The 71,760-nt window shown below is 42.0% G+C and overlaps 4 protein-coding genes and 1 pseudogene across 4 annotated transcripts; 3 read left to right on the forward strand and 2 right to left on the reverse strand.

The window, feature by feature from the left end:
* The first annotated feature begins 1,013 nt into the window (after nt 1-1,013).
* On the forward strand, nt 1,014-44,264 carry LOC146635147 (uncharacterized). The gene is made up of 6 exons (XM_085345379.1): nt 1,014-1,289; nt 7,730-7,821; nt 8,218-8,443; nt 8,501-9,170; nt 9,372-9,374; nt 43,388-44,264. Exons 2-6 carry the CDS (start codon nt 7,804-7,806, stop codon nt 44,262-44,264), a joined length of 1,794 nt encoding a protein of 597 aa, XP_085201505.1. The 5' UTR covers nt 1,014-1,289; nt 7,730-7,803.
* On the reverse strand, nt 14,260-16,698 carry LOC146635148 (sterile alpha motif domain-containing protein 3-like). The gene is made up of 4 exons (XM_085349818.1): nt 16,180-16,698; nt 15,399-15,557; nt 14,980-15,075; nt 14,260-14,568 (listed from the first exon to the last, which is right to left on the reverse strand). Exons 1-4 carry the CDS (start codon nt 16,696-16,698, stop codon nt 14,260-14,262), a joined length of 1,083 nt encoding a protein of 360 aa, XP_085205944.1.
* On the forward strand, nt 35,704-38,428 carry LOC146635149 (uncharacterized). Its single transcript, XM_085345484.1, has 10 exons — nt 35,704-36,079; nt 36,359-36,474; nt 36,524-36,565; nt 36,658-36,729; nt 36,812-36,877; nt 37,142-37,230; nt 37,351-37,462; nt 37,543-37,651; nt 37,737-37,807; nt 38,336-38,428. Exons 1-10 carry the CDS (start codon nt 35,704-35,706, stop codon nt 38,426-38,428), a joined length of 1,146 nt encoding a protein of 381 aa, XP_085201610.1.
* An 8,390-nt stretch (nt 44,265-52,654) lies between the features above and the next one.
* LOC146635150 (low affinity immunoglobulin gamma Fc region receptor III-like) lies at nt 52,655-56,440 on the reverse strand. The gene is made up of 7 exons (XM_085350039.1): nt 56,410-56,440; nt 55,827-55,862; nt 55,370-55,630; nt 55,045-55,290; nt 54,782-54,958; nt 53,940-54,026; nt 52,655-52,698 (listed from the first exon to the last, which is right to left on the reverse strand). Exons 1-7 carry the CDS (start codon nt 56,438-56,440, stop codon nt 52,655-52,657), a joined length of 882 nt encoding a protein of 293 aa, XP_085206165.1.
* A 6,775-nt stretch (nt 56,441-63,215) lies between these two features.
* LOC146635151 (uncharacterized) lies at nt 63,216-68,198 on the forward strand (annotated as a pseudogene).
* The last annotated feature ends 3,562 nt before the right edge of the window (nt 68,199-71,760 follow it).

Raw genomic sequence — 71,760 nt, forward strand, 5'->3', positions numbered from 1 at the left:
CGGACTGCAGCATGTTCGAGTCAGGGGTCACCAATGTGGAGGTAAACACAGACAACACGAGAGCTCTCGATAAACACTGCTCGTTTATTACTCATCACCACAGAACTCAACACTTTCCCTCCAAAACACAGCAACAATACTTCCTGAGAACTGGGTGTGAGTGGAGCCCTCCAGTGGTCCACCACAATGTCACAATTACAGGATGATCTACTAACAGTGTGCTTTAATCTCTCTATGAAGAAGCCACTTCAGTTCAGTAAAAATCAGCTGGAGAGCAGCTGTGAACAGCTGACTCTTCGATGTGCTAAAGAACAGAAAACATGATTTCCCATCAGACCATGAGCAACAGTCAGGCATGTAACACAGTAACACTTTTATTTTTTACATATTCAGCAGAGAGTTAGCTGTGTGCACCATTAAAAAATAAGAAGCGTAATTCATTTCAGCTTCATATAAACTGTATTATGGAGGAAAAATAAGTGGGGCTCACCTCAAAACACAGCTTGAGGACTGACTGGAGAGTTTTAGGACAGTCTCTTCAGTAAATCGCAGCTCTTTAACATCAAAAGACATGTTTGAACTGCTGCAGATGTTAGTAAATCTGACCCTAACTGTTCGTTCTTTAAAATTCAAACTTAATAATGAAGCAATATTTTTAACAGGCTGTTCCTGTTTATATAACCTCCATAAAACAACAGGGTTAGAACACATTGTGACAAAGTAAGATGTTTGTTTTGTAGTCCATCTTCTGCACAATGTAGTTTCAACAGGCGGACATCCGGTGTCACCTTGTTACAGAGAGGCGAGTGTATGGCTGTTCCAATTCTCAGCACCGCTCCTCTCTTTCCCTGACTTCTCAGCAGTTGTCCTCCCCACGATGACGTTTTCATCGGGGCCAAGGAAAAGAGTTTAGGAAAAGGAGATTGGCGCTACTTTTGAAATAACACTCCACGGGGTTGCATTGTGCAGCTTAGTCACGTGACCGCACAGCAACAAATCACAGCGGAGTCAGATAAAGGGGGCGGAGCAAAGTGTGTGTGCAGGAGAGGAGTCGAGCAGAGAGAGCTGCTTTTTCATGAAACGGGAGTAAAGTAGTAAACTTACTGGAACATATACCACTACCAACGTTTGGATCGATATCTGCATCGATCTGCACACCCTTGTCTCCTGGATCCTAGCTGAGATCAGCGTGAACCACGTGGGTCTCTGCTCCCTGATCTGTTTCCTGTGTTTGGAAAGAGTTCCAGCTTCATCACGGAGTTTCTCTCGGTTTGTGGGCTCGTCTAAAGGTAAGCATCAAGCTAAATTTAATGTGGGTTCAGTTTATGCTGAGTTTAGCTCTGTTGAGAATAATAGATTGCTTGGTAGACATTGGAGTTAGACAGACTGTAGAGTTTGTGATTGCTTGCAACATCATAATATGGCGGTTGCTGGGGGGAAAGAATACATAAAGAAAAATAGTCTTGGAATATGAACAAAAGGATGGGGTGCAGGGCAGGAGAACAACCAACCCCCACCCCAGGACCTGAAGCCACAGGTACAAGCCTGGGGGAGCGCAACCCCAGGGTGAGAGTAGTGGAAGCTTGCTGAGAAGGAGGCCAAAAGGCTTTCGATGCGCTCTGAGGTCATAGTTTTAAACACTTGATCTACTCAGCTGCATGAAGAGCACGCTTGAGTTTCTCAAACACAATTAAATAAAACCTTATGAAGGTCAAAGGTCGTCACTTGTATGTTGAACTACAAACAGTTTTTTGCACATAGTGTCTTATTTACCATAAAGTGATGCAGAGTTATTCATACCAGAGTAACCAGAGAGGATCATATATTTTTAAATATATAACTTTCTACAGCCTCTGGGGAGTATCTGAGTATTTATAACATTACACAAACCAGAGGTCTCATCACAGTGTTCATGAAACGCTGGGTTTATCCATCTTCTGGGGCGGGCCTAGAGGAGTGCTGAAGATTTCCCTGTGAGGGAGCTGCTGGTGAAGATCATGAGTCCTGCTTGATCAATGCGATGAGCTTCAGTGTTCCTGGTGTTTCTTAAATGAAGCCTCTTTCAGTGGGTCAACAGAACTTCTGGCACAGGACAGCTGTGATGAAAGAAAGGGAAGAAGTTTCTCCAAACCTCTGGACCCAGAAACCCAGCTCGGTCCTGATGGTCTCCCTCACTAATTTCTCTCCAGGGTGAATGTAGCTGTTATACATAATACAGATTATTATTAAATGAAAAGAACACATTAGACTACACTACTGAAACCTTCTGCTGCTGTTTTTAAAGTTTCCATGTTACCAGGCTGTAGACTAGAGATTTAAACAGTTTTAGATCCATTACACTCAGTCTTAAATGTTAAAATCTCAAAGGACAGCATTATATTTTTGATATTAACAGTAACTCTGGGCCTCTGTGGAGTGTGCAGCTGATCTCATCGCTGTCTAAAAATGGATAAAAAAACATAAGGAGTGCTGAATCCTTCAATAACACAGACTATTAGAGTAACAGGTGTGTAGCATCGCTAACTAGCTAGCAACAAGCCTCCAACACAGTGCATATGCTAGCGGCTAATCTAGCAAACGAATTAACAACAGAGCGATTTTAGAACTATAAGATGATAAGCTGTGTGTCTTTTTTTTTTAACAGTGACATGGTTGTATTTACCTTAATTAAACGAGTCGTCAGTCGTGGTAAACCAGCAAAAAACTTGAGCCACAGGTGCTACGTAAAAAGTGTAGGGGGCGTGTTTGCGGTCATGTCCAGCGGGAGTGTTACACAGTCGCTCCACCTCAAGTCATTCCCGCGCAGACTCTGGCTCCAAATTTGCAAGATGGCAGCCTCCACAAATGGGATATTTTGGCTTCATTTTTGCATAATGGGAGGAGGCGGTGTCGCGTCGTCCATCTTTTATACAGTCATTGGTTGCAACATGGCAAATTGAACCTCCCCCACCCTCATTCAGATCTGGCCTTTGGAACTATTTTGGTCTTCATGTGACATATGACTCTGAAGGTATGCGTGTCATGGACAAAAGTAAAACAGTATGTCGGATGTGCCACGCAATGCTCAATTACATGGGTGGAAACTACTGCGTTAGCGCAGTTTGCTCGTTAACGTGTTGACGCCGTCCAGCCCCACGCACGGGGCGATCCGCGGTAGCTCGTTAACGGAGATTTGGCGTGTTGTGGCGTTAACGTCATTTCAGATTAACGCTGACAGCACCAGTGGGAACACAACGAATATGACTGCACATTTACGCCGACATCATCCTAGTGCAAAGACAAGTGGAAGCAGACAAAAACAACAAGCACGCATGCTACAAACTTTACCCGAGTCATTTAGACAGCCATTAGCACATGATTCTCCTTATGGGGACCTGACATGTTTAATATGCTGATGAGAATATAGCCCTGAAGAAGCGTATAGTATAGCTTTTATTTTGGAAAGAGCCATTTCTCTGTAATAAACTCTCTTTTCCAAAGATGAGTGATTTCTCGATCAGATTTATTTTTTATTACTTTATTGTTTCAGCAACATTAAATTTAAAAACTGTACTTTTGAGTTAAAATATATATTTATAATTTTAATAAATGACAAATTAAAAATGCATGAACATTTTTTTGTATTGAAAAAATATCGAACCGTGACACCAAAGTATCATAACCGAACTATGAATTTTCTGTATCGTTGCACCCCTAATATATGTGTATGTGTGTGTATATATACATATATATGTGTGTGTGTGTGTGTGTGTGTGTGTGTGTGTGTGTGTATACACTCAACAAAAATATAAACGCAACACTTTTGTTTTTGCTCCCATTCCCCATGGGATGGACGTAGAGACCTAAAATTCATTCCAGATACACAATATAACCATCCCTCCCAAACAGTGGTCACAAATCAGTCCAAATGTGTGGTAGTGGGCACATCTGCTATATTGAGATAATCCATCCCACCTCACAGGTGTGCCACATCAGGATGCTAATCTGACATCATGAGTAGTGCACAGGTGTACCTCAGACTGCCCACAACAAAAGGCCACCCTGGAATGTGCAGTTTTGTCTCACAGCAAAATGCCACAGATGCCACAAGCAATGAGGGAGCGTGCAATTGGCATGCTGACAGCAGGAATGTCAACCAGATCTGTCGCCCGTGCATTGAATGTTCATTTCTCAATCATAAGCCGTCTCCACAGGCGTTTCAGAGAATATGGCAGCACATCCAACCGGCCTCACAACCGCAGACCTCGTGTAACCACACCAGCCCAGGACCTCCACATCCAGCAGGTTCACCTCCAAGATCGTCTGAGACCAGCTACCCAGACAGCTGCTGGGACAATTGGTTTCCACAACCAAACAATTTCTGCACAAACTGTCAGAAACCGTCTCAGGGACGCTCAACTGCATGCCCGTCGTCCTCATCGGGGTCTTGACCTGACTCCAGCTCGTTGCCGTAACAGACTTGTTCAATTCAATTCAATTCAATTTTATTTATATAGCGCCAAATCACAACAAAAGTCGCCTCAAGGCGCTTCATAGATACAGAGAAAAACCCAACAATCATATGACCCCCTATGAGCAAGCACTTTGGCGACAGTGGGAAGGAAAAACTCCCTTTTAACAGGAAGAAACCTCCGGCAGAACCAGGCTCAGGGAGGGGCGGCCATCTGCTGCGACCGGTTGGGGTGAGAGAAGGAAGACAGGATAAAGACATGCTGTGGAAGAGAGACAGAGGTTAATAACAGATATGATTCAATGCAGAGAGGTCTATTAATACATAGTGAGTGAGAAAGGTGACTGGAAAGGAAAAACTCAATGCATCATGGGAATCCCCCGGCAGCCTACATCTATTGCAGCATAACAAAGGGAGGATTCAGGGTCACCTGGTCCAGCCCTAACTATATGCTTTAGAAAAAAGGAAAGTTTTAAGCCTAATCTTAAAAGTAGAGATAGTGTCTGTCTCCCGAATCCAAACTGGAAGCTGGTTCCACAGAAGAGGGGCCTGAAAACTGAAGGCTCTCCCTCCCATTCTACTTTTAAATACTCTAGGAACAACAAGTAGGCCTGCAGAGCGAGAGCGGAGCGCTCTAATAGGGTGATATGGTACTACAAGGTCATTAAGATAAGATGGGGCCTGATTATTTAAGACCTTGTATGTGAGGAGCAGGATTTTGAATTCAATTCTGGATTTAACAGGAAGCCAATGAAGGGAAGCCAAAACAGGAGAAATATGCTCTCTCTTTCTAGTCCCTGTCAGGACTCTTGCTGCAGCATTTTGGATTAGCTGAAGGCTTTTCAGTGAGTTTTTTGGACATCCTGATAATAATGAATTACAGTAGTCCAGCCTGGAAGTAATAAATGCATGAACTAGTTTTTCAGCGTCACTCTGAGACAGGATATTTCTAATTTTAGAGATGTTGCGCAAATGGAAGAAAGCAGTCTTACATATTTGTTTAATATGTGCGTTGAAGGACATGTCCTGGTCAAAAATGACTCCAAGGTTCCTCACCGCGTTACTGGAGGCCAAGGTAATGCCATCCAGAGTAAGAATCTGATTAGATACCATATTTCTAAGATTTTCAGGGCCGAGTACAATAACCTCAGTTTTATCTGAATTAAGAAGCAGAAAGTTAGCGGCCATCCAGGTCTTTATGTCTTTAAGACATTCCTGCAGTTTAACTAATTGGTGTGTGTTATCTGGCTTCATGGACAGATAGAGCTGGGTGTCATCTGCATAGCAGTGAAAATGTATGCTATGTCTTCTAATGATACTGCCTAAGGGAAGCATGTATAATGTAAACAGAATTGGTCCTAGCACTGAACCCTGTGGAACTCCATAATTAACCTCAGTGTGTGAAGAGGACTCTCCATTTACATGCACGAATTGGAGTCTATTAGATAGATATGATACAAACCACTGCAGCGCAGTACTTGTAATACCTACAGCATGTTCTAATCGCTCTAATAGGATATTATGATCAACAGTATCGAACGCTGCACTGAGGTCTAGCAGGACAAGCACAGAGATGAGTCCACTGTCAGAGGCCATAAGAAGATCATTTGTAACCTTCACTAAAGCTGTTTCTGTGCTGTGCTGAGCTCTGAAACCTGACTGAAACTCTTCAAATAAACCATTCCTCTGCAGATGATCTGTTAGCTGTTTGACAACTACTCTTTCAAGGATTTTTGATATGAAAGGAAGGTTGGAGATTGGCCTATAATTAGCTAAGACTGCTGGGTCTAGAGATGGCTTTTTGAGTAAAGGTTTAACTACAGCCAGCTTGAAGGCCTGTGGTACATAGCCGATTATTAGAGATAGGTTGATCATATTTAAGATCGAAGAATTAATTAATGGCAGGACTTCTTTGAGCAGTTTTGTAGGAATGGGGTCTAAAAGACACGTTGATGGTTTGGAGGAAGTAATTATTGAAGTTAACTCAGAAAGATCAATTGGAGAAAAAGAGTCTAACTTAATATCAATGGTACTAAGAGTAACTGTAGATAATATTACATCTGTGGGATGATTATTGGTAATTTTTTCTCTAATGATAAAAATTTTATTTGTGAAGAAGTTCATGAAGTCATTACTAGTTAACGTTAAAGGGATGGTTGGCTCAAAAGAGCTCTGACTTTTTGTCAGCCTGGCTACAGTGCTGAAGAGAAACCTAGGGTTGTTCTTATTTTCTTCAATCAGTGATGAATAGTAAGATGTTCTGGCTTTGCGGAGGGCTTTCTTATAAAGCAGCAAACTATTTCTCCAGGCTAAATGATGATCCTCTAGATTTGTGACACGCCATTTCCTCTCCAGATTACGAGTCATCTGCTTTAGGGTACGTGTTTCAGAATTATACCACGGAGTCAGGTACTTCTGATTTGAGGCCTTAGTTTTCACTGGAGCTACAGTATCCAGAGTCGTACGTAGTGAGGAGGTAAAATTATTAACAAGATAATCGACCTCTGTTGGGGTAGCGTTCAGATAGCTGCTTTGCTCTGTGTTGGTACAGGGCATTGGAGATGATAAGGGCATTGGAGATGATAAACTTGTGTGGGCAAATGCTCACATTCGATGGCGTCTGGCACGTTGGAGAGGTGTGCGCTTCACGGATGAATCATGGTTCACATTGTTCAGGGCAGATGGCAGCTGAGAATGTCCCAGTTCTTGCATGGACAGCATACTCACCGGACATGTCACCCATTGAGCATGTTCGGGATGTGCTTGACCGGCGTATACGACAGCGTGTACCAGTTCCCACGAATATCCAACAACCTCACACAGCCATTGAAGTGGAGTGGACCAACATTCCACAGGCCACAATTGACAATCTGATAGACTCCATGCGACGATGTGTTGCACTGCATGAGGCAAATGGTGGTCACACCAGATACTGACCGGTTCTGGGTCCCCAGACCCCCAATAGCGCAAAAAACTGCACATTCCAGGGTGGCCTTTTGTTGTGGGCAGTCTGAGGTACACCTGTGCACTACTCATGATGTCAGATCAGCATCCTGATGTGGCACACCTGTGAGGTGGGATGGATTATCTCAATATAGCAGATGTGCCCACTACCACACATTTGGACTGATTTGTGACCACTGTTTGGGAGGGATGGTTATATTGTGTATCTGGAATGAATTTTAGGTCTCTACGTCCATCCCATGGGGAATGGGAGCAGTAACAAAGGTGTTGCGTTTATATTTTTGTTGAGTGTACTTCTTTTTTGCTGAGTAACAGGAGACGAGTCTGGTGGTGCAGCAGAGGAACAATTTCAGCCATTTGGACTCAGCTCAGCCACTACAGTGGAAACAATGTCTTCAACACAAAAGGTGAGAAAAGTATTAGTTTTCTGTTAAGAGCAGCTTCCATCCTGGGCTCCTCCATATATACAGAATCTACATTCAAAATCAGAAACCACAGAAGTCACAAGAAAATACAAAGATCATATTTTATCTACACACATTGAAACAACAATATCATCAGTTGAACTTTGAATTTTTTATGAAATAAAAGATTTTCTCTGCTGATCAATATTTCCTAATGTCATTTTAATTATACCTCTCATTGTGTCACATTATTGTAATGTGACACCATCACCAGAAGGTGGTGGTAACACACCTACAATGTGTTTGTTGACATGTTTGATTCCACCAATAGAGGGAGTTTCAGTTTGTTCCAGGACTGCATTTCACTCACTGCCTCTGTTTGTATCTCTGTCACTGCAGGACCAACATGGAGCAAGAAGTCAGCGCTCTCAGGAGGCCGACAAACGTCAAAGAAGAAAGGGAGAGAAATCCTACAGCTGTGATGAGTGTGGAAAGTCTTTTACCCAGGCTGGAAGCTTAAAAAGACACCAAGTCATCCACAGTGGAGTTAAACCTTACGGCTGTGACTTGTGTGGAAAATCTTTTGTGCAGGCTGGAAACTTAAAAAAACACCATGTCGTCCACAGTGGAGTTAAATCTTACAGCTGTGAGTTGTGTGGAAAGTCTTTTACCCGGGCTGAAGGCTTAAAAAAACACCAAGTCATCCACAGTGGAGTTAAACCTTACAGCTGTGACTTGTGTGGAAAATCTTTTGTGCAGGCTGGAAACTTAAAACTCCACAGAATCATCCACAGTGGATTTAAACCTTACAGCTGTGACTTGTGTGGAAAGTCTTTTGCCTGGGCTGAAAACTTAAAAACACACCAACGCATCCACAGTGGATTTAAACCTTACAGCTGTGACTTGTGTGGAAAATCTTTTCTGCAGGCTGGAAACTTAAAACTCCACAGAATCATCCACAGTGGATTTAAACCTTACAGCTGTGAGTCGTGTGGAAAGTCTTTTGCGCGGGCTCGAGGCTTAAAAATACACCAACTCATCCACAGTGGAGTTAAAGCGTACAGCTGTGAGTTTTGTGGAAAGTCTTTTACCCAGGCTGGAGACTTAAAAAACCACAGAATCATCCACAGTGGGGTTAAATCTTACAGCTGTGACTTGTGTGGAAAGTCTTTTACCCGGGCTAGAGACTTAAAAAAACACCAACTCATCCACAGTGGAGTTAAACCTTACAGCTGTGACTTGTGTGGTAAAGCTTTTGGTCAAAGTCGAAACTTACAGAAGCATCTAGTTACCCACTCTGGAATTAAGGCGTACAGCTGCGACTTTTGTGGAAAAACTTTCAGTGAAAAAAGGTACCGAAATATTCACCTACGGATTCACACTGGAAATGATGTTTCCTGCTGTGATCAGTGTGGGAAACTGTTTACAACAGATGCACAACTACAAATACACATGTTTAGCCACACTGAGGAGAGACCTTATTAATGTGACCTGTGTGAGAAGACTTTTAAATCTCCACATTACCTGAAAAAACACCAACAGATCCACACCAGAAAGTAACTCTACAAGTGCAGATACTGTGAGGAAGTATTGATTTTTTTATCTTGTAATTTTAACCTGATTGTTTGGAACAAGTCTGATCAGTAAACCTATGGAGGTATTCTGAATGAACTGTTTTGGAAAATGAAGAATCATTTTCGCTCGGTAAGCTGAGTGTTATAATGTAAACAGTAAAACGTAATTGGACATTGGCAGAGATCACTTACGCTGACATTGTTTAGAAGCAGAGCAACACAGATGGATCCAGTTCTCAACCCTGTCGTCACTGTGGTGGTGGGAAAACGTTTCTCTGTGACCTTTGTGGAAAAACTTCCAATCATCAACGGGACCTAAAACCACATCAACGTATCCACACTGGAGACAAAATGAACCACTGCAAAGAATGTGGGAGAGGCTTCCACACCAAGTGCATTAAAAATACATGAACTATTCCACAGTGTGTTCAAAAAGCACATCTGTGACCAGTGTGGGTCATCCGTCACCACTCCACGTGAGCTTAAAGAACAAGAATAAGCAAATCCACACAGTAGAGACACCATACAAGTGCAGACACTGTGACAAAAGCTTCTCACAATCAGGTCATCGTAACAAACATGAACGTACACACATGGAAGTGAACTTCAGCTGTGACCAGTGTGACAAGAGCTTCAGGAATCTCAGTTCATACTCCGAACACAAACGATCCCACACTGTAAATAAACTGTTTCACTGTTACCAATGTGCAAAAACCTTCACTTCATTATCTGCTCTGTGCAAACATCAGCCTGATCATGCAGGACTGAAATCACTGGATCACAATGAATCTGAAGAGAGAGAAAGATCCTCTTCTGGTTTCAGGCTCAGACTTAAAAACCTTGAGATCAGGCTCCACAGAGTTCAGATGGAATCTCCTGTAAAGAGTGTCAGCTGATGTCACACTTGGATCTGATGAGGTAGCTCTGATTTCTGGACCTGCAGTGAATAATCCTGAATGTTACATTTAGGAAGCTGCATGTATAGATATGTATATCAAGTTTATGTTTTTTCCTTTGAGGGATTTTAATTCTCTAAAATGTTATCCCTGTTACATTTTAACATTTGTTCCCTTAGGACACAGTAGTGTTTAGTAGTTGTACTATTAAAGTTATAGGAATGTCTTTTCTTTCTTTCTTTTTTAACCAAACTGGTATTCTATCAAAAATCAAATATGGATATGTAAATCATTTCTTTTATTTGAACTTTTTTAGCTTTTCCAAAATTAACTTATTTTTTTATGTATTCATTGCATGTTTCACCTCAGTTAAATTTCAATCCTTCATTCATATTTAAACTTTTGCTGTGGAAAAATCTTCTCTTAAATCCTTTTCTCCCAAAACAAGCAAATATTTTCACAGCAGTTGCTCTTAAAACTTCCAAAATGAACTAAATCTGTCCACCAGCTTTGAAACAACACCTGCTGTGACTTTATGTCCAGAAAAAAGAAACTCAAGCTGAACTGGTTTTGGGCTGTATTTCCATGTAATACCTTTTTTTTTTCTTTTTTTTTTTTTTTTTTACCAGAAGATGGAGCAGTGATGCTGTGTAACCTTTATTTAATTAGGCAAAGAACACAATATTCACAGTGGCAGCAAAGAACTGTTAAAAGTTAAAAACAGCAGCACACATCAGAACCATTTTAAAGATTACAGGTGACTACTTTTAGTTAATTCAAATCCTATTAAACATCTATTTTTGGATCCTCCTTTCACTTTAGTGTATTTACTGTATCCTTGAAGTCCACGTTGTTTTTTTAATGAATTCATTTTGATCCACATGTTCTGCAGCTGTTTGCCTTTTGATTTGAAGTTTGCATTATGAAATCCTGATACTGTTAAAGCATCAGTTATAATTGATGAACTCTGTGTAAAGTTTATTAAACAGTTTGGTATGAAAAATAAAGAAATGGTCTCACAGCAAGTAGTTTGAGCCATGATTTCCGATTCAAACTAATTTAAATGTTTTTAGTGGTACATGTGGAGGTTTATCAGAGGAGGAGACTTGGCTGCTCTCGGCACGGTTCCTGCAGCTCATTAAAAACTCTGAAATGATCTTCAAGGAAAAGATGATTAATTTTTCTTAAAAACAAGATGTGGGCATGACGTTTTAACATGAGTGTGTTTAAGATGCATTGTGATTAGCATCTCACACGTTCCAATAAAGCAGATGTTCCTGCATTGCAACAGTAGTTTGCAGATGTGGTCATCCCCCGATCATCTGCAAGACTCTCATGCAGCACCAATTTGAAACACAGCCTGGAAAGTGCGTTCATGGCCCTACAGGTTGCCTAAGCACAAGAGACAAATTGTGCAAAAGGAATTGGCTGAAATGGTGAAAATGCTGTTATCATAGGATGAAACGAGGATTTGTTCCTCAGTGTTTGGTCTCCTATGCTTACCTTTTCTCCAGATGATTTGTCACAATTGAGAGAGGCCGGTTGTCTTTAAGGTGCTTTCAGGTAATTAAGAAGTGAGTGCAGGGTTTGTACCATTCATCACACTTCTGTTAGGTTTGTTTGAAGACTCAGGCATTTTTCAGCACCTCCTGTAGCGATAGCTGCGTCCTCACACTGCATATGCTGTTTGCCACCTGGATGATGTCATTCATAGTGATACCACGGTGGAGCATGTGCAGTGGGTGGTCACAGTCCCTAAAGTGTGTGGTTGGATGGAGGGACGTACAGTATTTGGGTACAATTTGGGAGCTGGGTATGTGCATCCACACATGGATAAAACAGCAGCCATCGCATCCTGCCTGTGTCCCAACGCAAAAAAGAACATCCTGATAATAATGAATTACAATATTCCCGACAAGAAGAAATAAATGCATGAACGAGTTTTTCAGCATCACTCTGGGACAGGATATTTCTGATTTTCAAGATATTGCAGCAATGGAAGAAAGCAGTCATAAATATTTGCTTAATATTTCCATTAAAGGAGAAATCCTGGTCAAAATGACTCTAAGATTCCATATAGTGTTACTGGAGGCCAAGGTATTGCATCCAGAAAAGAATAAAATCCATAGCTGTTGATAAAATTGGCACAGAGCTTCCCCCATGCATTACCAAAGATTCACATCAAACTCATTCTTGATTGCTTTAATGAACATTTTGTTATTGTCACAGTTTGATACTGATGATTTCTTGTGAACACTCCTTTAGTTTAAACCCAGTGACAGTATCAAGTTATTATGTTTGTTTTCATGTAAGTATCTACACTTATATTATCTATCTATACTTCGTCTGCATCCCTCGAGGCCCCATTTGAAGGCTGATTATGTCCCAACATAGGCCAGAATTCATAGCGCAGTGGTGGCTGTGGCTTTTTTTTTCAACAAAGAAAAAACCCCAGCAGATGGCTGAAGCGTGGTGGCCAAAGAATAAACTTTTAAAAGCAAGTATAAAATTTTAGATCACTTATATATCTGCAAAGAACGTTATAACATTACACATGGGTTTTTAATTATCGATTTATCGATTAAAATCGGTTCTGGCTTGGATAATGTGATATCGATTCAGAGGTCAGAGGGCCCGGTGGCGCCAGTGTCCGGCAGCCTCGCCTCTGTCAGTGCGCCCCAGGGCAGCTGTGGCTACAATGTAGCTTGCCATTGCCAGTGTGTGAATGTGTGTGCACTGTAAAAAAGAAAAAGTTGAGAAAACTTAAAATTTCAAGGCAACATGATGCAAGAGATTTTTGAGTTTTCTCAACTTCTGCCAACTGTAGTTGACTTAACTAATATTTTCATGTTCTGCCAACTTGGATCTACTTGTTCACCTAATTAGGATAATCCTGTAAGTCTAACAAAGAAATTCTGGTTTCAATGCCATGTATTTCTGCCTTCACCAAACAAAGATATTCCTGTTGAATTAACATACAATTATTCCCTCCAAGGCCATGTATTCCTAAATTCACCAAACACAGATATTCTTGTTGAATAATCATACAATTCTTACTCCAGTGAGTTGAAAATTTACCAATATAAATAAAGAAAAATGTATGCTGTTATCGTACTTGAAAAAACACTCAAACAGATATAGAATAAAACAAAGCACAACTGAATGTTATGTAAAAACGTATTTATTTTTTTCAACAGTGCTTTCAGTATATTTCAGAAGGTCATGGGCAGTGGGGTGAATTTCTGTAAAAAAGCAAGCAAACAGAAAAAAACGTGTTGCCAGTTTCTTTAGGGTGCTTTGAGCACCCCAGCAGAGACATTAAAATTCCAGAGTCCAGAAAAAAAGAAAAGTGTCCAGCAGCTTAGTCATTCACGTTCACACCCTGGCTGTCCTGTAAAAGCTTAACTTAACTATTGCACACTAAATAGGGTAGTGCAACAAACAATTGCCTATGTACCCAGACATCGACATTTTACATGGGCTTACTATGATGAACTACAGAAGTCAAAAGTTATTAGAAATGTTACCATCAATGAACAGCGAACTATCAGGTAAAATACCAGTTCCATACTTCAGGTGGAGTGAAAAACACTATAACAAATCTTTTAAAATCCTACAAGACAAAATTTCACCATAGATTCTCAATAATACAGATTCATCTGACTAATATTTACATTTCAAATAATCCCTTATCCACTTCAACTTCATATTGACCGACCAGGTCAAAATGAACCATTCTGTTTTGACTGTTCCTTCTTTTCTCCCTTCTTCCTTTCCTCCCTCTTTCCTTCACTTATTCCTAATTAATTTTAACAGTTCAAACACTAAATATGCAACTCTTTGTAACAGGTGAACGATTATATAGAGGGAAAGGGGTTGAACTACTGGTTTTTTTTTTTTACATGACTCTACAATGCACTTGAACATGTTTAAGAACAAGTTAAACTCATGTCTGGCTTCCCCATTAACAGTCACAGCAAAAGCTTTGTTTTTAGAGACCTTATGCGCTGTGAGCATCGAGAGCCACCGAGTTCAAAAAAGATGCCCTGAATTGCTTCAAAGGTATAACTCATCTGCTTTGGATAATCAATGTTGAGGGCATACAGAAGGCCAAAGAGGTATGCCAAGGCAGTAGAGAGGTCTGGAATGTTATGTAGCACGATGTCCCCTTCCAACACAACAGCATGTTCTCGCACAGACGTATCGGCATCGTCATCTTGCAGGATGGTGAGGATGGCAACTGATGCACCGTTCAACACTGGTTCCAAAATGTCAGTGTCCTGAAGAGAAGAAAAGTAAAATATGAATTATTGAAAGCTAAGAAAAATTAAAGACAAAATACATTTCTAAAGATCTTAACTTTAACCTCTATACCATGATGCTCATTTGACTCATGGAGGTTTTAAAAAGAAAAAGCTTATTTTCCTTTAATTAACAGCACAATATCTTTCACCAACCAACCTTGTGATGAGTTTTGTACAAAAATATTTTCTGCTGTTGAACACCCACTAACAATGCCCAGGTGCTCCTCAGCAGAAAAAAAAAGCAGCGAGAGTTATGACAACTGCAATCCTCACCATAAAATTATCTGGACTGCACTGAGGAAGTGGACATTTCCATTTTGGATTAAATCATCTTTTAAAAACATCTCATAGCAATTAGTTTTGCTTGCATTACTTTTTTGTACTTACTAAGCACTTCAGGAAAACCTGTGTTGCATCCTCTCCGAGGAAAATGGGCAGGCCTCTCAGTGCTGCTGTCTTTCGGTGGGACACAATGTCAGATGTCTAAAGAGCATTCAGTGGAAAACAAGCATTTAAATTAGTATAGTAACGTGGTGTACCTACACACAATGCAAAATCAGAACTCTTATAGTAATGAAAATAAAATACAGATCAGGCCCAGCAACATGTAAAACTTAAAAAAACAAAACACCATTTTAACGATTTTACTTTCTTTTTACAAATTAAATAAAATACCGCCAAATAAAAACAAAGTAATGACTGATGACATTCATTTCCATTGATGTGTTTTGGCTGAAGCCAACATTTTTTTCTGTTATGACAAAGGTATACTCTCTTCTAAAAATGTCAGGTAAAGGAGCACTTACCTGTTCATCAAGTTTATCCAAGAGGTCTTCCATGTCCTCACCAAGAGCTCCCTTCTTAGACCGGTATAGTTTCAGCAGGCCAGGCACAAATTTGTTGAGGGATGCATTGAACGTCCCTAGGAGGTCTTTGCTTGTGATCCGATGAAATTCTTCAGATATCTAAACAAGACAATAACCAAAATATTGCCATTTATTCAGCACAGAAAATTTCTGGGTAGCTGCCTTGTACAGTCTGCACCATGTTATATGCCTGACTGTGTTATCAACCGCAAAACCTACTTCAAAAATCTCTCATGAATACACATTTTGCACAGGAATAGAAACACCCTCCACAAAAAACAGTATCAATATGCAAATACATATTATGTTCTACGTTGCACCAAAATCTGTGACGAATCAGATTATGTGACCTGCCTTAGTATTCTTTCCCTAAAAATCTCAGTCTATAGAAGTCCTATTTCCAGCACTAAAATAAAAAAAACATACATGCTAAGTCAAAAATTATGTGATTGACTTTCTGTTTCACAGGAAGAACAATTTTGATTTAGCATGGGGACTCTTTTCTTGTACTGGCAGAAATGTTCAGGGTAAGAATATTATGACAGGTCAAATAATCTAATGGGTCACAGATTTCAATGTGGACTGGTTGCACAAGGTATAATAAAGTTGGCCAATGCATTACACCAGCAAATACTGTACTACTTCAATAATAGTCCATCTAGTATAAGTCATGCCCAATTTGAATAATAATTAAATTATAAATAAATTTGGACACTCTTACCTCCTCAGAGGAAAACAGCCCAGGCCATCTCTCCTGGACCTCAGATACCATAGGTTGACACTCCACAACCTCTCTCCGCCTGAGAGAAAATGTCAGCGCCATCTTCTGCTGTATGACTTTCAAGTTCTTTTGTTTCTTCTTCATTTCACTGACCAGAGCAACTCTTTCCTCTTCAAGAGTAGAATCATCATGGTGCTGTGGATAATCTGGGACATGATTGACCTCTCCACGTTTGGGCTTTTTAAGGGTGAAAGGACTGCTGGCTTCATCTTCTCCTTTCCTTTTCCTGTTTACATTTACTTCATTGCAGCCTGCCCGACGAAGCTTTGATCTGTAGTTTCCAAGTTTGTGCTTGATACTTGCTTTCCATCCCTCGTAGCCTGTGATGCTACCTGGCTCCTTCAGGCATGGATATTTGAGAACCAGTGCAGAAGCCACTGACTCAACCTCATCTTTCTCAGGGTAGGCTTTAATTTCAAACACTGCCTCTGCAATTTTATCCAAAATCTCCATCTTCATGTCTCTTGTTACTGCAAGGCCCTTCTTAGATTTTTCATATGTCACATTAGCCTTACACAATTTCAGTTCAACATCATGTGAAAACTTGGGAATAGAAAATGGAGAGGGCCACTCTGACACATGTCTTAAGTTCATCTGGATAGTATCGGTCCAGCTAGGCCTGAAATCATCAGAGTGCACACTTATTGTGTCCTGGGAAGAGACTGAAGCAGAGGACACTGAAGCAATGGATTGGTTAAGTGTAGATGAATCACAGTTCCACATTATATGCAGGACTGCACGCTCAGCTGGTAATTCAGATATTGCTGTAAGATTGCATATTGCATTTCCGAAATCTGGATCCTCAAACTGTAGTGAGAAGTCACCTGCAAGTTCAAGTCTTTCTTTAAGTATATCAATCAATTGTCCCACAGATGCTGGTACTTCAGGAAGCTGGACTCGCCGGGCTTCTCTGGAGGAAAGAACTACCCGAAGTAACAAAGTCTGAAAAGAGGAGAAAAAAAAGTTGGCAGAAAATCAATAGCCAAACACAATTAGAAGACAGTTGACACCTATACCATACAGCTGCCTTTTTCCAGATGAATCTGCTGACTACATTTGATTTGCAAATGATTTAGTCTACAAATGTAAAAAACACACACACAAAATTTTTTTAAATAAAGCTCAAGTCTATATCCAAGTTTTCATTTTCTTCAGCCACTGTACTCAACTGGCCTACACTTGGGAAAACCTTCAATTCATTCAGCACAAAACTAATGCTTAATGAGGAGAAAACAAAGGAGAGAGAGATAATTTGGTGAGGATAGCAGAGTGATAGAAGAAAGAAGTGTGTGGAGAAGAAAAGAAAAAGCAAGGGGAAATGAGTTTTGAAGTAGAGGACAATAGAGAAAAAGGGTGGGTGAGAGGGGAGATCAGAATAGGAGACAGGGTGGAGGGGAGAGAACATACCATTATAAAGTTGCTTTAATAGAGAAGGTACGTCCTTGGGGTCACCATCAGCTTTCCACCAACTGTGTATGCTGTTAGAGGGTGATAATCCGTCAGCACATCTGGATCCAGCACAAGAAGGTCTGCACAGGTGTGTTCAACAAGCTCATAGGACCTGAAATGTTCAATGTACCAGGAACTCAGTCTTTTACAAATGAATGTCACCTCCTCTGCATTGACAAGAATGGTCACAATCTTGTGGAATTCTGGGAGGCCACTGCATTGCCCAGCAGATAAAATCATGCCCGCCACATACTGTGTCCCAAAAAGATGAACGGTTTTAGACAGAGACACACTGTCTAGATGAGGGTACTTCTTTTGTATTTCACACTTGATTGATGGATCCAATTCTGAAACCCTGACCACTTTCACATTGTCAACATAGAGCTTTGGTTTTAAAAGGTTCCCACTATCCAGATGGTATGCCATCATTTGCTGGTGTTTCAAGGAAAGAGTTAGCAGCACATTTTTCCAGTTGTGAGTGTCATGGACCACCTTTTTAAAGAAGCTATGTTTTGCTTCAAATCTCATCGTCCACAATTCCACTAACGGCCCATAGCAGCGTATAAGATGTGGGTAGTGGTCAATGAAGTGGTGTTTTGGCCTTAGTCTGAAGTCCGGAAAGGTACTGGTAAGCAACAAGCGATGATCCAGTAGTTTGCAAGATAAATAACACAATGCTTCCTCAGTGAGTCTGTTTGAGACAACAATGTCAACAATTTCCTTGAGGTCCATTAAAATCTCCCAAGCTGGCTCCTGTTCTGGTATCTTACATCCAATTATAAAAGGAAGTAAGCGCAGCAGTGTCCAATTTTCATGTCCATTACCAAAAACTGTTCCTTTCTCAAAGCTTGTTTTTGGAATTTTTTGAGGCTTGTTTACTTTGTCCGAATATTTGTAGGGAAATGATTTTATGAAGTTGTTTAATGTATCAAATGTAATGAACCCTTTTGAGATCAGCTTTTTTAAACATAAGGACAACTCCAAAGGAATGACGCCTTCAAAAAGGTCATGCAAAATATCTGGAGGAAATCCGGTTATTGGGTGAAAGAATAGTAAATGTTTGCTCAGTACACATTCCCTTTTTACCCCATTAACACTTTGGAGGTTGTCAGTTTGCCTAAGCTCTTCCAGAAATGAATTGTGTTGATCAACACCCCTCAATTGGAAGTCATTAACTTCAGTCGTTGCAATTTTGTCCCGACTTATCAAACAAAAGCGACAGAACTTGTCAACAGTAAAACTTTCATAAAAGCCTGCCAGACCATGTGCACCAAGGTTATCTGCGCTCACACAATATACAGTGCCCTTAATAAACTGGCTTACAACTTCCACAAAATTTCCCTCTTCTTCTAGACACCTTATATCTTTAATCAGTGGCTCAAAAAACTTTTCATAACCATATTGTTTGACATCCACACTTTTACCTAAGAGAGCAAGCTGAATTGAACAAAGATTAGATCGAAATCTGGGTGGTAAATTAAGAACTACCCAATATACTGCAGTAATCTTGTGACGTTTTCTAGAGGTGCCCAGTGGGTTACAAACTTCAAAATCATCAATATACAACCCCAAACTGATACATAAGTTTTGTTGTCCCAGTAACTTATTGCCCTTGTAGTACTTGCCGTCTTGAAATGACTTAAAGTGTCCAGATAAAGCTTCTTGATTAAATACAATTTGGTCCAAAAAATCTGCCCGTCCCAGTAAAGTCTCAAGTATCTTAGTGACAGATATATAAACAAAAGAGTTTTTATGAGCTGTGTTGTACAGATACTCTGTGGGTTCTACAACAGAAAACTGCTCTTTGAAATATATATTCCTTCTGTGATCTGTAGATAGGGAACCTTTCTCCGATGTTGTTAAAAGCAGTGGATTAGTTTGAACTAGGGCATTAGAAATGTCTTGCAAAACACAATCATTTACTTCTATTTCATGCTTTGAAAGGATCTCTTTTACACTGGTGAGAGTATGAATGTTAGAGAAAGAGAGCAGGTTATGGAAATCCTCTACAATCTTTTGTGTTGCAGCTCGAGAAACATGCAACACTGTTTGCATACACAGAAAGAGAGATGCCAGTTTGTGTTCAAGTGTCTCACTATCCACATCCTTTACAATCTTGTCAAGCTCATCTGGTCTCACAAAATTATAAGCTGATGTTCCTGCTTCACAATCAGATTGCTCACTTTCAATTATCTCATCTTCAGAAACAGTTCTTGCAATTGTTCGAAAATCCTCAAGTGTACAATTTTTATGGTTTCGACTTCTGTGAGAACTGAAGGTTGGGCGAATGTTTGTTTTAAAATTACACCTTAAAAAGGGACATTGTACGGTTTCTCGGTTCTTTAAATGATGTCCAAGATGGTTCCAAAAGGTTTTCTCACTGCAAATCTCCTTAAAGTCACACAATTCACACTGAAATGTGGAATTTTTGTGGATTTTTACTATTGAGTGTGACCTTGAGAGGTGTGATCGTAATGCTCCAGGTGTTTTAAATACACATACACAGTCTGTGTGAATGCATGGCCAATGTGCACCTTGTCCGTGATGAAGGCGGAAATGTTTCAAAAGAGTCTCTTGACTGGAGCTTGTGAATTTGCAAAATCGGCACTGCATGAAATCCACCCCTGAAACACAAGAGACATAGTCAATTTTGCCAAAAGCACTTTTGCAATGGGATAAAACATCCATATCTAACACACAGAAGGAATCCATAGATGCAGGAGCTGAATACATCAACAAGCCAAAACCAGAGACATCATGAAAAAAATATGTAAGGAATCATATTAACTTACATATGACCACTTGTCTACTATATCAAGTATATGATTGATAACATACATGACATGTAACATAAATGCAAGCTTGAATTCAAACATTTTTTTGTTACTATGATAAAAAAAAAATGCAATAACTATAGAAAAAAATAATACTATCTGTAACACAATATACATCAGCAACACACAATCATTCCTTAAATATTGTCTCCTTCCCCATTATGTAAAAAGCTCTGAAAATGTAGCAATCTTATAATACAGAGCATGAAGTACAACTTTAATTTGCGTGTGACATTAACTTACAGTACATTAGGCAATCTTACACCAGCTGACAAACTGTCAAGTCAGCTTTAAACATTAAAGTAACAGTGCTGCACCGGATAAACGGTGACTATTGAAAAAGTGAAAAAACAATATTAGACAATATGCAAGTTACTTATATCACTGTCATATAATTGGCGCACATATCCTACACCGACCCATGAAAGCGTCTCCATGGCAACGCGTGCTTGGCCCAGTTTGTTGTCAATGTTAACATAACGTTTTCATGCAAAGATAACATTGAAACTGGTTACAAAACGGGTAATAAGCTAATAAGTTTTACCATGGCAGAAGTGCTGTAAAAAGCCAGTGTGAGATACCGTCATTTAGTGATGTCTGTCTAAATATCAGAGTGTTTAACATTAAACATTACTTTTTGCGCTGGCCACTACTCTGAGCTAAAGCCTTCAGAGGCTGCTTGTAGCCCGATTACGACACAGCGGCGCGACGAAGACTGCCCAAATTCATAGTGGACTCCTCTAAATTTGTCAGAGAAATACGTCCTCCTTATAATAAGCATCTCTTAAAATGTTTGCAATATTGAAACATTTCAATATAATGTAGAAAAAAAACGAGAGAAAAAAAGTTACGGATCGGACTCCCCGATCCTTATTGCGCATGTGCAAATTCTACCTGTGGAATTAGTTTTAATATTACTCTTTCTGGGTCACAAAATAAACTTTTAAGATATTTTCAGGCGTTAATGTAGCTATGTAAATTGCTAATATCTGTTCAGTTTATTAAGACAACATATACTTGCAAGAGTGCGCCGACGCTTTCGGAGACGTCTGTTACCCACCAGCTCGATAGCTAGCCGGGGGGGGTGTCAATTAAGTCACTTAGATAACTTAAAAATGCTATTGTTGGCCTTTTTCAGTGTTTTACTAGTTCCATTCTCCCGGGTCCTCAGGAGGATGCAGCCTAGGCGCTTGTAGAAAATCTTAATAACACATGTAGTTAGCTTACCTGCTAGGGTAAATGGTCGGCAGCTCCAGCACCTGTCCAAAAGAATTATACACTCCAACTGCAGAAGTGAAAATCCTCAATGGTCGAAAAATTGCAATTTGCATCCAAATCCAGCCACGATGGTTCAAATTTTCTTAGGAGGTTTTTAGTCTAGAACACATGGTAAACCACTATCACACAGCTCAGGTCTGCTCAGGCTCAGTTGAAAGTCCGTTTGGTTTAGTTCAAACTTGTTCAGACCACATGTGCCAGTCATCTACGGGGTTTCCCACTGGTTCCCAACTTGACTCAGAAACTCTGCTCAAAAGTTGATAATCTTTGTTATGCTGTCTAGAAAATCTTAGTTAGGACAACAATGAAAGAAATTTGTTGGGTAGACAAGCTTTTTTAGGTTGTAAATAGAAAGTTTTATTTCTAAGTCAGTTTAATTTAAAAACTTTAGTGAAATCAACAATTGCTAGTTATCGTTTTTACAGTGTGTGAATGGGTGAATGACTGAATGTAGTGTGAAGCGCTTTGGGGTCCTTAGGGACTAGAAAAGCGCTATACAAATGCAGGCCATTTACCATCGATTCATTAAAATCCTGAATTGATTTTTTAATACAAATTTATTTTGACCAAAATGCCAGAATTTCAGGATAAACCTCACAAAATTTCAACAAATAACAACAACCAAACAGCTGAAATAGTAAATGAGAGCAGGAACACGATTCTGCACAAAGACGTAAACACAAAGCGTGGATCCACCGACGGATCAGAATCAGCGAGATGTCGCCTTTCTCTCACGACAGCACGGACACGGTCGGGGCTGAAAGCCGACAGCTCGCTGATGTTTCGGTGGGTCCGTGCTTTGTGTTCATACCCTTTGTCCACTTGATTCTGAAGCTGCAGGTTTTTTCTCTCTCAAAACAATATTGACTAAACCAGCAGCAAAAGCAGATCCAACCCTTCACATAAACATCGTGATAATTTCCTCTGACTTTTGCTGTTTTACTTCCACAACAATAAAATCACACTTCATGCACAGCTCTCTCCCTCTCTCTCTCTCTTTCTGTCTATGTGTACTTCAAGAACAGTTTCCCGTCAAAAAAATCTATTTTCTGCATTATTCGCTTGTTTATTACGCACAAGTCTACCGTTGTTTACAGCGCTGTCGGCTGCTGTTTTTTCCCTTTTACATAATTCTGAAAAGAAAGTCTCGTTTTTGCTGTTCAATAGGCTACTGAACAAATTCTTTTTAAAATTAAACTTTTTAAAATTATGCGAAATTTCAAAACGCTTAGCTGTGTCTCTAATAAAACCTCTGTAACTTTGCTCTGCTTCACTTCAGCAGCATCAGCTAAGGTTCATATGTTGATTAATGGTTTTCTTTCGTTTTCGATGTACTGCTGAATTTTTTATAAAATCCCAGGCCAGGAAAATCAACTTCGTGTTTTTCTGTGTTTTATCCTCAGCTACTTTGACACAAAGGCATCTGCTGTGATGCTCACACCTTTGATAGAGTCTAGCAAGTGTCAGCTTTTTTTATAGATATAAAAATATGGAAATGTATTGATGCAGGACCTGAATGATGATATATGGAATGTGGAATATCTGTCCATGCTGACAATATTGATTTGTAACTTAAAATTTGTTATTTTAACTAATAATCTTGTCAGCATAAAGTTCTTTATTTGGAGCACAGATCTACAAGAAAGATAAGTTACTGAAACGCACTTGTGCTTAAATTCCATATCACTCTTTGGCAATATTGTGAGTAATGTTAAACTTAAAGATCATCTCTGCCTCCTGATCTGTTTCCTGCTGCCTGCCACTGAAGGCAGTGGGGAGAGGTAACAATTAGGCAGTGCATTTACCGTGGCATATAATGTCATCTTTTCTCATTACAGTCCACTTTGACCAGCAGGTTTGTGACAGGTGGCTTAACATACTGAGCCAAGGAATCTAAATATACATTTGGCATCTCAGTGGGGCTACCAAAAATCATCACCTCAGTCTTTTTATCATTGAATTTTAAAAAGTTAAGAGACATCCAAGCCTTAATGTCATCAAGACACTGAAGTAATGGTTGTAAGGAATATGTGCCTTTTTTCTGTGGAGGGACATATATCTGACAGTCATCAGCATAGAAGTGAAATGCAATGCTGTGTTTTCTCAGTATAGATCCAAGAGAGAGCAGATACAAAGAAAAGAGAAGGGGGCCTAGAACTGAGCTCTGTGGGACACCACACAAGAGAGGAGCGGAGGACGGCACATGGTCACAGAGACTGACACAAAATGTTTGCCCCGCCAAGTAGGACCTGAACCACTCAAGTGCCCACCCAGTGCTCCAAATGACAGAGTAAAATGCATGATCCACTGTATCAAATGCAACTGTCAAATCTAAAAGTACAAGAACAACACAGTCCCCAGCATCAGTGGCTAAAAATATGTCATTAAAAACTTGTAAAATGGCTGATTCAGTGCTATGAAAGGGTTTAAAACCAAATTGGAAAATGTGTAAAACATTTTGCTTTTTCAGGAAGGTCATTCATTGACTGTCAACTCTCTTTTCAAGAATTTTGGAAAGAAAAGGTAGTTAGAAGAAAGGCCTGTAATTTGCAAGAATCGTACGATCAAGAACAGGTTTTTTTTAACAGGTGTTTGACTACAGTATGTAAAAAATTTTGGGGGCTACATCTGACAATGTGCTCAGCTCGACGGCACTCGTGTCTGACAGCTCGGGTCGTGTCGTTCAGCCAGGGCTCAGATTTAGTTTTAGAATGGCTGGATTTTAATTAAGCAATGTGCAAAGCAGTCCAAAGCAGTCTGGCAGGTGGAATAAAATCATGAGCTCAGTTCTGGCTGCATTAAAAATCTGGGATTTTGCAGTTCTGGTTAAAACTGTTGAAAACTGCTCAGCAAGGGAGGAGTTAAAAACTCGACAGCGCCGAGCAGCAGCGTGAGGTTTAACTGAGGTACAGGCAAGAGGAACTTCAAACATCACAGGACTGCAGAAAACACAGCATCACAAATCTCTACATTAAAAACAAAACAAAAAACCCAAAACAAAACATGAGATAAAACAAGATCAAGTGTGTGTCCACATTCATGTGTGGGACAGGTCACACATTGCACAACATTAAAAGAATCAATAAGGCCTTAAAAGCCCTTTGCAATGGGCATATCAGGACAACACACATGAATATCAAAACCCCCAACAATAGAAACACAATCATATTTTGGCATGTATTCAGCCAAGATGTCAGCAAAGTCCTTCACAAAGTACTTATTGTATTATATATTTAATTTTATATGTTATAGAAGTGACAGATTTGTAAAGTGAGGCAAATTATGAAAACAAACAGTCACAAACCTTTCCCCGAACGTTGCGATGGGAGAGCCAGGCTCTTCTGGGAGCCGGTGTTCTGGGAATTTCTCCTACCCCGTAAACCGTCCTACCCGTTGTTCCTGAGCATGTGCGCGCATGCACACAACACAAAAAGGGAAGCTAAGCGCATCCGGCTGTGATTTCACGCTACTCCATTGTCATATTTGCAGGAGAATAGGTAAGTAGTAAGTACTAGTACTTTTTATTGACGTTGATACTTGATTTTTTAAGCCTTTGTGATTGTTTGTCAATATTAAAGTGAAGTTGCTATCTGCTTTCTGCACAAAACTGTCGAATTTGCAGATTCGGTGAAGTCTGCTGTCAAGTTACTGGACACGTGGTATTTGCACAACACTTTTGAGTCCGCAGCTTCGGTGTTTTAAGGCTTTTTCAGTAATCTCGTTATTTAATAAGTTTAATTATTTGCATTGTCAACTGCACATATTGAAGCTCATAAGAAAATGTTTACTGACATTCGTAGATATGGAGAAGAAGTGGGAAGAGATTTACGCGTTCATTTCTGCGGGCTCCTACCCTTCAGGATATGACAAGGCTCAGAGGCAAAACCTCAGAAGATATGCCTCAAAATTCAAACAAAAGGGTCAGTAATTTATTGTTAATACTAACAACTCATATATGTGGTTTTTTTTTTTTTTTTTTTTTTTTTTTTTGGCCTGTCCCGTTTGGCTCTTTTGCCATCAGAATTGTTGTCTAAAGGCAAAGAAAGATGCCCAACAGATTTACTTTACCAAACTGACCATCCCAGCCTTGCCGTAATGGTCCATTTGATTCACCTTTTATTGTTTATTTTATTTTCACTTACTGAATACGGGACAGACTTGACTGGGGGAAAGAAGGGGAGAAAGAAAGAGAAACAGCTGAGAAGAGGGACGGGGGAGAAGGGCAAAAGACAAAAACCAACAGAACGGGCAGAGAAAAAAAAATGCATATATCAATCACCTGGATCACCTGCTGAGAAAGAAAAAAGAAAGCAAGCAGAAGAGAACAAGAGTAATAGAATAAACAACATCACAATGATATATGGGAATATGACAGTAAATACTAAATGTTAAACATTATTGTGCAGCACATAAGATCAACAGAACACAGTGTGCTTTGAGGTAGGAGCCAAAAAGGGTGTAGTTTGTGGGTGTGATCACCCGTGTGTACACCTGTGAGCATGGACGCGCTTGTTTTTTGTTTTTTTAAAAGGTTCCTTCATGTAATAATCTGCTAGAGGGTGTGGGGGGGCCACAGCCCCGTCCTCCAGGGCTTGAAGCAGGTGTGGAGGAGATCAAAACTCCAGACATCCAGAGGCCCCCAGAACACAAGAGACCAAGGAAGACCAACAGAGGGGCAGCTGCGCCACTGTCCCGGAAAGAGCTGAGGAGAGTCCCAGATGAGGGCTCACTCAGCAGCCGCGGAGCAGAAGCCAGGGGGAGTTGCAGTGACGCGCCCGTGAGCTCCGCCGGCAGCCAGCTGCGCCTGAGTGACCGAGCCCCAGGCCGAGAGGCCGGGGGCACCCCACCTCCGAAGTGGCCCGAGCGAGCCCCAGGCTCCAGGCCCCGATAAGCGGCCGCCAAGGAGTGAGCCGGTGTGTACCTGGACGCCCATCCCCGGACACAAAGAACCACCAACGCACCGATGTCTGAGGGGGAAGTGGTGGTAGGGGGAGATAGGCCTCCAAACCTTGGAGGGCCTGAGATGTCCCCAGAGAGGTGGCGCCTGACACCCAACCTGACATATAGACACAGACATACAGGCACACACAGATACAAACATCCATTCCCACCCTCATGCTCTCATATGCACTTACTCCACACTCAACCAACGTGGAGACAGACATAAAGAGACGTTGTACACACGATCACACTCCCCAAGCGTACTCTACAAACCGGGTCTAGGTGCCCCCGCCCCTGGAGGGGGGAACTGCACCCAGACCCAGGTGGTGTTACCCTTTTCCCTGCGGTGGGGGGAGGCAGACCGCCCCGACTCCGCAGCAGCAGGAAGGCTCCACACTCCAGACCGCAGTCGGACGGCCAACTCCTCCTCCTAGCCCCCCCGCTCCAGCAGGCCGCAGAGAACGGGGGTGAGAGAAGACTCCAAACCTCCCTCCACCCGCTCATTGTAATGTTGATGCATGTGTGTTCTAAGGTGCATTTAAAACCCAGGAGGGCATGGAGCTACCTGCCAGAGAGCAGCAGGTAAGCGCATGGTCCCTCCTGCTGGCCCTCAATGTCTACGTGTATTTAAAATTGAGAGGTGGGCAACGATGCCAGGGGTGAGGTGTACACCCTGATGGTACTTTGGACTCCGTGTATCGTGCCCACCCCCAAGATCCTATATGTATGTGTAATGAGAGTGTGAGTAATGTGAATGTCTAAGTTGTGGGATAAAATTGAGGCAGAGGCAGCCAGAAGGGGACAGAGGGGGGGGTAGCCTCCTCTGCACCCTGGTGACATACCCCTACTCCAAGGCCCTGCATGTGTGGGTGGTTGTGGTGGAGCGGGAAGAGGGAGGCAGCTGGAGATGGGGAGGGAAGGAAGGGAGGGGCAAGTGACCCCTCCCTGGGGCCAGCTCCCCCGCTGACCCCAGTAGGCACCCCCATACTCCGCGACCCGCCAGGGAAAGGGGGCCCAGGCCCATCCAGACCAGTGCAGCAGCGCCGCCCGGCCCCACAGAGCCCGGGACAGTCCACCCAACCCCACCACAGAGAAAACTGCACCCACCCCACCATCCACTCATCTTCCAGACTACATAAGACAATAAACACCCAGGCTGAGATCTTCCTCCACCTCTCCTGTATCTCCCCCTCCTGCAGAGGGAGCTCCTGAGGAGAGGAAAGCTCCTGCAAGATGTGACAATCTCCCCCACCAGTTGAAGAGCCCCCCAGGTGGCTCGACGCACCGGCGGCACCCTGCTCCAGGGCTGGGCCCCCATGCACCCACCCGCCCACAACCCCGGCAACACACCAACCAGGACCCAAGCCCCCGAGGCCCGGTCCGGGTCCCAGCCCAGAGACGGAGCGCCCCCAGAACCTCACGCCCATCCCGGACCCACCCAGGGCCAGCCAGTCTACCAGGTCAGTAACCCACGTCCGTCAGCACAGACCCTCCCCTAGCCCCGCTGCACGCAGCCGTGAGGAAACAGTCACCGGAGAGCCAACAGAGCCCCTAACCGGACATGACCGCTACCCCGGGTTGAGCCCCCCAAGGAAGATGCCTCCGGGGAACCCCCCGACGCCCTAAGCCTGTCCCTACCCCCACACCAATCACAACAGTGAAGGCGGGACCAAACTATGACCCCCCACCCCCACTAGGTGATGGAGCTGATCAAAGGAGCCCAGAGCAATTGATCTGATGTGGTGGCAGAGGCTGTATCAAGACTAATGTAATCTAATAGATCATTTCTATATTGCTTAGAATTAAGATTATTTTTATTTTTCCAGTTCATGAGGACTGTTTTCTTGGCTATGCATAGGGCAGTGAAAACCATATGGGCGATATTCTTTTCTGAAGTGACATTATCTAAGCTGCCCAACAAACACACTAAGGGGGAGGTTGGAATGTTACATTTCAGACACTTTGATAAGTCTTCACATATCTCGTGCCAAAACTTCTGAACTGGTGGACAGAACCAAAGAGCGTGGATATAATTGTCCGGTGAATTGGTTTGGCAGTGTGAGCAGTTGTTGGTAGACGTAAAGCCCATCTTGAACATCCGATGACCTGTATAGTGTACTCTATGTAATATTTTGTATTGAATTAATTGAAGACTGGGATTTCTAATTAGATGAAAGGTTTTTAAGCAAGTCTGAGACCAGAAGTTTAGGTCTAAGTTAACTGATAAATCCGCTTCCCATTTTGCAATAGGAAGTGATATTGATTCATCTGTTTTAGAAAGCATTCTGTATATTTTGGATAGTAATTTGGGGGGTTTAAGAGTAAGAAATTGAACCACACTTGGTGGTGTTTGTAGTTCAAGTTGACCCGGTTTAAATTTCTTTTTTACTATGGATTTAATTTGTTGATATTCTAAAAATCTTTTCTTGTTGATCCCATATTGTGTAACTAGTCCGTCAAATGAAATAAATTCTGTTCCTTCTAGTATATGTTCTAAATATTTGATTCCTTTATCACTCCAATCTGAAAAGTTTATCATATTATTGTTTTGTAATATGTCAGGGTTGTTCCAGATAGGTGTACGTTTGCATGGGATTAATGAAGACGCTGTCAATTTTAGAAACTCCCACCATGCTGTCAGAGAAGAGCTGATGTTGATGCTTTTAAAGCATTCATGTCGTTGGATGTTTGAGCTGATAAATGGTAGGTCTGAGATCTCTAGATTATTGCAGAGTGCTTGTTCTACATCTAGCCAAGGTTCATCTAAGAGGGTGTGTTTTAGCCATCCTGAGATAAACTGAAGCCTGTTGGCTAAGAAGTAGTGCTGAAAGTTAGGCAGTTCTAATCCTCCTCTATCCTTGGTCTTTTGTAGTGTTTTTAAGCTTATACGTGGGGGTTTATTTTTCCAAAGGAATTTGGACATACATGAATCTAGAGATCTGAACCAATCTTGTGGCGGTTTAGTTGGGATCATTGAGAATAAATAATTTATTTTTGCTAAGACCATCATTTTTATAGCGGCAACCCTTCCCATGAGTGATATGGGTAGACATTTCCATCTAGCCAGATCATCTTCTACCTTCTTTAAAAGTGGGATATGGTTTAATTTAGTTAGATCTGCAAGCTTGGGAGAAACATTAATACCTAAATATTTTATATTTCCCGATTGCAGTGGTGTAGAAGAGGAATTATGGAAGGAGCAATTAATCGGTAGGACTGTAGATTTTGACCAGTTAATTGAGTAATCTGATATTCTTGCAAAAGAGTTTATCAATTCAATCACCCCAGAGATATTGGTTTGTGAATTTTGGAGAAAGAGTAACACATCATCCGCATAAAGGCTGATTTTATGTTCCACGTTCTTGCCTTTTATGCCCTTAATTACTGAATTCTGTCTAATTGCTGCTGCTAGTGGTTCAATAAAAATTGCAAATAGTGAAGGGGAGAGTGGGCATCCCTGCCTGGTGCCCCTCAAGAGACAGAAGCTGGAGGATGTCTGGTCATTTGTTCTAACACAAGCTGTTGGGGAATTATATAATATTTTTAACCAGTTTATGAAAGAGGATCCAAAACCAAATTTGTGTAAAGTTGCAAATAGAAATTTCCAGTTAACTCTGTCAAATGCTTTTTCTGCGTCTAAAGAGAATATTGTAGTTTCTAGGTTTTTACTGTATGAGTAGTCTATCAAATTAAGTAATCTACGTGTATTTGTTGATGAGTGCCTACCTTTTATGAAACCAGTTTGGTCAGGATGAATTAAGAGGGGGGTTATTTTCTCCAGTCTCTTTGAGAGAGCTTTGCAGATTATTTTAAGGTCTACATTTATAAGGATATTGGACGATAGCTTGAGGGATATACAGGGTCTTTGCCTGGTTTTAGCAGGAGATTAATGTTTGCAGAATTCATATTTGATGGAAGTCTGCCCTTTTCTTTAATTTCCAACAACGTTCTGTAGAAAACTGGTGCTAGAATTGACCAGAATTCTTTGTAGAATTCTGCAGGAAAGCCATCTGGACCTGGAGCCTTATTATTGTGCATACTTATCAGGGCTTCCTGGAGTTCACCTGGTGTCAGTGGTGAATCCAGTGCCATTGCTTGAGTGTCCAATAATTTTGGAAGAGTTATGTTGTCCAAAAACTGATCAATTTCTTTTTTAGATGAGTTTATTTGTGGTGAATACAACGTTTTATAGAAATCCCTGAAAATGTTGTTTATTTGTATCGGTTCATATAATGTGTTCCCAGATGAATCTTGAACAGCACATATAGTTGTTTTTTCTTTATTTATTTTTAGCTGGTTTGCTAGAAATTGACCGGATTTATTACCATGTTCATAATTTTGTAGGCGTAGTCTTTGTACTAAGAATTTTGTTTTTTTATCAATTATCTCATTTAATTCTAGTTTTGTTTTGCGTATTTTGTTCAATGTTTCCTGATCTTGGTGGGACGCGTAGGCTTCTTCTAGTGATTTGATGTTTTTTTCTAATTCCTGAATATTTTTGTTTTCTTTTTTCTTTTTATGTGATGAGAAAGAAATTATTTTACCTCTCATCACAGCTTTCCCTGCTTCCCATAGAACAGAAGCTGATGTTTCGGGAGTGTCATTATAGTTCAAATATGCAGTCCACTCTTTTTTAAAATATTTAATAAAGTCTTCATCTTTAAGTAGTGATATATTAAATCTCCAGTTTTTTCTTGGCGTAGTATTATTCTTGTGCATTAGTGTTAAAGATACAGGGGCATGATCGCTGACAGCTATAGGGTGAATCTCAGTGTCTGAAATGTCGTTCAGCAGTGAGCTGCTGACCAAAAAATAATCCAGACGAGAGTAGGAGTGATGGACATGTGAGAAAAAAGTATATTCCTTACTGGTGGGGTGAAGAGAGCGCCATGCATCGCAAAGACCAAAGTCGCTCATATATTGTTTGATTATATTTGTGGACTGCCAATTACGCTGAGTTCCCGATGTATTGAGCCTATCCATGTCTTCATTTAGTCCAAGGTTGAGGTCACCTCCAAGAACAAGTGTGCCATCTAAGTGTTCAGAGAGTGCACTGAAAAAACCGTGAAAGAATGAGGGATCATCAACATTTGGACCATATACACTTGCAATACATAGCTTTTTATCACGTATAGATAGTTTAATGATTAAGAATCTGCCCTCTGGATCTATAACTGTATCGAGTACTGTGAAATTAATATTTTTATGTATTAAAATTGCTGCTCCCCTTTGTCTAGAATTATAACAAGCTGAGAACACATTAGGAAACTCAGGTGTTTTAAGTTCATTCGAACCTCTAAGAGGTCTGTGGGTCTCTTGTAATAGGACAACATCTGCCTGTAGTTTTTTGAGTTGGTTAAATATTTTTAACCTCTTTTCTCTGGAGCCAGCTCCATTTATATTCCATGTAATGAACCTCAGTGTACCCATAGATGTTTGTGTATAACTAGGGATGTATGATGTGTGCGTCGCTTAGACAGGTGGAGAGAATACGTCACTTGTTCATAAATAAAGAGAAGGAGAGAGAGAAAAAATGTGTGGCGAGATGCTCCCTGAGTCTGACTTTGTGTATGCATAGTTACTAATATGAGTAGGCTTGGCTTAAGTGTGTGTGTATCTTATATGACTGTGTGCGCTGTCTGACTGATGTAAATGTGCTGCCGTTGAGCGCATGGTGCGTATGTGTCGAAATAAAGGATGTTTGTGGATGAGTGTCGAAGCAGGTGATCGAGGCAGTGAAAGGAATAAAGAAAGAAACCAAGGACAGGGGTGAGCAGCATAAAACCAAGAGGGGGAAAAGAGAGGAGGAAGAAAAAAAAAAAACGAGAAGAAAAAAAAAACAGAAACAAAACGTAAACATTCCAATTAAATCACTGACGGAGAGTGACGGTGTTAATTCTGCGATGAAATCACACTTTAAGATGCGATTTGATACTGGTAAGTTAAACAGATGTTAATGCAAGTTAGTGTGAGTGGATAGGGAAATGGTGTAGCTGATTCTTATCTGGTGTGAGGTTAATACAGCCACGGAGTGATGTTGGGGTCGCGGTGGAGCTGTCCGTCCACGTACAGCCGGTCCACAGCGATGACAGCGCGGGAGCCCTTCTGGATGAAGCCGCGTCGGATTGGGAAGAGGACCCTGCGTCGTTCCAAGATCTCTTTGGGGAACTGGTCGTTCACGCTGAAGTCCGTTCCTTTTAATTCCCTGCCGCGGCTTTTCACATGTTGCTTTTGTTTGAAGTGGCCGAATTTGGCCACGATAGGACGTGGTCTCCCGGCCGTAGCCCGAATGGGGCCGAGGCGATGTACCCGATCGAAGACGATGTTCTTCACAGTGTCCTCCGGCAGCTTCAGGTGGGTTTTGATGAAGCTTTTTACCGTGGTCTCCGCGTCCTCTCCAGCGGCTTCTGGAATACCAGAAAATACCAGATTATCACGCATGCTACGAGCTTGTAGATCGATAACTGTTTCTTTTATTTTTTTATTTTCTCTATTGAGCTGGGTAACATTATCTGTGAGACATTTCACCGACTCCCTTAGCGTGGCATTTTCAGCAGCAAGCGTTTCCACCTGCTGCTGGCTGTACTCCAGGGATTCTCACAAGCATTTAAATTCTCGGTGAAGAATCTCCACCAAGGACAGCCTTGCGTCGAAACTGGACAATCGCTTGTCGATTGACTCCAATATGTCGGCAATATCTTTGCCGGCTGGCGATGTTGAGCCGGGGGAATCTGCCGGGCGTTGTCTTTTCGACGACGGCGTCTCAGCTTTGGCCGGGGAAGCTGCACACGGGGTCTTCTTCATCACGAGATCCTGAAAGCACTGATCGATGTAATCTTGGAGAGTCTCTAAACTCTCCTCGTTGTTCTCCAGGGTGTTGGAGATTATTTAGACAAATAGTGTTAGTTATAAGACAATTGATAAGTGTATTTGGTAATGCTGAAGCTTAAATGAATTTGTTCAAATCTAAACTACCATTTGCTTTAATTTTCCGCCAAAATCTCCGGCGTCTGACGTCAGTTACAACATGAGTCGCTTACCTTGTCCGTCACTTCCGTCACTTACTCACCTGCTCCGTCACTTCTCCTGCTCCGTCACTTCTCCTGCCTCTCCGTCACTTCTCCTGCCTCCTCATATATGTGGTTAAATTAATTTCTAAATATATATTGTTTTACTGCAGATGGAGAACTCTTTGTTGGAACCAGAAGAGTAGTAAAAACCATGGATGGTGCCAGGAAGATATTTCATGAGTTTCATTCATCTCCAATTGGAGGACACACTGGCACACACAAAACGCTAAATGCAGTGTGTTCCAGATTTTACTGGTTTGGTATGACAGTTGACATTAAAACATGGGTATGTATTAACTGTTTGTACTGTTGTTAAATAGTGTTTAAAATAAGCAATTTTTTTTATATCAGTTAAAAGAGAAACTGTACACTTGCAAAATATAAATAAATATGGTTAATTAGTGATATTACAGTAATAACCTGTAGGCCTGGCAGAGATTTGAAGACACGCACACAAACTATTGTTGCTAAATAGTTTGTTCGTTAGAGAATATGTCATTAAGTGTTTTTGTTTTTTACAAATGAGAATGTTGAACATTTACGTGAACTCCATAAATATTTTTACCTTAAAGATTCAGGAATGTGACCAGTGTCAAAAAGTTGGGAAACCACTGACTGCTGTGCAACCGTTGCAGTGTATTCAGGTAAATATTATGCCCCGTTTACCCATCAAACTATGCTTGTAGCTCATATTCATAAAGGCAGGAGGGTTTGCCAACTAATTTTAACCATCAATGTTAATGTGTACATTATACAAATTGTTATTCAAATTATTAATTTGTCCTTGATAGGTGTCTGAAGTGTGGGAACTTATTGGTATAGATCTTACTGGACCTCTTCCTAAAACTTCAAGCGGCTTCCAGTATATACTTACTGCAACTGACTACTTTTCAAAATGGGTTGAAGCTTTCCCATTAAAAACGAAATCTGCATCTGAGGTAGCCCAGCACTTGTGCTCCATTATATATAGACATGGCTGCCCCAAAAGGATTTTGTCAGACCAAGGCAGAGTGTTTGTGAATGAAGTAAGTGTTAAATAATTTTCAGTTACATTTTTTAACTTTACTTCACTGGGGTCAAAGATTTTTTCTTGTGTGCTTGTATAAGCAGTATAACCTTGTCCTTATCTGTTGAAGCTCAACTCTGATCTTTGCAAGTTATTGCAAATTGAAAGAAGTGTCACAGCAGCATACCATCCACAGACCAATGGTCTAGACGAAAAGACCAATGACAACATAAAAAGGTATGCCTAATTTTTATCTATCAGTTTTTAATAACATTACTTATGTTATTCAAACTTAATTGTTACTTAATAATTTATTAATTTCTTTACTTCTAATTAAACTTTCTGTCTTACTTACTGTGTTTACATATTTCTATGCCTGCATTTAGAGCCCTCCGAAAACTGGTGAATGACCAGCAGAATAACTGGGATCCGTATCTAGAGGCCACCCTGTTTTCACTTCGGTCAAAAGTACACACCACAACAAAATACAAACCTTTTTTTCTGATGTATGGAAGAGAGGCAGTATTTCCATCAGAAGTGCCTGCTCAAGTGCCGGTGAGTGTTTGTCAAATTCTTTCTATGTTAGAACTAAGAATTGAAACTATTTAAGAAAAAAACCCAGTAATGTCTTTATGAATATGATATCATCTTGGTTTAATTGCTAATATCTACAAAATTTTAGATTTCCAACATCATTCTGCCAGACGACAAAAGGTACAGTGACTATGTACAGTCTGAAAGTGAAGCACAACATGCAGTTAAAGAAACTGCACAAGAAAACATTGCGAAGTCACAAGACAAGCAAAAGGTTGCATACGCCAAGCGGGCCCTGAAAAAGTACAAAAATGTTGTGTACAATGTAGGGGATCAAATTCTGCTTCTAAATATGAGGAAACGTGGGCGAAAAGGAGGAAGACTTGAACCGGATTTTTCAGGTCCCTACACAATTGATGACTTCAGTGGAAAATGTGTTAGACTGAAAAACGCTGAGGGAAATACTTTAAAAAGTCTATACAGTATTGACCACATTAAACCCTATAGAACAAGCCACCCTGTCCAAGTCTCAACTCCAGCTGAACCTGTTGAGAGTAGCCCATCTTCTGAGATGTGGCCTTGCAGTCCTCAGCATCAACATGAAGCGCTGCAAAATAACAGATCCTCTGTCATTCAGTTTGCACCAAAAATAGCTCAGGTAAAATCAGTCCAAGCACCAGAAGAGCTTGTACCAGTGACCCCCCAGAAACCCAGCACGCAAGAAAAAGGTGGCATAGCTAAAAATCTCATTCTGACCGGTTGGTCAATTGTTGCCTGTTTGGCTAGTCAAATGGATAGAATGTTTGATTTTTTTCTCCCCTCTTGCTAATGTTGACCTGTTGGTCCAATTTTGGCTAATTTCTGATTTACATAAAGCTACTCCCCTCTGGCATGTTTATGTTGTTGGCCCGTTGGCCCTTGTCTGCTTGTGGCCCGTTGGCCATTGACCGTGATTTTCAAATGGCAACTGTTATTACTAAAGAAACTTATCATATTTTGTTTTTTAGTGAAGTGGCTTTGGGCTGCAAAAGACACCGGGCGTGTGGAGGCAGTCGTTGGGCCATACAAATTGTATGACTCTTCTTTTCGCACACTGGAGGATAGTGGGTGGCTTTCTGATGAGGTAAGTGAAATAATCATTTTTGGTCCTAGTGGTGGTCTGTAAAAATAAGGTCATTGATGCATACCTGCACTGCCTCATTAAGAAACAAAAGGCAAGTAAGAACGTATGCCAGTTATTTCACAAAAGTATTTTATACAATTTTGTAATCATTTAAAAAAAATAAAAAAATCTTGCATTTTTCAGAACCCCGTGTATCAGTTGTCTTGCGTTGTTGCAACCTCTCTGTTTTCTGTGAAGTTTAAATGTGTCAGCAAGGTAATGTAGATGTTATATTGGTTATATAGTGTATGTTATGTAAATAAATCTAAACCTTTATAAACTTAAAAATATTCAACAGATGTTGTTTCCGGCTGAGGACATTTGGTTGTGCCCACTGAACTCTGGTGCACACTGGATCCTTGTGGTACATGTTCACACCTCATGTGTTTTTTCTCTTTTTTGTTTTACTGTTCTTTTTAGCAGCATATTCTTATTTTGAAAATGCTTACAATTGATTATGTTTACTTAAGTGAGTGTAATAAAATGGTAAATGGCCTGTATTTATATAGCGCTTTACTAGTCCCTAAGGACCCCAAAGCGCTTTACATATCCAGTCATCCACCCATTCACACACACATTCACACACATAATAATACACATATTCTACTAAATACAATTTTTATTTTAGGTTGTCAAAATCTCCTCACAATCTGTACTGCTGTTAGACCCTCTTGGAAATGAAGGTTGTTATGAAAGGAAAGTTATGCGTAACTGGAGGTATTCATCATTCATTAATTATCTGTTTAAGGTTGTTTGGTTTGTGGGGTTCTTTTTTTTTTCTTTTTATTTAGAGCAAAATGCTGGCTACATTTTAAAAACTTGTTTTGTTTTTATTAGGAATTTTCTGAAGATGAAAGGAAAGGAAGAGTCCCGAGTGGATTGGAGAATGGAGACTCTGCCACACAACAAGCAGATGGACTCCAGCAGTTGTGGAGTTTTAGTGTTGAAGGTATTTAATAAGCAACTGTATTTAATGTATTTAACTAGAATTAAGTTAATCATTTGCAATTACTGTAACATATTTTACAGTTTGCCAAACACTACCTTCTGAGTGGAGAGGTTACTAGGGTGCTGTCCACTCCAGAAGCCATTGGGCTGCACCGCACTGAAATTGCTTGCGAACTGCTAGAACATCAAAGTAAGTTGAGTCATGTGCTTTTGTATTGCAATAGCACTTTCAGTTTTGTTTAAAACTGTTAGGTTGAACGTCAGTGTGTTTCTAGGTAATGCTGATGACTACTGTGTGGTTTGTTCCATGCTGGAAGCCGATCCTGAGTCCAGTATGATTGAAATGGTAAAACAAATAAACCACAAATGCAATATACAGTGGCTTGCAATAGTATTTGGCCCCCTTGAACTTTTCCACATTTTGTCACATTACAGCCACAAACACAAATCATTTTTAATTGGAATTCCACGTGAAAGACCAATACAAAGTGGTGCACACGTGAGAAGTGGAACAACAATCATACATGATTCCAAACAATTTTTACAAATGAATAACTGAAAAGTGGGGTGTGCGTAATTATTCAGCCCCCTGAGTCAATACTTTGTAGAACCACCTTTATCTGCAATTACAGCTGCCAGTCTTTTAGGGTCTGTCTCTACCAGCTAGAGACTGGTAGAGACATTGGTCTTTCACGTGGAATTCCAATAAAATTGATTCATGTTTGTGAATGCAATCTGACAAAATGTGGAAAAGTTCACGGGGGCCGAATACTTTTGCAAGCCACTACAGTAATTATTTTCTTATCAAATTCATAATGTTGGTTAACACACTTACACACCCCCCCCCCCCCCCCCCCCCCTTCTCCCTCTTCAGGTGCAGTGCGAGTTTTGTTCCAGATGGGCACATTTTGGATGTGCTCAATATGAGAGCAGCCTGGTCAAGTACCTGTGCGACAAATGTGCATAATTTGTACACGTTTCTTTTTCAGTTCTTTCTCCCTGTGTTCTATTGGATCTATAAATGTCAAATATATGCATCTGTAAATATATTCAGTAAATATATACTGTAACTATAATGGAGTGAGTTCATTGTCAAAGTTTATATAGTCAGGTGTTCCAATCACTTCAGTGGTGACAGCTGTATAAATTAAGCACCTTGGCATGCAGACTGCTTCTACAAACAAGTGCCAAACCATGCTACTGTTGTTATTATAAGCTAGAAGCATAATTCTGACGGGAAGAATTACGTGCCAAACCATGCTACCGTTGTTATTATAAAGTAGAAGCATACTCTGACAGGAAGAATTACGTGCCAAAACAGAAATACAGCAAGCTGTCCATACCTGAGGCCTTGGAAACTGCCAAGCAAAGACTCACAGCCTTGGCCAGCCACTTGAGGAGGTACACCAGAGAGATAGAAGGCAGAAGAATCAACCAGCTGTTCTCCACAGAACCAGCAAAGGTGTACTCTCAGTGGCAAGGGAACAATAATAATAAGAGAACAGCACCACCAAGGCTGGAGACGGAGCAATACTGGAAGAGCATATGGGAGAAGGACGCAACCCATAACGGCAATGCTCAGTGGCTAGTGGATCTGAGGGCAGACCACAGCGACCTCCCTGAACAGGGTCCAGTAACCATCACAGTGGCAGATATCCAAGAAAGGGTCTCCAGTATGAAGAGTTGGACAGCACCAGGGCCCGACATGGTTCACGCCTACTGGCTAAAGAAGCTGACTGCACTCCACGAGCGTCTGGCAGCACAAATGAACCAGCTGCTAGTTAAAGAGAGACACCCGGAATGGCTAACCGAAGGTCGGACGGTCCTGATCCCCAAGGACCCCAAGAAGGGACCAGTCCCCTCCAACTACCGACCAATAACCTGCCTCAGTACTACATGGAAGCTCCTGTCAGGCATCATATCGGCTAAGATGAACAGGCACATGGGTCAATACATGAGCGGGACACAGAAAGGAATTGGCAAAAATACCAGAGGCGCAAAACACCAGCTACTGGTAGACAGAACAGTAAGCCGAGACTGCAAGACCAAGCAAATGAATAAACAACCTAATTCGTGATAGACCTTTGACTCTGTTTTGTTTGAATCCAACTGTTTTTTGCAGATGTGCATAAAACATGTTACTTTTAGTATTGTTATCATTATCATCATTATTGCACTAAATATATTTTAAATAAAGGATACTTTGATATACATTCTACTGTAATGTATTTTCTTCACCCTAAAATATGTTTTGAAATGTATTTTGGTTTGAAAGAAATATATTTTCAATTTCAAAAATATATTTTTTTGGAGCATCACAAATATATGGTAAATATATTTACCATATATTTGAAATATATTTTGGCCAGGAGAAATGTATTTTTTTTACCGTATGGGGCTGCTGATGCATCCAGAGCGGAGTCGGCGCCACCATCGGACTGCAGCATGTTCGAGTCAGGGGTCACCAATGTGGAGGTAAACACAGACAACACGAGAGCTCTCGATAAACACTGCTCGTTTATTACTCATCACCACAGAACTGAACACTTTCCCTCCAAAACACAGCAACAATACTTCCTGAGAACTGGGTGTGAGTGGAGCCCTCCACTGGTCCACCACAATGTCACAATTACAGGATGATCTACTAACAGTGTGCTTTAATCTCTCTATGAAGAAGCCACTTCAGTTCAGTAAAAATCAGCTGGAGAGCAGCTGTGAACAGCTGACTCTTCGATGTGCTAAAGAACAGAAAACATGATTTCCCATCAGACCATGAGCAACAGTCAGGCATGTAACACAGTAACACTTTTATTTTTTACATATTCAGCAGAGAGTTAGCTGTGTGCACCATTAAAAAAATAAGAAGCGTAATTCATTTCAGCTTCATATAAACTGTATTATGGAGGAAAAATAAGTGGGGCTCACCTCAAAACACAGCTTGAGGACTGACTGGAGTTTTAGGACAGTCTCTTCAGTAAATCGCAGCTCTTTAACATCAAAAGACATGTTTGAACTGCTGCAGATGTTAGTAAATCTGACCCTAACTGTTCGTTCTTCTTTAAAATTCAAACTTAATAATGAAGCAATATTTTTAACAGGCTGTTCCTGTTTATATAACCTCCATAAAACAACAGGGTTAGAACACATTGTGACAAAGTAAGATGTTTGTTTTGTAGTCCATCTTCTGCACAATGTAGTTTCAACAGGCGGACATCCGGTGTCACGTTGTTACAGAGAGACGAGTGTATGGCTGTTCCAATTCTCAGCACCGCTCCTCTCTTTTCCTGACTTCTCAGCAGTTGTCCTCCCCACGATGACGTTTTCATCGAGGCCAAGGAAAAGAGTTTAGGAAAAGGAGATTGGCGCTACTTTTGAAATAACACTCCACGGGGTTGCATTGTGCAGCTTAGTCACGTGACCGCACAGCAACAAATCACAGCGGAGTCAGATAAAGGGGGCGGAGCAAAGTGTGTGTGTGTAGGAGAGGAGTCGAGCAGAGAGAGCTGCTTTTTCATGAAACGGGAGTAAAGTAGTAAACTTACTGGAACATATACCACTACCAACGTTTGGATCGATATCTGCATCGATCTGCACACCCTTGTCTCCTGGATCCTAGCTGAGATCAGCGTGAACCACGTGGGTCTCTGCTCCCTGATCTGTTTCCTGTGTTTGGAAAGAGTTCCAGCTTCATCACGGAGTTTCTCTCGGTTTGTGGGCTCGTCTAAAGGTAAGCATCGAGCTAACTTTAATGTGGGTTCAGTTTATGTTGAGTTTAGCTCTGTTGAGAATAATAGATTGCTTGGTAGACATTGGAGTTAGACAGACTGTAGAGTTTGTGATTGCTTGCAACATCATAATATGGCGGTTGCTGGGGGGAAAGAATACATAAAGAAAAATAGTCTTGGAATATGAACAAAAGGATGGGGTGCAGGGCAGGAGAACAACCAACCCCCACCCCAGGACATGAAGCCACAGGTACAAGCCTGGGGGAGCGCAACCCCAGGGTGAGAGTAGCTGTTATACATAATACGGATTATTATTAAATGAAAAGAACACATTAGACTACACTACTGAAACCTTCTGCTTCTGTTTTTAAAGTTTCATGTTACCAGGCTGTAGACTAGAGATTTAAACAGTTTTAGATCGATTACACTCAGTCTTAAATGTTAAAATCTCAAAGGACAGCATTATATTTTTGATATTAACAGTAACTCTGGGCCTCTCTGGAGTGTGCAGCTGATCTCATCGCTGTCTAAAAATGGATAAAAAAACATAAGGAGTGCTGATCCTTCAATAACACAGACTATTAGAGTAACAGGTGTGTAGCATCGCTAACTAGCTAGCAACAAGCCTCCAACACAGTGCGTATGCTAGCGGCTAATCTAGCAAACGAATTAACAACAGAGCGATTTTAGAACTATAAGATGATAAGCTGTGTGTCTTTTCTTATAACAGTGACATGGTTGTATTTACCTTAATTAAATTTTAATTAAATTGAACCTCCCCCACCCTCATTCAGATCTGGCCTTTGGAACTATTTTGGTCTTCATGTGACATATGACTCTGAAGGTAAGCGCGTCATGGACAAAAGTAAAACAGTATGTCGGATGTGCCACGCAATGCTCAATTACATGGGTGGAAACTACTGCGTTAGCGCAGTTTGCTCGTTAACGTGTTGACGGCATCCAACCCCAAGCACGGGGCGATCCGCGGTAGCTCGTTAACGGAGATTTGCCGTGTTGTGGCGTTAACGTCATTTCAGATTAACGCTGACAGCACTAGTGGGAACACAACGAATATGACTGCACATTTACACCGACATCATCCTAGTGCAAAGACAAGTGGAAGCAGACAAAAACAACAAGCACGCATGCTACTAACTTTACCCGAGTCATTTAGACAGCCGTTAGCACATGATTCTCCTTATGGGGACCTGACATGTTTAATATGCTGATGAGAATATAGCCCTGAAGAAGCGGATAGTATAGCTTTTATTTTGGAAAGAGACATTTCTCTGTAATAAACTCTCTTTTCCAAAGATGAGTGATTTCTCGATCAGATTTATTTTTTATTACTTTATTGTTTCAGCAACATTAAATTTAAAAACTGTACTTTTGAGTTAAAATATATATTTATAATTTTAATAAATGACAAATTAAAAAAAGCATGAACATTTTTTTGTATCGAAAAAATATCGAACCGTGACACCAAAGTATCAAACCGAACTATGAATTTTCTGTATCGGTGCACCCCTAATATATGTATATATATGTGTGTGTGTGTGTGTGTGTATATATAGTTCTTTTTTGCTGAGTAACAGGAGACGAGTCTGGTGGTGCAGCAGAGGAACAATTTCAGCCATTTGGACTCAGCTCAGCCACTACAGTGGAAACAATGTCTTCAACACAAAAGGTGAGAAAAGTATTAGAGTTTTCTGTTAAGAGCAGCTTCCATCCTGGGCTCCTCCATATATACAGAATCTACATTCAAAATCAGAAACCACAGAAGTCACAAGAAAATACAAAGATCATATTTTATCTACACACATTGAAACAACAATATCATCAGTTGAACTTTGAATTTTTTATGAAATAAAAGATTTTCTCTGCTGATCAATATTTCCTAATGTCATTTTAATTATACCTCTCATTGTGTCACATTATTGTAATGTGACACCATCACCAGAAGGTGGTGGTAACACACCAACAAGGTGTTTGTTGACATGTTTGATTCCACCAATGGAGGGAGTTTCAGTTTGTTCCAGGACTGCATTTCACTCACTGCCTCTGTTTGTATCTCTGTCACTGCAGGACCAACATGGAGCAAGAAGTCAGCGCTCTCAGGAGGCTGACAAACGTCAAAGAAGAAAGGGAGAGAAATCCTACAGCTGTGATGAGTGTGGAAAGTCTTTTACCCAGGCTGGAAGTTTAAAAACTCACCAACTCATCCACAGTGGAGTTAAAGCATACAGCTGTGAGTTGTGTGGAAAGTCTTTTACCCAGGCTGGAAGTTTAAAAACTCACCAAGTCGTCCACAGTGGAGTTAAATCTTACAGCTGTGACTTGTGTGGAAAGTCTTTTGCCCGGGCTGAAAACTTAAAAAAACACAGAATCATCCACAGTGGATTTAAACCTTACAGCTGTGACTTGTGTGGAAAGTCTTTTGCCCGGGCTGAAAACTTAAAAACACACCAACGCATCCACAGTGGATTTAAACCTTACAGCTGTGAGTTGTGTGGAAAGTCTTTTGCCTGGGCTGGAGACTTAAAAAAACACCAAGTCATCCACAGTGGATTTAAACCTTACAGCTGTGAGTTGTGTGGAAAGTCTTTTGCCTGGGCTGGAGACTTAAAAAAACACCAACTCATCCACAGTGGATTTAAACCTTACAGCTGTGAGTTGTGTGGAAAGTCTTTTACCGAGGCTGGAACCTTAAAAAAACACCAACTCATCCACAGTGGAGTTAAACCTTACAGCTGTGACTTGTGTGGTAAAGCTTTTGTTGAAAGTCGAAACTTACACAGGCATCTAGTCACCCACTCTGGAATTAAGGCGTACAGCTGCGACTTTTGTGGAAAAACTTTCAGTGAAAAAAAGTACCGAAATAGACACCTACGCATTCACACTGGAAATGATCTTTCCTACTGTGATCAGTGTGGGAAACTGTTTACAACAGATGCACAACTACAAAAACACATGTTTACCCACACTGAGGAGAGACCTTATAAATGTGACCTGTGTGAGAAGACTTTTAAATCTCCACATTACCTGAAAAAACACCAAAAGATCCACACCAGAAAGTAACTCTACAAGTGCAGTTACTGTGAGGAAGTATTGATTTTTTTATCCTGTAATCTTAACCTGATTGTTACAAGTAACGCGTTGGCCATCTCTGCTCTGTAATCTACAGAGCAACATGTACACTCAGATCATCACATATTTGTGTTGTCATTTGAATCAATAAATGGCTGATCTGATATCTACATGAGCATCGGTGTGTGTGTGGTTTAAACCTCACAGAACAAGAATGATCTTAGGAAACAGAACCTGAAGATTAAACAAACACTCAATGACTCAATCATTCAGCTGCATACACTGAACTTATGTAGAATATTTTTTTTCCGAATTGTCAAAATATTCCACCACAACACTGAAAATGTAAAGCACAGCAATTCATGGAGTCACTGACAGATAGCACAGAGAGACACACTAACCCCGTTCTGGCTCCAGTAAATAAAATTTTGTTATACTGACCCCTAGTGGTAGAGGAGGTCTTAAAATGTCTTCAACGAGGATAGAAACTCCATTTTATCTGGAGGCACAGTGGTACAGAAAGGCATGGTGGAATCCATATGCATCCTCTTTATGGTGTTAAGTTTGGACAGTCTGTAAGTATGTTTCCTGTTCGATGTCTTCTGGTTATTTCCAGAAATATTGCACACATATTGCTATTTTCTTATGTTTTAATTACCTCATATTTAGAGTTATTGGAGCAGGTGGTAGTATCCTGTCAGAAGTAACAATGTTATCGCCAAATGGCTGAAAGCAGCTCCTATCTGATCACAGGCGCACTGAACTCTACTCACACACCTGGAGGAACAGCTCTCCGGCTGAAGATTCTAATTGGCTCATTTTTCCAGGGATTTGTTCTTGTCATGAAGACATCACACTGGTATGTTCTATTAATAGCAGTTGTCACACTTTTTAGAATCAAACTTACATCTCCGTCCTTCATCTGCCTGTCCTGCATATCCCCTTAATCGACATATTCTGGCTCCATATCTGGTATATTAGAAACAAACTTACTGTACAAATACAGTAATCAGTTATCCAGTAATTGCCAACAGCCACGCATGTGCATGTGATGGTTCATACCCAACCTTGTGTCATCTTCAAACATGAAAGAATTGAATCAATATGAAAACTCTATAAAAATGTATTGTTAGATTATAATATTATTTTATGCCATGTTATACCCCTAATTAAAGATTGTGAATTATTAGGTAGTTTTAGTTTGCATTATTATCCTGAATTAGAAGAAGCTGATAACTATTGCAGTAGTTAAACTGATTTGCATTACATTAGACTGCTGATTTATTGTGGATGAATGATATTGTTTTATGATGTCATAAGAAATGCTGTTTGCAAAAAGTCATTGCCTTATTTGTCTGATTAGAAGAGAACGGAACATGCTGGAGTTTTCTGCCCCATCTCAGCAGGAGCAGATAAACGGGGAGCCAAGGATGTAGCTTAGGCGCTGTGTGAGAGAAAAGCATGTGAATGTTTAGGCTTTTATGATAAGGTGGGGGCACCAGAGGCTATAAGAGTGTGATCAATGCTCCACCATTTTGAGATCTGAGGCTGTCTGCATACAGTGTCCATCTCCCACGTGTGTGATCATTAAAATGATCGTTTGACTTAACCCGGCCGGACCAGTGTTGTTATTGTGGTTTTTTTCTCTTGTCTCCATCCCCAATTTTGAACTCGTAACAGTATATAGTACTATGGAGAAGGCAGCATTTAGCTGTAGCCTCCATAAAACCACAGCTGTTCTGGAAAACTTTGTCCACCTTTGATTGTCTTTAAGTTTTGTTGTAGCCACAGAGAGCAAATCTTTGTTCTTTATGGAGAACCAGTGAGGCTGTTTGGACTTTCCTTTGAAACATCAGTGCAGGAGTCTCTCAGTACATCTGTTTACAGTGAGGGACAAAGAAGCAGCAGAACCACCCACAAGACCATGAGAGGATACACCTGTAAGCACTTCTCATAAATCACATGACCATAACCAGAATAGACGAGAGTAATTATGTTTCTTTTTTTTCATTGAGGTGATTTTGGTCTGTATATTGTGTCAGATAAAGTCAACATCATTGCATTTCACTGTTATATTTTCTGTGTTCTTTATGTATTTTTAATCGTTGTTTGATAACATCTCTGGTGTAAGTGTCATGGGGATCATTTCATGAAGAAGAAGAGTCACATGACCCCTGAAATGTCCCTTTGTTATTAGTCAGATGTTGCCAACTCCACCTCTTTCATGTGATAGTGCATGGAAACCCTCAGTTAACATATAAAGTAGATAACCAGCTTCACGTGGGTGTTTATGGTAATTACCAATATCAAGGCTGTTACACACTGAGAGTGTTGCAAAAAATGACACAAAATTCAAAATTATCTGGTTTTCGAACTTGCCGTGTAGGGCATATACACACTGTACATATAAAAAAGTTATCATGGGAAAACAAAGTTTGAAGACATCACATTTCAAATTAATTCTCTCTAAAATTTGCATATGGGCGCAATGCATATCTTTTGCATATAAAATCCATGCTGATTAAAGTTTGATTAGGTGGGTCTAAAATCCAAGATAACAAAATAAAATTGCTTCATTAGTCAACTGGTGGATATTAAGAGGTTATCCGGCTCTGGTATAATACCCAGTAAAACCAGTAGATGGAAGACTTGAAACATGAGTCATGATCATTTCAAGCTTCTGGGTGGTTTATTAGGAGAGGCTCTGTGCTGTTTCATGAGGTATGATGCAAAAAGAAGTCCAGTCTGAGTCATATCACATGTTCATGAGTTTCTAGTTTCAGACACCAAAACCTTTCAGTTCTTGTTGTCATGTTAAAGTTCTGTTTGTGACACTGAAATTTTCCCAGAGCAATAACAGTGAAATGTGACAGTGTAAATAACAGTGTAAAAATGTGATGCTTTAGACCAATGAATTAAAAAGATCAAGTGTCAAAAAATATTTCCTCAGATACTAGTATTAGTACAAGTGTTTCAGTCTGAAGTACTGAAGCTTTCCTGTACATCTTTCAGAGACTGAACAATGTTTTTACTGGTTTTAGTCTGCAGTTGCAGTCTAAAGTTGGCTTTCTGCACTGAAGATATATATTTTTTCTAATTATCATTTAGCCACAACCAAACAAATGAAATTTTCCATCTGTCACATTAGTGAAACAAACATCACCACACAGCAAAAAAGGTGAGACCAAAGGTTTTATTAATAATGCAAAGAAACCAGATCACAGCTGAACACGAATCAATAAGCATGCATAAAATACAAATAGCATTAAAACTACTGCTGTTATAAAACATAATAACATATTTATATGACAGTTGCAATCCTGGCAGAACAAAACAAGAAAAAAAAATACAATTTTAACTGGTATTTCAAGTATGTGATTTTTTTTTGAGTTCTTTGAGTCTAAATAAACAATATACAATATATAAAAATATAAAAATAATTTTAACAAATGTTTGTGCTTTGGTCTGAGTGCGCATCTTTAACGGCTAGCTCGAGTTATAGGGGGATCGCATTCCTCAGCCTCCCAAGGAAAGACTATTTAGTTGATACAGGAGGAACATTGTCGTTTTCATCCTGGCCGTGGAACACTGGACCAGCTCGTTATCCTCTCAAGGACATTTTAAGGTGCACAGGAGTTTGCTCAACCAGTCTATATGTGTTTTGTGGAGTTTAGAGGCATTTGAGCATGTCCCTTGAAGTATTCTGTGTAAGGTGTTTAAAGAGTATGGGGTTTCAGTTCTTGTACAACTGTTGCAAGAGGTTGGTCCGCATTGCAGGCAATAATTCAGACTCATTCCCAGTGGGCGTTGGACTCTGCCTTGTCACCGGCCAAGGGCAAATGCTGAGTTGGGAATTCTTTGATGACCAAATTACAGAGCCCTCAGCTGATTACTCCACCTCTTCTGTGCCCTCAGAAGAGCAGGAGTAAGAGGTGGAGCGCCAGGAAACTCTATAGGGATTATGAGTTTCAGCGGATTTAGGGATTCCTTGGTATTGTCTGAGAACAGCAAGATCTCCTGGCTGGAGAGAAGCACATCTAGCCTATCCATTTCATTCATTTACTCCATAATCCAGAGCCAGATTATCATTACACAATACATTTTTCAATAGATGTGAATAACTTAAATACTTGTTCTCATAAAATATTATCTCTTGTGCACAAGCTTTTGTAAAATAGCCAATACAAAAACTTGCAAAACTTTTTCTGGTGTCCAAGCTAATATGTTGAAATATGCTTTTGTCTGACCAGTAGACAACCCCCCAAAACTGAATTTAAACCATTTGAAAATGAATAGATTCATGTTTGAACTACTGGATATTGAACAATTTAAAGGGAAAAAAATAACCATACTCGCTGGTCTCTAAAAGTGTGCTTTTCAGTCTCAAACAGATACTTCCTACATTGAAGATTTTCTCACACATCTATGGCTACTTAATGATGTTACTGCTGTTGTTAGTCTGCAGTTTCAGTGTAGTGTTTGTTTCCTGCACTGAAGACAGACATGTATCAGTTAGCCACTATCAAACAAGGCAAATTTTCCATGTGACACCTCAGTCAAACCCTCAGAACCACAGGAAAAAAAATTAAATTTGCAGCATTATTAAACAAACATTTAATAATAGTTCAAAGATACTGGATCACAGCTGTGGGAATATAAATAACATATTAATGGCATTAAAGTTACTTTTTTCTTAAAATATACTAAAATATTTACTTAGAATCATATTAGCATCTTCAACTGATGCCAACACTTTAAATATGTCTTGAATTAACCATGGTATTCACAATACTCAAACCTGGAACTTAGCAATCTTTAACAATTAGTTCATCTACAGAATTAAATTACATTAAAAAGTTAAAAACCAAAAAACTTAATAAAATGAGTTCTTAACCTCCTGACACCCAACCTATCCATTATGTCCTCTGTAGTGGACAAAGAAATTAAACTATAAGATCCTTTTTTATTCTTGGTTCTCAGCAGGTTCACAGAGCCAGTGATGAAAAGCTCAGATAGGCTTGAAACTTTGTGATCACCATCTTGGAAATTTGGTCAAAAAAGTGCGACAACCAGCCAGTTTTCAGCCACTAGGAAGAGTAAATGTTTGCTCTTTCAGTTCTAGATCCTGTAGCCATTTAACAGCACATTGATTGCAAGACGTTACTGCACATCAAATTGTTTATTGTGCGTCATATGTTTTCTTTTTTTAATCTTTTTTTCTTTGCATTAATTTTTTTAGTAAGTTTAATTTGAATTTACAGAATGATCTTGAGTACGGTAAGTATGTCTTTAGCTTTGTGGATAATACAAACTGGAAATAGGTAGGGTAGCACTGTTCACTGTGTTTAAAAAGGAGTAGTTTAACTTGGCAGGAAGAAAAACAACTTACTTGGCTTTTTTCAGAGTTAAAGATAAAGAGCAGCTGTACCTCTGGTCCTCTTTGGCTAATTGTTCATAAGTGGCATCTTGTTTTCTCACAGCTGAATACACTGGAGCTGGATCAGTGTCTGAAGAATCAAACACGTAAATCACTTTAACAGCAGCAACTGTAATAGCACTGCACACTTAAGAGGTTAATTTTTTCCAGTGCTTAGCACCTCTGTTGTGAACAAACAGTTGACCAGAAGGAACCCGTGGGTGTTTGTGCAAAAAAGGCGGTCGACCACAGAGCTTTTATCTTCTGTTAATGCAAACTGATGCACTTCACCACAAAGCACAAAGCAAACATGTTCTCACAACATGAACAGTATTATGAGCCAAAATGGAACACGCTGTAGTGAACAACAGGAAGTTGCTGCTTTGGTTTTACATTCAGGACTCAAGAGAAGACAAAATTAAGCATTAACAAAACCATTTGATATGTTCTGTCTTCTTTTTCATTCACCTTGTTTTAACTCGAAATTCATCTTGCTAATAAAAGGGAACACCAAAACAAAATGGGCCTAAACTGAACTGCTTTGAAACTTGTTTCTCAGTTATGACACAGGTTTGACCACACTTGACATCTGGGTTTTGCAAGGTGGACCTGTGGCTGAGTCCATGCCATTAGCTAAGGAAAAATGTTGCCCAAATAAAACTTCAGATGTGCATTATTTTAACTAAACTACAGATCCTTTCGTCCAGTGGTTTAATTTATGACCATTTTTACTAATCCCCACAAAGCAATTAACATCCACAGTAATTCCTTTTTGTTTGAGTTGTTAGATCAGCCATTGTAGAAAAAAATGACATTAAACTTTGCTGAGTGATTTTTTTTCTACAACTATAAATCCTCAGCTTGTTTTTGTAAGATCAATGCCATAATACTGGAGAGGACAGGAAGTCCATTACTCAGACTTTGGATTCAGGTGGATAAATGCGGTTTTCATCTCGGAGAATACATTCAGTTACATTACTCAGGGTTTTGCTAGGTGTTAAAATATTTAGATGGATGGATGGATATCTGATCAATTTCTGCAGGAAATCCAGTCCTTGTGCTACTGTAGTGAGGGTAGTGAGCACTGTCCACAACAACTCAGACTCCTTCCTGATGCTTGTTTGACTCCACCAGAGCTGCACTTTGATCTTCAATTTTGTTCATGGTTTTTACAGACAGAATTTCTATAGCCAACAAGGACAGTGTATTGGATTCATTATTAGGTTCACTGATTTTAGGATCTCTCTAGTTTTTGCAGACATTGTGGTTTACAGAATAAAGACCTCCACCTTACACTCAAGCACTTTGTACCCAAGTATGAAATAGCTGGAATAAGAATTCAGACCTTCAGCAGTTTAATACTATCATTCCTAACTGGAATAAAGCAGAGTGCACACTCTGGGTTGAGATAGTTCCTGACTCGAATGAAGGGTTTCATGTGAAGCCTTTTGTTAAGCATTTTGTGACCAAGATTGCAAAATACTTCAACACCTTGTTCAAGTATTTTGCTGATCTTGCTTATAAAGGACTGGTGCACCTCTATAACACAGATGTAGTGCTATGTTATATTTAATGGAGAGATGAAAAAAACGCTTTGGATTTATCGGCGAACATTCTTACTATGGCCATGAGCTCTGTAGGAAGAGACCAAAAAGATGACTGAGGGTCAAAATGGCTTCCTTTGTATCTGGGCTCTCTCAAGAGTCTCAGCTTGGTCTATTAGAAAGGGCTAAAAGGGACTAGATTCAAGGTGATTGAACCATTTGAGGATCCTTCAGTTGACATCCTAGGTGAGGTACTTTAGGGACAGTCAAATAGGAAGCTTAGGGCAAATGCAGGAAGTGCTGAGTTGGGAATTCTTCTGTCTTTCCAGAATAACAGAAGTTATAAACTGAAGCATTAAAACATCTGTATCACAAAATGTTTTAATGTTTTTCTGTGTCTGCAGGGTCTTAGCTTGATCATTTTCAATCACCCTAGAGGGTGTGTCTCATTTTCACCTCTGGACTGTATTCAGCACAGATGTTCTTGTATGCTATGCTAGCCAATTGGTTATGGCGTTCCTTGTATGTGTTTGTTACATGTTCAGAAGTTTGTAGTTTCAGACCACAAAAAATTTAATGCTAATGAGAAGAACTGACTGGTCTGTAGGTGGTGACCAAACAGTTTTCAGAAAAGACCTCAGGGCAAGATCTAAAGGATTTGTTTAGCCCAAAAAATATTTTCTAAGTTTGGATGTTAAAAGTCTGTTTGTGACGTTGTGAAGGTTTCCCACAAGGACTAATGATAAATGAAATGATGCTTGGGATTATTGAATAAAAAGTAAGTTCAGCTGTCAAAGACTAACCCCAAATTTTCCATTTTATAATCAATTTAAATGAGGAAAAAAAGGCAAAATTGTTGAAACCACTGGACAATTCTCACATTTAAACTAAATTAAACACATTAAAATGAAAATGTCACCTGCTGCTGGTTGGTTTCTGAGTGTCCAAGGACATAAAGTCTTTCAGTCTCAAACAGACACATCCTGTACTGAAGCTCTGCTGTGCAGTTCACAGTATTGAATGATGTCTTTGCTTTTTCCTGTAATGTGTGTGTTTCCTGCATTGAAGAGAGATGTACATCAGTTAGCCACAAGTAAACAAGTTAAAGTTTCCATCCGACATCTCAGTGAAACCCACTGAACCACACGATGAAAGTGTCACAAAAAAAAAAAAAAAAAAAACTTTAATAATGCAAAGATATCAAAGACGTTGGTGTCATAAAATAACTAACATTTGTATATGACCGATTGCATTTCAATTAAGACAAATTATTTCATTTTTTAATTATTTGAGTATAATTTGGTTAGAAAATGATATGAAGCATATAAAAATTGCTTCAACATGTGGATTTCCTCTTGTCTGAGGTGCTGAGGGGACCAGTTAGAGATCAGCAGATGGACGTCAGTGGTTGGACTGGTGGACTACTTCAGTGAAGAGTAGACGACGTCTGGCTCTGGTTTAAAGTCTGAATACAAACACACACAGTTCAAACAACAGGAAACATGATTACAAGCTTTGTAGTTCAATCAAGACCTCCAATCTCCACCTCTCTGCATCACACACAGTCCCAGTTCAGACTGGTATAGCCTAACTGTATTATGAATCACATCAGCTTTCAGTCATCATACTGGTGCATGTGATATCAGTGGTTTCTCTCCCCTCCTCTTTCAAAGCCACAGTCATCAACTCCATTGAATAACATTAAGAATTAAAAGAAGGAAACAATTTCTCAGACAGGCTGAACATTCAGACCACCACCACACGCGGTTCGGTTTATATGTTGCATGTCTTTTTCCTGTCTTCCTCTCCTCACCCCCACCTGGTTACACCAGATTCCCACCCCTCCCTGAGCCTGGTTCTGCTGGAGGTTTCTTTTTTTTTTAAAGTTTTTCCTTGCTACTGTCATCAAAGTGCTTGCTATCATCGGATTGTTGGGGTTTCTCTGATTTTCCTGTATTATTGTAGTATCTTTACCTTATAATGGAACGTGCCTTCAGGCTACCGTTGTCATCTAGCACTGTAAATATAAAATTGAATTGAACATGTAGTATCCAAACAGTACCTTCCTGGATGGTGTTCTTATAACTAGGACTGCACCAAATGGTTTACATTTTTCTAGTTGTAGTGTTCTACCCAGTGTTACCTAGTATTCAATGACCCTGTATTCTGGATTGTTGGTTTAGCTTGCATGTGTGACATCCTTGCTCACTAACAATGCTTATTAGTGCAGAAACAGGGTGGTCCTCCCTGATTATCTGTGACTACCAAATGATGACATAATGTTAGGATTAGCTAAATTACACAGAACAAAAATATAAATGCAACACTTTTGTTTTTGCTCCCATTTTTCATGAGCTAAACTCAAAGATCTGAAACATTCTCAACATAGAGGAAAAGACCTATTACTCTCAAATATTGTTCACAAATCTGTCTAAATCTCTGTTAGTGAGCACTTCTCCTTTGCGGAGATAATCCATCCTACCTCACAGGTGTGGCATGTCAACACAGATTTAGACAAATTTGTGAACAGTAATGGGTTCTTTGTGTATGTAGAAAATGTTTCAGATCTTTAAGTTCAGCTCATGACAAATGGGAGCAAAAACAAAAGCACTGCGTGTATATTTTTGTTCAGTGTAGAATGGAAACGTGAGGACATGAAAAGAACAGTTGGTTTTCACTCTGTTCAGACAAACAGCAGCTGTATACCTCTGATCTTCTTTGGTTTGATGGCTATGTGTCCACAAGTGACATCTTCAGTTCTCACTGCTGAGTACACCACATCTGTATCAATGTCTGCAGAATGAAAGATGTAAGTTAGTTTAAGGACAGTCCATTAGTTTAACCTTGGTTTTAGAGGTTTTCATCTTGTAGAATACATTTAATTACGTTTCTCTCTTTGTGTTGTGGTAGGTGCTTGTCCCATTTTGATCTTGGGACTTCCAGTCCATACTTGCACCCCGCTGTTCTGAATTGTATCAGGAGCTTTCTTGTCTTGATGTCAGTGGCTTCTATCTCCTCCTTTAGCTTATTATCCCAACGGGTTTTCTGACCACTGGCAGGGTGTAGCTATTATTTATCTGGATCAGACCTCCTGAGGACTTATCCTTAACTTATCCTCTCCAGGTAATTGGTGATTGAGGCTTTCCTAGCAGTTTCTTCATGGTTCCCATATCTATCTACCTGGCTATCTTGACAAGGTCTGGCAGAAACAATTATTTCACAACTACCACCCATATCACGTGGCAGAAAAACACAATGTTACCTCTGTGTTCTTTGATTGTCCTTTGCTGATGATGTGATGATTTGATGTAATCTGTGAAATTATCATTTGCAGCTTCTTCTTGTTCAGCTGAAATAATGACATTTAACCGCTGTCATAACTCTTGTATAAAGAAATTATTTTGGAAAACATTTCTATGTTTGTAATTTTCGACAAATTATAATTACTTCAATGGGAAAAGAATGTCAATCCAACAAAGTAACAATAGTAAATGTTTTAAATCATTCAGTAAACCAACTCTTGTAAGATCAGGAAGTCTGAGTCTCACCTTCAGGATTCCTGTGAACACATCGTCTCACCAGCAGAACCAGTAACACCAGTAGAACCACAACACACACTGATCCAACACATGACAACACAGAGAGAACAGGAGGAGAGAGTGATGGAGGAGGTGTGGATGTAGGTGGAGGTGTGGATGTAGGTGGAGGTGTGGTGGTGTGTTCCCCTAAAATAAAGCAAACACAGTCATTAAGTTGTCGTCACATTGTGAATGTTGAAAGCTGCAGAAACACAGACAGGTGAGTGTGTCACCTGTGACAGTGATCCAGCTGGATGGAGACTCTCCATGACCGCTGATGTCACACTTGTAGAGGCCTTCATCAGACCTGGAAACATGCTGGATGGTCATGTGACCTGTAGGCTGCTTCCTGATGAGGGAGCCATCTTTATAGAAAGCAGCTGGGAGGTTGGAGGGAGTGGTCTTTGTTTTACAGAGCAGAGTGACGTCATCTCCCTCCATCACAGGGAGGACAGGACTCTGCAGGATCACTGATCCACCTCAACACAGAGACAAACTACAGCATTTCATCCATTTACACACAGCTTCATCAACACTAACTCCACACACTCAGCTTACCAGTGACTGTCAGGTTAACCATGTTACTGATGGGACCCTCTCTGGACTCACACCAGTAAACTCCACTGTCCCATGGAAAAACAGTGATGTTACAGGTCAAACCAGCTGGTTTTCCCCACCCATCTCCACATTGAGTCCTCTGTCTTGCATTTGTGTTTCTCCTCAGAGTCCATCCAGCAGAGCTGTCGTCCTCCTCACAGCTCAGAGACACAAAGTCTCCTTCAAAGATCTGAGAGCTGCTGGGACTCACAGTCAGACGAGCTGTGAGGGTTAAAATGAAAAACTGATGATCACTGTTTGCTTTTGTCAAAATCTGTTTTTTTATCACATCAATAAAGTGCTGATAAAAAGCCTTCAGTTAAACTTCCCTCTGCATCACATCTCGAGTGCTGACATATGACATTATCACTACTTGAACCCAATCAGGTTTAAACTGTGACAGAAGAAGGTTACTGACCTTGGTTTGTTGTGCAGCTCAGCAGTGAGATCAGAACTGAAGAGAAATGACACTCAGGTTGATTTGAGGTGAACATAAAGAACAACTCCACATGAACAGCACTAACAACTGGACCGCTATGATGCCTCTAATACTAAAATCATTTCAACCGCAGATGCTGAAAAGCAACTATTTGAAAATCTCACAATTTTTTCTTCTACCTCTAGTTTGGCATTTTTAAATAGCAGCTCTGAAAGTTAACAAAATTATATGAACATTAATAATAAAAATATATATGTTCATGTGACTACACTGTGAATATACACAATATATTAGCTTAAAAAATACCACAGTAAAGTCATGTGTCCACTGTGCAGCTGTGTTGATATAATGAGTGAATGATTTGATCTTTTCACTGCCTGCTGTGTTTCCTCGACTCCTGAGCAAAGATAAAGAGTCAGTTCAGACCTGCAGTTGGTCCTCGTGGTGTTTGAACTTGAATTCAGCCTGATTTGTTTTTCATGTCTTCTCCTCCATCATCAGTTATCAGGAGAGCAGACAGTCAAAGTACAAGAATTCAAACAAACACAGAGATTCTACTTACAGAGCAGACACAGCACAGATGTTTCCTTCATCGTCCTTCTCACTCATTTGAGCTTTTTTTCATTTCTGTCATTGACACCAAGTAATGCCCGCCCTCTTCCTCTGAGCACCAGCTTTCTATTGGTTCAAATATAGTGGTGGGAGACTACGAATAATTTTAATTCATCAAGTGAATTAAACACAATAACTATGCGCACTATTTCTTAATTTTTCTGAAGTAAAACATTTGTCAGTTCACACATATGAAAAGAAACATGGCAGAAAATCTCCATCTGACATCTGACAATTCACACAGATGGAAAGAAAACTCAGAAACAAGTCAAATGTCCTCTGCTCTCTGTGATCTGTAGTTTGGTTGCTGAACAAATCCATTTCCATGTAGTGGACGTCCCCCTCAGTGAGAGAGGCAGATATGAGCTGAAACACAGGAATCAAATCAGGGACGCTGCTGTTATGCAGCTGAACTGGAACCATTCAGACACTGAGGCCCTCTGAACACATTTTAATTACAGCTGTGCAGAGACACACTGATGACTGACTGGAACACTATGATTCACATTTTACATTAACACCATCCTCACACATGGTTTATATGTGGCCACTAGAGGGAGATGTTGGACATCACATACTAACATGGACGCAAGCAGACAATACTCCAGCATATTCATCCCATTTTATGTCACTTTATGTATTTCTGCATTTAGCTCTTTGTTTATTTGTTTAAAGCAGTTAAATAATCACATTGTAAGTTAAACCAACACTAGTGACTTTTTTTTTTTGTGGGCAGAGATCCTTCATTTCTCAACACGACTGTTATTGTGACACATTTTACAGGAACTATCATGGCTCGTGGGATGAGCAGTGTGGAATTATTAAAGGAGCCTAAACACAGGCAAATGATGGATGATATGATTGAATGTTTATTTTCAAAGTGTCAAAATGACACCAATAGGCAGCGGGGTATGAGAAACAACTGAGGAAACCTAAACTGGGAAAACTAAAGAGCAAACCTGAAATGATAACCAAACGGGGTGAAGGACAGAGAGACACGGACGGAGGGAGGGAGGGAAACTCCTCAGGATGATGGAGGGGATTATTGCAGACAAACCAGCAACAGGCAGGAGAACACACACGGCTTAAATACACACAGCAGTAATCAAGGGATGCGAGACAGGAGAGGAACACACCTGGGAGAAATCACGGCTGACGAGACAGGGGAAGGTAAACTGAACACACTCACAATGAGACAGAGACCTTTAGAATAAAACAGGAAACTAACAGGCACAGAGAACCAGACAAGACACTGAACTTAACAGACAGACTCACGAGCAGACACAGTAACACCAAAGACAGACAGAGGGAACACAGTATAAAACAAAACCCTAACACATAGCAAACCTAAACAAAAAACATAACAGAATAAACAAAAACATAGAATAATATAAAGAAGTCAGACACAGTGTTTTGTGTTTCTTTATATTATTGAAAGGATCATGACAGGAACAAGACTCAAACTGATTTTTATAAGAAAAAAATGCCTATGTTATGGTATTTATTCTATAAAAATGTTTGAGTAGTTTCACTGCAGATGTACTTGGTCATCTAAATAATGTTTAGAAATTATATGTACTGTCAGATGAAGATGATGAGACAGCAGGGATGATGATAAGGCTGATAGAGGCTCCTGATTTTATGGTCTTTTCATAATTTCAGTTCAGCATTTGCTCAAGAATGAATTACAAATATACATTGTATGGTATATTACATACTTACTGTGTTATTACAATAATCAGTTTTACAGTATTAAACAACTACCCCAAAAGATGGTGGAGTGGGCTCATTGAACACTGGTGAAATCTTAAGAAAAAACAAAAAACAGAAACAGAATTTATTTCGTTTGACATACTAGTTACACAATATGGGATCAACAAGAAAAGATTTTTAGAATATCAACAAATTAAATCCATAGTAAAAAAGAAATTTAAACCAGGTCAAGCTGAACTACAAACACCACCAAATGTGGTTCAATTTCTTACTCTTAAAACCCCCAAATTACTATCCAAAATATACAGAATGCTTTCTAAAACAGATGAATCAATATCACTTCCTATTGCAAAATGGGAAGCGGATTTATCAGTTAACTTAGACCAAAACTTCTGGTCTCAGATTTGCTTAAAAACCTTTCATCTAATTAGCAATCCCAGTCTTCAATTAATTCAATACAAAATACTACATAGAGTGCAATATACAGGTCATCGGATGTTCAAGATGGGCTTTACGTCTACCAACAACTGCTCACACTGCCAAACCAATTCACCGGACAATTACATCCACACTCTTTGGTTCTGTCCACCAGTTCAGAAGTTTTGGCGCGAGATATGTGAAGACTTATCGAAGTGTCTGAAATGTAACATTCCAACTTCCCCCTTAGTGTGTTTGTTGGGCAGCTTAGATAATGTCACTTCAGAAAAGAATATCACCCATATGGTTTTCACTGCCCTATGCATAGCCAAGAAAACAGTCCTCATGAACTGGAAAAATAAAAATAATCTTAATTCTAAGCAATATAGAAATTATCTATTAGATTACATTAGTCTTGATACAGCCTCTGCCACCACATCAGATCAATTGCTCTGGGCTCCTTTGATCAGCTCCATCACCCAGTGGGGGTGGGGGGGTCATAGTTTGGTCCCACCTTCGCTGTTGTGATTGGTGTGGGGGTAGGGACAGGTTTAGGGCTCTGTGGGGCCGGGCGTCGCTGCTGTACTGGGCCCCGGTCCGGATGGGCCTGGGCCCCCTTTCCCTGGCGGGTTGCAGAGTATGGGGGTGCCTACTGAGGTCAGCGGGGAAGCTGGCCCCAGGGAGGGGTCACTTGCCCCTCCCTTCCTTTCCTACCCATCTCCAGCTGCCTCCCTCTTCCCGCTCCACCACAATCACCCACACATGCAGGGCCTTGGGGGTAAAGGTGTGTCACCAGGGTGCAGGGGAGGCATCCTCCCCTCTGTCCCCTTCTGGTTGCCTGTGCCTCAATTTTATCTCACAACTTAGACATTCACATTACTCACACTCTCATTACACATACATATAGGATCTTGGGGGTGGGCATGCTACGAGGACTCCAAAAGACCATCAGGGTGTACAACCTCACCCCTGGCGTCGTTACCCACCTCTCAATTTTAAATACACGTAGACATTGAGGGCTATCAGGAGGGGCTATGCGCTTACCTGCTGCTCTCTGGCAGGTAGCTCCATGCCCTCCTGGGTTTTAAATGCACCTTAGAACACACATGCATCAACACTACATATGAGCGGGCGGAGGGAGGTTTGGAGTCTTCACACAACTGCGACCTGCTGGAGCGGGGGACATGGAGGAGGAGTTGGCCGTCCGACTGGGGTCTGGAATGTGGGGCCTCCCTGCTGCTGCGGAGTCGGAGCGGTCTGCTTCTCTCCACCCCAGGGAAAAGGGTAACACCACCTGGGTCTGGGTGCAGTTTCCCCATCCAGGGGCAAGGGTACCTAGACCCGGTTCTTAGAGTACGCTTGGGGAGTGTGATTGCTGTGTCTCTCTATGTCTGTCTCCACGTTGGTTGAGTGTGGAGTAAGTGCATATGAGAGCATGAGGGTGGGAATGGATGTTTGTATCTGTGTGTGCCTGTTTGTCTGTGTCCATATGTCAGGTTGGGTATCAGATGCCACCTCTCTGGGGACATCTCAGGCCCTCCAAGGTTTGGAGGCCTATCTCCCCCACCACTTCCCCTGCCGGTGGCAGACGCCCTCAGACATCGGTGCATTGGTGGTTCTTTGTGTCTGGGGGTGGGCGTCCAGGTACACACTGGCTCACTCCTTGGTGGCTGCTTATCGGGTCCTGGAGCCTGGGGCTCGCTCGGGCCACTTCGGGGGTGGGGTTCCCTCGGCCTCTCGACCTGGGGCTCGGTCACTCTGGCACAGCTGGCTGCCAGCGGAGCTCACGGGCGCGTCACTGCAACCCCCCCTGGCTTCTGCTCCGCGGCTCCTGAGTGACCCCTCATCTGGGACTCTCCTCAGCTCTTTCTGGGATAGTGGCGCGGCTGCCCCTCTGTTGGTCTTCCTTGGTCTCTTGTCTTCTGAGGGCCTCTGGATGTCTGGAGTTTTGATCTCCTCCATACCTGCTTCATGCCTTGGAGGACCGGGCAGTGGCTCCCCACACCCTCTAGCAGATCATTACATGAAGGAACCTTTTAAAAACAAGCGTGTCCATGCTCACAGGTGTACACACGGGTGATCACACACACAAACTACACCCTTTTTGGCTCCTACCTCAAAGCACACTGTGTGCTGTCGATCTTACGTGCTGCACAATAATGTTTACTATTTAGCAGAGGTGGGACCAAGTCATTGTTTTGCAAGTCTCAAGTAAGTCTCAAGTCTTTATCCTCAAGTCTCAAGTCAAGTCTCAAGTAATGTCAGGCAAGTCAGAGTCGAGTCTCAAGTCACTGGTGTAAAGGTCCGAGTCAAGTCACAAGTCTGAAATTTTGAATTTCAAGTCCTTTCGAGTCTTTAAAAAAAAACAAAAAACGAAAAAATAATGTTGCAGTTATATGCTAAATGTAAATATTAGACCATGTAATTTTAAAATCTGTGTTTTTCTCAACACATGACAAAATAGTGAACTTAGAAAATATACACAAATTGTGAAATTGCACCTCTTTAAAATGCAGCTCAATTAAACCTAGCTCCAAGAATAATTTTCACCGACAGTTCTGAGATAAGCTGCATGTTACTCTTGGATGCGGTTGTAGGACCGGCTTTAAAATCGCATGACAAAAATATCATACATATTAAAAAAAACTGCATCACCAACGTAGCCTGGACAACATTTGCTAGTTAGATGGAGTCAGCTATCTCATCTTAGCATATTTATATGCATATTTATAATCATACGGTTCTTGGAGTGAGCGCATACACTCATGAAGTTTAGTAACTTCAGGTCACTGCAACAAGCCCAGGTACAGTTTACCGACGGATGGGTACAGGACCTTGAAATGCACCGTGTAGAACGAAAGACCATCGTACCTATCATAAGTTTACCAGTCTCACAAATTGTCGTCATAAATACACATTCGTTAACCGTTTGTTAATAGGACCTTTGAGCTCAACGGTAATTAATTAGTAGTGGAAATAATTTCTGGTACCCATCACAGAAATGTAGCAGTGACAATAATATTGTATGCTGTAATCGTACTGGGCAATTAGTGATACAAAAAACCTGTTTTATCCTGTGAATAAAAGTGTTTTTGTCAATGTACCATAATAACAGAAGCGAAACGCAATATTGTGTCAGGACAATTCACTATTTATGCACAATAAACAAAGGAGCATAGCGCGACAATTTCTGTTCAGCGCCAGACTTGCTTGTAACCTATATCACTAATTATGTTATGAAAATGACGTATTAACTACTAAAAAACACTGACCTTCGTGTAAATGCTTGGAGCAGACTAACCTGTGAGCTGGAGTGTTCTGGGACGTTATATTTGGTCTTTGAATGGCTGCAATCCAGGCCATCCGTCGCGTCTTTGTTACTTCGGAAACATGGCTCGAACAATTTCTCTTCAACGACGTAATCCGGTAACAACCGATCTCTTTATCCGTCGGCTTCCCGTGGCTGTCACGCGACCGGCTATTGCAGTTAATAATACAACAGCTTCTTGACATTTTTGTGTTTCTTTTTATCGCTGTATAACTGATTTTAATTGAAAGCCTGCGTGCGCTAGTACCGCTTGCCACGAGTTCCCAGAATCCTTTGCGGTTCTACCCGTGAATGACGTCACATTTTCAATCTCTATATAATATGCATGTTAAATTTTATATTTGGGGTAAAATATCAAGTCTTTTCAAGTAAACCGGTTCAAGTCCAATTCAAGTCCCAAGTCATTGGTGTAAAAGTCCAAGTCAAGTCACAAGTCTTAGAACATTTTTTCAAGTCAAGTCTAAAGTCATAAAATTAATGACTCGAGTCTGACTCGAGTCCAAGTCATGTGACTCGAGTCCACACCTCTGCTATTTAGTATTTACTGTTATATTCCCATAGATCATCGTGATGTTGTTTATTCTATTGCTCTCGTTTTCTTCTGCTTGTTTTCTTTTTTCTTTCTCAACAGGTGATCCAGGTGATTGATATATGCATTTTTGTGTCTGCTTATTTAGTTGTTTTTTGTTTTTTTTGCCCTCTATCCCCGTTCCTCTTCTCCGTTGTCCCCCCCACCTTCCTTTCTCCCTTTTCTTTTCCTCATTCAAGTCTGTCCCGTATCTAGCAAGTGAAAATAAAAAAATAAATAAAATAAACAATAAAAGGTGAATCAAATTGTCACGGTTTGCGGGGGCAAGCCGTGTGGAATTATATAGGACCAAAAGGCGGCAGCTCTGGTGCAGGTGAGTGTTTATTAACAACAAAAATGCAAACAACAAGGGCGCTAGGAACATGAAACTGAAACCTAAACTGGGTAAACTAACAACACAAACCAGAACCGAAGATGCAGGGAGATCCGGAGAACTATACACGGAGAGACGCAGGGAGACCGAGGGGAAACAACACAGACGAACCAGCGATCACTAAGACAGAAAATACAACTTAAATACACTTAGAACACAGGGAGATTACACACAGGTGGGAGACACAGCTGGGTGTGATTAACATTACGAGACCAGGGAGGCAAACTGAAAACACTCACATAAGACGCAGACCTTCACAATAAAACAGGAAACACATACACGCAATGACATAACACACCAACTAAACACAGACTGGGGGACACAGAACATAGGAACATGAACAGAAGAATACAAACACCCAAGGTAACCAAAACCACAGAATACTAATAGACTAAACAAAAACACGGAGTCGCAGACTCCGGACCATGACAGGACCCCCCCCTCAAAGGCTGGCTCCAGACAGCCCAACAAAAAAAAAGCCAGAAAAACAGAAAACAACCCGACCAGGGCGGGCGGCGGGGGTCCAGGACGGAGGGCTCGGGGCAAAACAAAACAGGAGCACCAGAAGGTCAAAGACAAAAAGAAAAACAAAAACACGAGTCCAAAACAAAAAGAAAGGCACACCAGAGCACAGGAAAACAGAGTCCCAAGCAGAAGAGTTCAGGGGGCCGGCCAGGAGGCCGACAGCACAGGAGTCCAAGACAAAAAGAGTTCAGGGGGTCGACCGTGCGGACGGCAACGGCGGCGACGTGGATACAGTTCAGGGGGTCGACCGTGCGGACGGCAACGGCGGCGACGTGGATACAGTTCGGGAGGCCGGCCGTGCGGACGGCAACGGCGGCGACGACAGCACTGGTCCGGGGGCCGGCCGTGCGGACGGCAACGGCGGCGACGACAGCACTGGTCCGGGGGCCGGCCGTGCGGAAGGCAACGGCGGCGACGACAGCACTGGTCCGGGGGCCGGCCGTGCGGAAGGCAACGGCGGCCACTCAGGCGACGGCGGTCCGGGGGCCGGCCGTGCGGAAGGCAACGGCGGCCACTCAGGCGATGGTGATCCGGACCAGGCGAGGATGAAGACTCGGATGAAGCTGGGCCAGGCGAGGCTGAAGACTCGGATGAAGCTGGGCCAGGCGAGGCTGAAGACTCGGATGAAGCTGGGCCAGGCGAGGCTGCAGCTGGCGATGAGGCTGCAGCTGGCGATGAGGCTGCAGCTGGCGATGAGGCTGCAGCTGTTGCTGGCTGGACGGGCTCCTCGGGCCCTCCAGCTGACGAAGCAGGAGGCTGGACGGGCTCCTCGGGCCCTCCAGCTGAAACAGGAGACAAAGGCCGGAGCGGTCCCTCGGACCCTCCAGCGGAGACACAAGACAAAGGCCGGAGCGGTCCCTCGGACCCTCCAGCAGAAGCCATCACAAAGCCAGCAGGCATGGAGTCCTCTGGCAGACACGAAGGCAATGGATGCTGTGCTGAGCACTGGCCCTGCTCAGACAGCACTGACACGGAGTTGTTCTCTGAGGGCTGCTTAATCTTCAGGGGTCCAGAATCAGCTGGGGACTGAGACCTAGCCTCTGGGGAAGCCCTGGAGTGCAGAACGGTGCCTGAAGCAGCTAAAGTGCGAGAAACTCCCTGACTGGACCTTAAATTTTCTCCCTGCATGCAGTGAATGAGTGGAACCGGTAATGCTGGAGCCAGAGCTACGGGTAGCGGGGGCACTGGAGCTACTGGGGCCTGCGCTACAGGCGGCACTGGAGCTACTGGGGCCTGCGCTACAGGCGGCACTGGAGACTGAACTGAGGGTGGCACTGGAGACTGAACTGAGGGTGGCACAGGAGACTGAACTGAGGGTGGCACAGGAGACTGAACTGAGGGTGGCACAGGAGACTGAACTGAGGGTGGCACAGGAGACTGAACTGAAGGAAGCACAGGAAACTGAGCTGAGAGTGGCTGCGGGGGAGCTAACTTAGCTGCCGGTAGCTGCACAGGCGATAAGCAGCTCGCGTTGATATCCGCCACACAAAACGCAGCCCCTGAATGAACAGTCATGCAGTCCGAAAATGAAAAAGAGTCCTCACTCACCACAGCCGGCGATTTAGAAGCCCGAACGTCCGGCTGTGGGGTGGCGCGCTTGCGGCGCGATTGGCGTCTCCTCCCCGCAGACGGCTCCGACGGGCCGGGCAAGATCACATCCGGCGAGTCGGGCAGCGAGGCAGGAGTGGCTGAGAGAAGGTGCGGTGTGAGCCGGAGAAAAGCCTGCATGGTCGGAGGAAGCGAGTCCAATAGCCATGGCAGGCCGGAAAAGAGCCGTTGCAGCCGGTCTTCTGCTGCGCGGCGAAGCTCTTCCGGGGGATGTTCCAGCCATAGGCTGAGAAGGATCTCCACATTGTATGTGATGTCGTCCTGGAGCTCCTCGGACGGATTTACTGCCGCTGGGTCCATGGTGGCTGGTTCGTTCTGTCACGGTTTGCGGGGGCAAGCCGTGTGGAATTATATAGGACCAAAAGGCGGCAGCTCTGATGCAGGTGAGTGTTTATTAACAACAAAAATGCAAACAACAAGGGCGCTAGGAACATGAAACTGAAACCTAAACTGGGTAAACTAACAACACAAACCAGAACCGAAGATGCAGGGAGATCCGGAGAACTATACACGGAGAGACGCAGGGAGACCGAGGGGAAACAACACAGACGAACCAGCGATCACTAAGACTGTCACGGACCCGGTGCCGGGGACTCGGGGTTCGTGAACAGTGTGGACCTTTATTGTTATTAGTGTATTGGATGTATGTTTGCTGCACTGTGCTCTTGTGTTCCATGCTGGTGTGTGTGTGTGTGTGTGAGGCTGGAGGATGAAGGACAGCCACCTGCAGGCCTGATGGGTGTGGCCCTGCCAGCTGCTGGTCACGCCTAGCTTACCACACACCTGCTTCTGATCAGGATCGTCGGGGGAGCTACTTAACAGAGCGATGGAGCTTCCTCCGGCGCAGGATCGTTGAGTTAGACTCCATGTCAGTGTTTCTAGTGTTGTTAAAGTGTATGCCTGCCGGAGTTGGTGCCATAACGGCTGTGTCTGTGTTTTTCCCCAGGAGGACAGCGGAACACAGGACTGCAAGACACACGGGGTGTGTGAAGGCACAGGGGCAGAGAGCACGGGATACCAGCACTTGGGAGAAGACACGTCACGGGAGTCGAGGGAGCACTTTTGGAGATTTAATGTGTGGTGTACAATTACCTCACTGTAAATAAACCCACTGTTCATTCCATTAAGTCTGCGTTTTGGGTCCTTTCTCCTACATCCCCCACGGTCTGCCCTCCAGACCGTGACAGAACGATCCTGCCCGATGGACCCAGCGGACCTTTCGGAGAGGTTCAGGAGGGAGGTGACAGACAAAGTAAATCGTCTATGTGAACTGTGGCTGGAAGCGCACGCGGAGGGTTTATGTTGTGCTGTGGAGAAGCGGTTGCAGGAAACACTGACTTGTTTTCCCTGGGTGTTGGACAATCTTTTTCCGATTGTGGCGGATTTCCTGCTCAACACCCTTCACCTCCACTCTCCGATCCAGGCTGCCTCCCTACTCGGCCAGCCTGGGGTTCTTCAGCCTGATACGCCGGTCCCGACGTCTACCCGGAAACTACGTTCGCGCCGCCGGCGTTCCTCACCGCAGCCGCCCTCCCGGACATCTCAAGAACCGGCTGTGGTGAGTAATAAGGACACTTTTTCATTTCTCACCCCATCTGCTTTTTTGTTTTCAGTGGATGGTGACACCGCTGACGCTGCTGCAAGCCGGCCAACAGTACAACTAGCGTGGCCTCATTCAGCAGTCTCCACGCCACTGGCGGCTTCACCATCTGCGGTTGTAGCGCCGTCATCATCCCATCCGCATGCAGTCACCCCTCGGCCATCTTCTTCACCGGCTCTACCTTCACCTTCCCCACCTGCGGACACCGCATCACCATCTTCGCCTCCGGATCATCCATCTGTGGCTGAAGCGCAGCCAGAGGTGCCCGCACGGCCAGCTGTTGAGCCCTGCGAGCCGGAGCAGGAGCCCGGAGAGCGGGAGGAGCTGCTCAGCGAAGCGGAGCAGGAGCTCAGGGAGCGGGAGGTGCCCGCACGGCCAGCCGTGCAGCCCTGCGAGCCGGAGCCCGGAGAGCCCGAGCAGGGGCTCGGCGAGCCGGAGGAGCTCAGCATGCCCAAGCAGGGGCTCGGCGAGCCGGAGGAGCTCAGCATGCCCGAGCAGGGGCTCGGCGAGCCGGAGGAGCTCAGCATGCCCGAGCAGGGGCTCGGCGAGCCGGAGGAGCTCAGCATGCTCGAGGAGGAGCTCAGCATGCTCGAGCAGGAGCACAGCGAGCCGGAGGAGCTCAGCGAGCTAATGCCGGAGGAGCTCAGCGAGCCGGAGGAGCTCAGCGAGCGAGGGGAGCCCGCGTCGCCAGCTGTAGAGCTCAGCGAGCCGGAGGAGCTCGGCGAGCCGGAGGAGCCCAGCGAGCTAATGCCGGAGGAGCACTGTGAGCCGGGGGAGCCCAGCGAGCTAATGCCGGAGGAGCACTGTGAGCTGGAGCAGCTCAGCGAGCCACCCACTGAGAAGCCCGCACCGCTGCTGGCGGACCTCAACGAGCCGGAGGGACCGGCGTTGCCAGCAGAGGAGCTCAGCGAGCCTGGTGAGCCCGCGCTGCCACCGGAGGAGCTCGGAGGTCCGGAGGGATCCGCTGAGCCAGAGCTGGAGGTCGGCGTGCCGGAGGGGCCGCCACGTCCAGCAGCCCGGCCGCCACGTCCAGCAGCCCGGCCGCCACGTCCTGCAGCCCGGCCGCCACGTCCTGCAGCCCGGCCGGTACATCGAGAATCATGGGTTGTGCTGAGGCGGGAGCTACAATGCCGCCGCCACCGGACCCGTGGCAGGCCGCCGGAGGAGCAACGCCGCCGCCACCGGACCCGTGGCAGGCCACCAGAACCGTTCCACCGCGGCTGCCGGACCCATGGCCGCCCGCCGGAGCTCCTGCGTTTCCATCAAGGGGTTAGAGGTAGGCCACCTGAACTTTTTTGCCGCCACTGCCTAACCCGCAGCGGGTCCCGCTTGTTTTGCCGTCCTACAGGTCGGCCGCCAGAACTGTTTGCTGCCACTGGACCGGGGGATTGAACTGTTGAACTGTGTTTTTCTTTTGTTGCTTTGTGGTGGCTGTTTAGCGGAGTGGTTTTGGGGCCCTCCGTCCTGGACCCCCCGCCACCCGCCCTGGGTTGGTTGTTCTGTGGTTTTGTTTTGGGTCGTCGGGAGTCGACCCTTTGAGGGGGGGTACTGTCACGGACCCGGTGCCGGGGACTCGGGGTTCGTGAACAGTGTGGACCTTTATTGTTATTAGTGTATTGGATGTATGTTTGCTGCACTGTGCTCTTGTGTTCCATGCTGGTGTGTGTGTGTGTGTGTGTGTGAGGCTGGAGGATGAAGGACAGCCACCTGCAGGCCTGATGGGTGTGGCCCTGCCAGCTGCTGGTCACGCCTAGCTTACCACACACCTGCTTCTGATCAGGATCGTCGGGGGAGCTACTTAACAGAGCGATGGAGCTTCCTCCGGCGCAGGATCGTTGAGTTAGACTCCATGTCAGTGTTTCTAGTGTTGTTAAAGTGTATGCCTGCCGGAGTTGGTGCCATAACGGCTGTGTCTGTGTTTTTCCCCAGGAGGACAGCGGAACACAGGACTGCAAGACACACGGGGTGTGTGAAGGCACAGGGGCAGAGAGCACGGGATACCAGCACTTGGGAGAAGACACGTCACGGGAGTCGAGGGAGCACTTTTGGAGATTTAATGTGTGGTGTACAATTACCTCACTGTAAATAAACCCACTGTTCATTCCATTAAGTCTGCGTTTTGGGTCCTTTCTCCCACATCCCCCACGGTCTGCCCTCCAGACCGTGACAAAGACAGAAAATACAACTTAAATACACTTAGAACACAGGGAGATTACACACAGGTGGGAGACACAGCTGGGTGTGATTAACATGACGAGACCAGGGAGGCAAACTGAAAACACTCACATAAGACGCAGACCTTCACAATAAAACAGGAAACACATACACGCAATGACATAACACACCAACTAAACACAGACTGGGGGACACAGAACATAGGAACATGAACAGAAGAATACAAACACCCAAGGTAACCAAAACCACAGAATACTAATAGACTAAACAAAAACACGGAGTCGCAGACTCCGGACCATGACACAAATAGACCATTACGGCAAGGCTGGGATGGTCAATTTGGTAAAGTAAATCCGTTGGGCATCTTTCTTTGCCTTTAGACAATAATTCTGATGGCAAAAGAACCAAACAGGACAGGCAAAAAAAAAACCCCAAAAAAACCCCACTTTTTTTTTTTTTTTAAATTTGCAAATATAATATATATTATATAATATTCAGTGCATGGACTACCTGCAGAGCAGAGCCCTGAAGAACTGGCATGCTTGTGTTTCTGAACTCAAAACACATTATAAACGGACCTACTGAGTATATTGTTATGTCTACCTTTATGTGGCACTATGTTAACGACAGAGTCATGAAAATCCAGTTATTCAGTGATGACGCGACGAATCCTACTTCTGGGCCTAAAGTAGTCTGCGTTTAATATGGCTTTTGTGTTGTTAACATCATGTAACTTACTTTCACAGGAGGTACTGTAATAGTACTGTACACCTTAGGGTTATTTTTTTCCACTGCTTAACACTTCTGCTGTGAACAAACAGTTGACCAGAATGAACCCGTGGGTGTTTGTGCAAAAAAGGCGAACGACCACAGAGCTTTTATTTTCCGTTTCTACAAACTGTTGCACTTCACCACAAAGCACAAAGCAAACATGTTCTCACAGCATGAAACCTAGAGTAGAACATACTGTAGTGAAGTTGCTGTTTTGGTTTTACATTCAAGACTCTAGAGAAGACTAAATTAAATATCAAAAAATAACATTTGATACATTCATTCTGCTTTTTTTTTTTTTTTTTTTTTTTTTTTTTTTTAAATCGCCCTCATATTAAATAGAAATTCATCTCGCTAATAAAAGGGAGTACCAAGACAAAACGGGTCTAATCTGAATCAGTTTGAAACTTGTTTCTCACTTATGACACAGGTTTGACCACACCTTACATGTGGCTCATGCAAGGTGATCTGTGGTTGAATCTATGCCATTTCAAAACTTTACATTACATTACAAAATGAGAAAAATGGCAAAAATTAATGTTGAAACTACAGAACATTTCTCACATTTTATACAAGATTAAACACTTCATGAACATTTGCACCATGTCACCTGCTGCTAGTTGGGTTCTGAGTATCCAAGGACATAAAGTGTTTCAGTCTCAAACAGACGCACCCTGCATTGAAGCTCTGCTGTGCAGTTCACAGTATCAAATGATGCCTGTTTCCTGTATCGTGTTTGTTTCCTGCAGTGAAGAGAGATGTGCATCAGTTAGCCACAAGTAAACAAGTTAAATTTTCCATTGACACCTCAGTGAAACCCACAGAACTACACAACAAAAGTGTCACAACAAAACTTTTTTCTTTGTTTGTTTGTTGTTAATAATGCAAAGATATCAAATACTATTAAAGGTATTAGTGTCAAAAATGTACTTACATTTCTAAATGACCAATTGCATTTAAAAAAATTTTCAAAAAATATGTGTTTTCTCTTAAAGTTTGAGTATAATTTGGTTAGAAAAAATATATGAAGCATATAAAAATAGTCAACATATGGATGTCCTCTGGTCTGAGGTGCAGGGGGGGGGGGCAGTTAGAGACCAGCAGCTGGACGTCAGTGGTTGGACTGGTGGACTACTTCAGTGAATAATAGACGATGCCTGGCTCTGGTTTAAAGTTTTACTACGACTTTACCTGTGTCTTAATCAATCATAAAATTCACAAAACAAGCCTAGAACCCACAGATTTGTGGGAGAATAAATTCTTTGTTCAGTATTTTATAACTAATTGCTTGTTTGGTGGCCAGTTCCATTATGTGGTAAGGTTATAAATAGTAGCTGCTATCTGAGCATCCCACACTTGCTCTCATGTTGCTGTACACGTTTGGGTTTCTGCTCGCCTGACTTTCATATTTGGTGGTGGTGGAACCACAACCACGTGGTTTGTATTTTGTGTGTCTTTGTCCTGTCTTCCTCTCCTCACCCCCAGCTGGTTACTGCAGATGGCTGCTGCTCCCTGAGCTTTCTTCTGCCAGATGTTAAAACTCCTGTTCAAAGTTTTTCTTCACACTGTCACCAAAGCGCTTGATCATAGGGGGTCATCTGATTGTTGAGGTTTTCTCTGTTTGTTGGAGAATCTTTACCTTACAATATAAAGTGCCTTCAGGCAACTGTTGTCATCTGGCACTGTGTATATAACATTGAATTGAATTACATTGAATTGAACATGTAATATCTAAACAGTTCATTCTTCGATGCACTGCACCAAATGGTTTATATTTTTTTAGTTGTAGTGTTCTACCCAGTGTTACACAGTATTCAACAGCCCAGTATTCTGGATTGTTGGTTTAGCTTGCCTGTCTGACATCCCTGCTCAATGACAGTAATTATTAGTGCAGAAACAAAACTTTGGACCACATAGGTGGTCCTATCTGAGACTGCCAAATGAATGAGACTGTTAAATTAGAATGGAAACGTGAGGACATTTACTCTTTTGGGTTTTACTCTGTTCAGACTTAAAGACAAAGAGCAGCTGTACCTCTGATCGTCTTTGGGTTGATGGCTATTTGTCCATAAGTGACATCTTCAGTTCTCACTGCTGAGTACACCACAGCTGTATCAATGTCTGCCGAATAAAACATGTAAATTAGTTCAACAACAACTGCAATGAAATGATACTTTAGGTTTTATGTTTTTGCTAATTCCT

The sequence above is a fragment of the Diplotaxodon limnothrissa genome, linkage group LG3, assembly GCF_057381915.1.
Source record: "Diplotaxodon limnothrissa isolate DT_005_m linkage group LG3, D_limnothrissa_male_GT1.1, whole genome shotgun sequence".
In the NCBI taxonomy this organism is placed as follows: domain Eukaryota; kingdom Metazoa; phylum Chordata; class Actinopteri; order Cichliformes; family Cichlidae; genus Diplotaxodon; species Diplotaxodon limnothrissa.

Bases quoted from the DNA above. Each gene is read 5' to 3' on its own strand.
- LOC146635150 (XM_085350039.1), bottom strand. From the start codon at position 56,440: ATGAAGGAAACATCTGTGCTGTGTCTGCTCT. The intron at 55,631-55,826 runs GTCAGTAACCTT...TAACCCTCACAG, and splicing joins GAGCTGCACAACAAACCAAG to CTCGTCTGACTGTGAGTCCC. The intron at 52,699-53,939 runs GTATACAGCTGC...GTTTGTATTCAG, and splicing joins CAAACCAAAGAAGATCAGAG to ACTTTAAACCAGAGCCAGAC.
- LOC146635147 (XM_085345379.1), top strand. The intron at 8,444-8,500 runs GTGGAGTTAAAT...CCCGGGCTGAAG, and splicing joins AAAACACCATGTCGTCCACA to GCTTAAAAAAACACCAAGTC.
- LOC146635148 (XM_085349818.1), bottom strand. From the start codon at position 16,698: ATGAAGATGGAGATTTTGGATAAAATTGCAGAGGCAGTGTTTGAAATT. The intron at 15,076-15,398 runs GTAAGTGCTCCT...AATGCTCTTTAG, and splicing joins TGGATAAACTTGATGAACAG to ACATCTGACATTGTGTCCCA. The intron at 14,569-14,979 runs GTAAGTACAAAA...TCTTCTCTTCAG, and splicing joins AGGTTTTCCTGAAGTGCTTA to GACACTGACATTTTGGAACC.
- LOC146635149 (XM_085345484.1), top strand. From the start codon at position 35,704: ATGAGGAAACGTGGGCGAAAAGGAGGAAGACTTGAACCGGATTTTTCA. The intron at 36,878-37,141 runs GTACATGTTCAC...TTTTTATTTTAG, and splicing joins GTGCACACTGGATCCTTGTG to GTTGTCAAAATCTCCTCACA. The intron at 37,231-37,350 runs GTATTCATCATT...TGTTTTTATTAG, and splicing joins AAAGTTATGCGTAACTGGAG to GAATTTTCTGAAGATGAAAG.